Here is a 72,089-nt window from a genome sequence, read left to right as displayed (position 1 = left end):
TTGATTAGAAAAACTTGTGTGTGTGTGTGTGTGGTGTGTGTGTGTGTGTGTGTGTGTGTGCACATGAAATGCATACATACATATATGTATGTCACACACTCACACACATATAATTGTGTGTGTGTGTGTGATGTATGTCACACACACACCTGTGAATACACACACACACTCATATGTATGTGTGTATATGTATGTATGTCACACACACAAACACATGATACATATGTATGTGTGTCACACACACACACATATGTATACTTATGTATATATGTATGTATGTCACACACACACACACACACACACTCTTATGTATATGTGTGTTTGTATGTACGCTTATGTGAGTGGTATGTGACATGCATGCATACATGTATGTATGTATGTACATCACACATATATGCATGCGTACATACATGTATGTATGCTTGCATGTATGTCACACACACATAGGCATACATACACACATAACAAATCATACAATTATGAATTTTCAAGTGGAACTTTTCCATAATTTATCAAAATTATTTTAAACATGGACTCATAAAATCCCTTTTAACATATAACCATAACTAACATCGAAACTCTCGCGGAAGGACACAAACAAGAGCAAAGAGAAAGGATTGTGAAATGCAATGTGAATTGTCGTATTGAGCAAAGACAAAGGATTGTGAAATGCAATGTGAATTGTCGTATTGAGCAAAGAGAAATTTAAAAAAATTGTGAAGTGCAATGTGACTTGTCGCATTGAGAAGACGTCGAGGAATTACCACAAGGGGCTGGAGCAAAAGAGAGAATGTGCCCAGATCCAAACTGATGTTCCTTTGTAAATGTCGCTTGGGGCTTACTACGTATAGTTGGAAACAGGAAACAAATTACGTGCAAAAGACTGCAAGGGCACGATCATGAGAACCAGGGAGAGCGAGTGAATGCATCGGGGATTCGGGGTGCTTGGATGGTAGTAAAGATGGGGCGCTCCACCGGCGACCCGGCGCCTGCAGGGCTGTTTGCGTTTTCGGCGACGTGCTTCGTGTTGTCGTGCTACACGGCGGGCGCGCCGGGCATCCATCGTCCGCCCAGTGATCCGGTGAACATGGTGACTGGAATGGCGCTCTTCCACGGCGGGCTCCTACAAATCCTGGTCGGAATTTGGGAGATGTACAGGGGAAACTCCATGTCCGCCACCGTCTTCACGTCCTACGGCGCATACTGGCTGTCGTATGCTGCCATCCTCATCCCCTGGTTCGGCGTGTGTGCCGCCTACGAGGACGTTCCCGCGCAGACATTCTCCAACGCCGTTGGCATCAACCTCATGGGCTGGACCATCTGGACCCTCATTCTCCTCATCGCTAGCCTGCGCTCGCCCTTGGGCATCATCCTCCTCTTCGTGTCCGCCTTCCTCACCTTCCTCCTCTTGGCCACCTCAGCCTTACTGGGCGCCGCCCAAAACGTCACCCTCTATCGCTCCGCTGGCTTCTCCGGCATCCTCACCGCCATCGTCGCCTGCTGCAACGCTCTTGACGGCCTTCTGGCTAGCATGGGCCCCCTTCCATGGTGGACGTCCAAGTCGGCTAAGGACCAAGGTGAAGACAATAGCTGTGAAACAAACGTCGGCGCAGATGTTTCTATAGTTAGCGGGACGATTGAAAGCCCAGTTTGATGTATATCTGTAGTTAGCGGATAGATTAGACATCAGCTTGATGGCTATCTCTGCTAATAACGCAGCAGCAATATGGATTCTTATTGTAAATAAAGTTGTAAGGTCGACACTGCAGCTCCTTGAGCTGCTGGCTGTGAGCTATTGCCCCAAACCAATGTTGATTATTAATGCCAGCACGACCTATTGCATTACGTGGCTGTTGCGACTCCAAAGATTATCGGGCATAGGCACATACAGCATACACCAAAGTTTACCGTCACGGTCGTTGACTAACTCTGCTCACAAATTGACCACGGATGGACCAGGTTTTTCTCAATGCATTTACCAGGGTTTTTTCACAAATTGACCAAGATTTTTCTCCATGCATTGACCAGGGTTTTTCTCCATGCATTAATGCACAATGTTAGTACTAGTGAACAAAATGGGCCCATAGCAAGTTGTCCTAGCGAACAAAAGTACTTTCTTCACAATTTGATCTACTTATAAATACATCTTGAGGATAAATTTTTCCCTTCTATTTGGAGAAGGCTATTTGGTCTTTGCCTTTTAGCCAAACTATGTGAGGAGTGGGTTTTTTTTTGGGCCAGTCAAACTAATCGTCAACTTTGCTCATCTCTCCCATTGGTGTAGCAGTGGGATTTTTTTTTGGGGGGGGGGGGGATCAACTTTGCTCATTTTCCATTTCTATAGGAGAGTGTTGTTTTTTGCCAAATATGTTGTCATATGCTTTTTATGGCCTATTAAAAGTGTGCAGCACTATCAGAGACTAGACTAGACCAATAGCAACAAAAATTAGCACGAATTTACTCTAAGAGACCCAGTAAAGGTTATGGGTAATTGTTATTTTTCATGCGACCTTCGCTGCTGTTTTTGCTTCTAAAGTGCGGCACCGCAACACTTTAGCAGCAAAGATAGCAACTAAAAATCTAAGAATTCAAAAATTCAAGTTTTTCATATATGCAAAAAAGAAGACGAAAGAACCCAATTACATGATGAAACATGAACAACAACACAAAGGTATAAAATAAATATGATTGATAAATCAAATCCATGAGATTAGGTTTAAAGCAATTCTCTTCATCATTTCCATCTTTGCAACAAATCTATACATCCCATTCTATCTATATTAACATTTGGTAAATCATTGATATCTATATCTATAAAAAGCTATATTTTGCTACTAGATGATGCAGTGTATGCTTCATCATTAGTATTAGTACTACAAGTTTATTCATGCTCCACTATGGTTTTGTTAAGACCTTTAAGACACTTGGAGAAGAAATTCTAATTCTCAAACACAAAAATTAGAGCATAACATATACTTTGCACAAATTAAAAGTGTAAACCTTAATAAACAAGAGAGCTTAGATCCGGATAAGAAAGAGATCACCATTTACATAAGATCAGATTGAATCTCGTCTTGATGAGTGTGGTCCCTTGTACCACTCACCCATAATTATATGTTTTAAAAGCTTGCTTTTTAAAAAGACAACTCCAAAAATAAAACATAAGTGTTTTTTTTACGTTTTTGAGCATAAAAGCTCTTACAGAAAATATAGCAAGCTATAAATATAAAGTCTTGGGCCTACCAAAAGTATAAAATACTAATTAGTATGTATAAAGATTTGAAGCCTTAGCCTTATAAAAGTATTAATGCCAAAATATAAAACCATAATAGGTGTTCACATGTCTTCCAAAATATAAAACCATAATAGGTGTTCACATGTCTTCCAAAATATCTCATAGTGGTCCAACACATGTTCCACACACGCGATTAACACATAATCTACCTGTAGACATCCAAAATATTAGTCAGTATGTAAAACCATAATAGGTGTTCACATGTCTTCCAAAATATCTCATAGTGGTCCAACACATGTTCCACACGCGATTGACACATAATCTACCCGTACACACAATTGCACACAGTCGATTAAACACATTAATCCTGACTATATCATACTATTGCACACAACTGATTAAACACATCAATTCTGAAAATTTATATAAATAAAAAGCACATCCAAAATGAAATGTCCTCGAGATAAAATAATGGGTGTCCCCATAGAGGCTATGACTAACAAGTTTTTATTAGCCTGGTTAGCCTAGTATGAGCAGCCCTACACACGGTCACTTTTTACGTTGTGCTCTGATAGGGATTTTTTCTCGGTGTGAGCACACTCTTTTGTGTTAGCTACATCAACCCTAGGGCTAGGGCTTCTATTAGTACTCTTGAATTCCATTCATTTCTTATCAAATGTTTAGGAGGTTAAAGCTTAATTAAACTCTCACTTGCTCATCTCTAAAGGTTTTCTTTTTTTGTGTTCTCACATTGCTTGCTTCATTAGGAGATTAGGGGGTAGCATTAGCAACAAGCAAGAGAGAGAGCATGAAATCTGTGTAAGGTGAGAAAGAAGTGTGAAGCCTTTCATCTCAATAGGAAAAGAAAACAGAGACGGATATTTGCAAACAAAGGCACTTGTGGATGAGTTATTAGTGCTAATATGTGGGCACGACGGTTTTGGACAGCTATCTTTGGGTGGCTGTTTTACATTTGGCATCTACAGCAACGTAAAAAGCAAAGGGAGCCGGAAAGTACCCACTGTGACAAGGCAAAAACACTAATCAGCACCATCTCCTGCACTCCTAGCAGAGTAGATATGCTTGTGGTGCTTGAGTCTGGAGCATGGGAGCTTAACAGAATACATAAGGTTCTGAGACAGAGAGAACGAGCAGTTGAGATGCAGACAGAGTCCATGAGTAGGCAATGCGCACTGAAGCAGATCAAGTGCAGCAGCAGTGTACGAAGATAAGGTATAGCAGTGCACAACATGGTGAAGCGAAGAAAAACGATAGGGTTTTATTTCTTTTGTGTGGCTACAAAATCTAAGGTAAAAGCCTTGATAATTTTTATTTATGAGCATAAGAAGTGTGAGGGGTCCTTCATAAGAAGTGTTAGTCAAAAGTTCTAAGTTTTTGGCAATTTTGGCTCATTCACATGGGTCTTATCATCATCGAGTGGTCATTCAATCATGGAGTATGTTTTCATATGGTTTGGCATTAACAAGTGCTTCCATCATCATCATCGACAATTGCATCAACAAAATGTTTTCACCAAAAATATGCAATCTTTGTAAATTCCGCCAATATAAGCAGGCAATTTTATGATCAAGAATTAAAAAATAATGTAATCCTTGATGAGACGCGGCCAAATGAGCATGCACAAAAATTCCCTCACTACCCAAGCCAACATTGTAAAGGCCACCAAATGATTAGGCAAAAAATCATTTGAAATGTTCTAACACTTGACCACCTGCTAAGAGTAACCAAAGATGCACCCAGGGGGAGTGAAAAGCAAACCACCTCCAAGTAACCTCTGAGCTAGAGAGTGTCCAAGCCAAACAAGAGTCTCTGAGTCACCCACCCAAGTTAGAATTAAGGGGGGGAAATAAAATTTGTAAACCTCACATCCAACCACCTTGAGTAGCCCAAAGATTTGGTACCAAAGGGAGGGGGTTGAGATATGTGGTGCCAAAGAGCACTAGGAAGGTAGGGAGTGCGTCACATGAGCGAGAGAAGAAGCATGCACATTAGATAAAGGAATAGAGTAAGATTCTAATATCAAAGGTTGATTTGTATGGTCACTTGTAAAAGATGAAGTCAATGGTCAAAAGGTGACACATGGAAAGCACAAGGTTACACATGTAGTGTGAGCATTAATGAACACATGGTTGGCACTAGGGTGCACAAAAAGCATCATTGGATTGGAGTCCTTCCCAAGACTATAAATATGGGTGTATGAAATTTGATTATTGCAATGAGATTAAGTGTGGTTTTATCTTATGCCTCGCATTATAGTGCTTAATCACTATCTTAATTACCTTTTAATCAAGTTATTAATGTCATCATTATGGTTGTGATTATATTTGAGCCACCATAGCTATGCTTAGATCCATGAGTTTCTTAACACTAATGCCACGTTAGCTTCCAACTTGCTAACTGTTGAGGAAAACATGCTACCTCTTGCACACAAGAAAAAGAAGAGAAGAGAGATACATGCAAGGGTAAGGAGGGAGCTACGGAGAGCTCAACCTTCACCTCATGCAACTAGCATGCAAAAGGGACTTGGTAGATAGCAAAGACAAGGTAGAGAAGAAGAGAAATGAGAGCATTACCATCCCTACTTACATACACCAACAATCAAGCATGCAAGCAAACAAGAACACAAGTTAACATGCATCCAAAAGCTCAAATGAGAGAGAGAAAGAAGGCAAGCTCAAATGAGACAAATGGGATTTTCTCTTTTCATATTTCATAAAATGACTTATATACAAGAGCTCATAATTATAATGGCCAGCCACCCATTTACAATTGGGGGCCCAAGACTAGTCTTCCTAGTTTCTCTAGCTCTATGTATAAGTATTCCTCATGACCGGCATTACACAAGCCGTAAGCTCGGTCATTCCATGTCTCTTATACAATCAGCGCATTACGTGATTACAAAAGATAGATTACAAAGAGTGTAGCCATGCAAAAGGTAATGTTAACCAAAGTGGTTAACATACCCCCCTCCCTAATGTAGGTCCATCCTCGCACCTGGCCGGATCTATCGGTAGCAGATCAAATAGGTTTGGATGAAGTCGCAGTGCGAGGTTGGAGTAGGGGAGGCTTGATGGAAGACCTTGTAGCTTTTCCATAAGGTGGTCTCCATCATGTCTGAGGTCTATAGGTGCCAGGCGAGCATCCACATGATGCGCTCATAGTAGCCAAAGATCTGCTTTAAGGTTGGGTCTTTGTTGATGTTGAAGGAGGCCAACAACCCTTGCGTGCCTTCATTGTAGTGGTCCCAATCTGGAAAGGACTCCAGCAAGGTGATGATCAAGTGGATGAAGCGGATCATTGCAATCATGGCTGGGTCTAGGACTTGGTCATAGCGAGACGAATGAAGTTGTTGAAGCGCCTAATCATCATCTCTTCAGTACATGGATGTTGCGCTGATGGAGGAGCAAACCAAGGAAAGTTGAATTTTAGCTTATGGTTCAGCTTTTGCTCCTCATGGAAAACATGCCACCCCCACCATCTTCGTATAGCGAGGTAGTCTGGGCTGATGTGGAGTGCACAAGGCACATTGCAACAGGTCTCCCAGATGAAAGGTTTGAGGAGGAAAGGGTGCCTCTAGGCTAGCTACTTACCCATAAGTTCGAACGTGATGGGGCGAGCAGGGCGGGGCGAGCAGGGCAGGTGGCTGGTGGTATCCTCCATGCACCCTTGGGGGGTGTTCTCGCCACCATAGGTGATGCTTGGCTTCGAGATAAGGGTGCAAGATATGGATGCCCATGCGGTCCATGATGCGGGTGATGGAATCTCCCTGGAGTTGTCAACCAAGTAGGATGGCAATCACCTGATCCAACTCCATACGGTCGAGGAGGTCCCGCATTAAGAGGGTTGAGCTGAGGGTCGACCCCCCTCATGCTCCAGTGGTGGCGGTGGTGGAATCTTGCCCTCTTTGAGGTTTGGTGGGGAGGGTTGTTGTGTCGGTGACGAGGGTGGAGGGGTTGTCGAGGTGGAGGCTTGCATCAAACAGGGATGGGGGTTTTGCGGGAAGTGGACGGTAGGTCACAGAATGCAGTGTGCATTCCCAACTGCAGAGTGATATAAATAGGGTGGTGAGGGTGGGGTGGGTGAGGGAGGTGGTGTGGGAATATGAATGGGGGGAGAAGAAGGTTGGGGATGGAAGAGTGGGAGGGTGGGTGTGCCAAAGGGGGGTGGGGATGGTGGGGATTGGGTGTTGGAAGAGGGGCGAAAGGAACCATGCGGTGGAGGGGGAGGTGGTGGAGAAGAAGAGCGTGGGGGTGGGAGACTCTCATGGCCATCATCTTTGCCATCTTGATTGTTAGGGGGGGCAGGGCTTGCTTTGACAGAGCAGGGCCACGTGCATGGAAGAAAGCTTCGCACTGCAGCTTCTTTGGAGGAGAACTCAAGGGGGAAGGCGACGTGAGAGTCATCAAACTGGCAGATGCCAGTGAGGTGGCAGCCATGACTTACAACTACTCGTGGCACCTACGGTAAAGGATGAAGAGGCCTTCGGAGGAATATAGGGGAAAAGAATCCACGCAGAGGGAGAGGTAGGTTCTGTTTACCACATCCGAGCCAATATTCTGTAGATACTATAAAGCCCCGGTAGAAATCTGGGAGGGGTAAGGATAGGGGCAGAGACCTTTCCAGAATTGAGAGGTCTATAAGCTCCGCTGGATCAGAGGGCAAGCCAAAACGAAGTACTTGGCACCATGATCAAAATGGCTTGGAGAGGGTGTTGAGGGAATTCATAAAAGTCGTGGGGGTGTTGGAAAGAGAGAAGGCCTTAAAAAAAGAAGTGGGGGATGAGAATGGTACTAGATATCGGGAGCTTGGTGAGAAGGTATGTGTAATGCTGTCGGGAGAGGGGCTCATCCAAGTAAAGGTTGTGTTGGAGGAGGTTCAACCGGATGCTCCGGAAGTGGAGGTCAATGAGCTTGTAGGGGCTTTGTGGGGGGGTGCTAAGATAGGGACTTATGTGGCTGTGTCCATCAAAGCATCCACCTTGCGATCGAGGGTGCTAGAAGAAGGAGAAAAGGGGGTGGAAGGTGGCTGTGCCACCCAGGCTTCTGCGTCGCCAAGCTGCTCCTCCAGAGCTGGTGGATGTGGTGCCCTACTGAGACTTCGTGGAAACATTGAAAGTCCAGCTTAGTTTGCTCATGTACCTCCTCCATAGCCTGTTGGGCTCGATCTTGGGTGTCATGTGCAAGGTTTTCCATGACTGACAAGCTCATGGCGTGCCTGCTGCGAAACAACTTCATATGCTTGTTGGAGTTGCTAGAGGTCTGTAATGCGGGCGAGGGCATGTCCCAACTATTGAGATTGCTTATCAAATTTACTCTAGAGCTGCAAGTTAAGAAATTTGACTCGATAAAGATCTTCTGAGACCTATCGTTCCTAGGCCTTGGCGAGAAACTTCTCCCTCTGAGAAATAGTAGCCACCTCCTGTTGATGGTAGATGCAATCTGTCATTTATGTGATAAGCTCTTTGGCCATATGTGAAAATCCCAAGGCAAAATTGGTACGTCCCAAGGGCTGCAAGAACACTTTTTGTGTAAGTGTGGCTGGAGTGGAAACTTCCTAAGCATTCCTAGCGGAGGATGTTTATTGTATTCTTCCTCCTCCTCCGTAGCCTACTGCTGGCGGCTTGCCTGCAGATGTTAGCTCCTATGGTGTAGGGCCTGGACTGGGTAGTGGGGGTGCCTCTTCTGTGCTGCCTGCTGGCTCTCGGTGTTGCCTCTTTTCTAGTGGGGAGTAGGGAGAATTTTATGGCGGGGAGGACAGAGATGTGGTGGCAACATCGGGGCCGTTGAGTTGAATGGCGCGAGGCAATTCCTCCCACCCGACCGCATAATAGAATACTCGTGTCACTAGGGAGGCCGCATAATAGAATACTCGTGTCACTAGGGAGGCCGCTCCCAACTTCCCTTGTGGGTTCGAATGGACTCGGCCCAGTTTGCCATTTGGCCTTGGTGCACACGGGCTAAAGTGGTCATGATGCACCTACTGAACCTGCTTGTCTAGCGAGTCGTCAATAAAAACTGCAATGCCCGGGTTGGCATGATCAAATCTTGTTGTGTAATGTTTGCCCACTCCACCCCATCTTTGTTTGGGCTACCTCTATATACTAAGCTAGAAATCTGTGTTGGGCATCTTGTAGGGCATCTCTAATGAGTTCCACACAGCTCTGGACCATGTGTGTCGCTGGCTGTCATTGTCCAAAACTTCACCTGTATGAAGATTGGCATTGTAGGTCTCTATAAAATGTAGGTTGTTGTAAAGGTTGTGCCCCCATGATTCCAAAGTAGGCAAACTGCCCAAGCCTAGCTGCTCCAACTTCTGTACAACTGCAGGGTCTGTTGTTATTGCCCTATAACATGACCCTGTGAAATATAGGAGCTTATGCTCCACCTTATGGTTATTCTTCATGAGAGAGTGCACTATATGGCCACTGACCTGCTGCTTCATTAGGGCATCTCCTAAATGAGATAGCTATGTGGGATGCCAGGCATAGTCCTCAAATTTTTCCCCTACCAGTCGCTTCCTCCTAATGGAGGTATGGTGAAGGACCTCCAGTCTGAATTATCAAACATGGTGCAGAGCAGGTGTGAGGGTGTGAGAGCTTAAGAGAAATTTTGCAAGAGTTTGGCTAGAGGGAAAGTTGAAAGTGAGGAAATGAGGGAGTGGGACCCATATTTATAAGTTTCAGAAGGCTACAGTTGTGGCAATTGAAATGAATGGTTGTGGCATTTGCAGCAGCGAACGGCCGTAGGGTTTGAAGTGAATGGTCGTGGGTGGCAAGCCAAGCGAACGGTCATGGGCAAATGAAAAACAAGAGCGAACATGCACATGCTTTCAAAAATGAGAAGGGAACGGGTGTTTTCTTGCAAAATCTGGAAGAAACGGGCGTGGCCTTTTAAAATGGAGAAGGAAACAGGAATTCGCTTCCAAAATGTGAAAGCAACAGATGTTTGCTTCAAGATTAGAAGTTGGTACGGCCGTGGCAAATTCTAAATGGCCGTTAGTTAGTTGAGGATGGAACGACCGGGGCATTTAACTGCATGAGGTAAATCGTGATTTTCTCAGGCACCTTTTTTTGGGAGAAAAATTGAGATCTTCACTTCATCAAATCAAATCAGCCTAATTCCTCTTAGCCCCGGGGGTTTTCAAGCATGCTCTACAAGCTAGTGAAGTCAGAATTCAATTTGATCAAGTCTACAGTGAGATCAAGCTCTTCATCAAATCTGCATGTGACTTTGGTAAAACAGAGATTAAGCATTCAATATTTGGTCAAATCTTGTGTTTATTGGCTTAATCCTCTACTAGACTCATTTCTATTGATGACTTTGAAAGCATTTGAGCTCATTTGAAGTCTAAGGCACCAGATCTGGACTCCCCGCATACTCTGTTTTCTACACACAAAATAGAGGATTAATTTGTTAATCAGTGATTCACACCTAGGGGTTTTTTGCTCATAACTTGAGCAAATGAGCTCTGATTTGTGATTCGCCTGAAGCGTTGGATTCGTAATGCTAGTGGGCTACAAGAAGGTGGGAAGAATGGATCCTTCACAAAAGCACCAAAATATCACCTCAAGAGATGCGCACATCAATGAGTCTAGAGAGGTTGCTCTAGATGCCACCCCATCTCTCCTCTTGAGAGCCCCACAAAGAAATAATGACCAGGTTAGCTTGGTCATCATTTAAAAGGAGATTTGTTTTAATATTTAATGTTAACTTTAAAGAAATTAAGAAAGAAGATGCCACTTTTCTTTATACCAATTTTTTTGTGAAATTGTTGTTTTCTCAAGAAAAGTGATGAAATATTTCATATTTTAGAGCTTAGTTTGTAAATTGTTATCTTGATTGAATTAAGAAGTACAGGTATATCTTCTCTCCACCTCAATGTTAACCCTATTTTCGTGCTTGTGTAGCCAGGTGGCAACGTTAGTAGAGCGAGGACCGGAGTGGACCCAAGGTATCCCTCATACCATTGGGAGAATACGATTTCGCCAATGGAGGCGAATATTGTGATGCTGCCTAGTTTTTCGAACCCAGGCTAGTGTGGTGAATAAGCCCTCCCTAGCGTGTAGACATCCCTCTAAGGGACGGGAGGATCAAGCGATGGAGCCTGAGAGGGCAATAGGATGGCTGGAGTCCTCGCCAGTTGAGCTGACAACGATGAAATGTATGATCCTGTAGGGATTTCCCAGTCTATAGAGGCTGGAAGGCCGAATTCTAGATCATTGGGCAGAATAAAGTAAAGAGCCTAGTTTTGCTTTGAATAATTTTGAACATTGTATCTATTTTTTTTAATCCTTTGTTTGTAAACATTGTGTATTATTGATAAAGACTATTTAAACAAACCATGTGTAAGGCCTTTAATTAAGGAACTTGTTTATTTATGTCAAAGAGTGTGGTAGGATTAATTAAAAAAATAAATTGACGCATGAGTTGGGTGGAAAGTGGGAGGATGGAATGCCCTGACGGCAACATCCTATGGACAGGTGGACTCGATTAGTCAGGTAACTTTCCAATAAATTAATTAAAGCATTACATTAGATAAATAAATCCCTAAGCAACCCTAATCTAGAGGACTAGGTCAGTGGCTGTGCCTTGCATAGATGAGGAAAAAAGTGTTGTTTCTAGAAGTCAAGAATATAGGTTGCCCAAGGGATAAATGAATGGTGGAATGTCTCGGTGACTTTGTTGTCACATAATCAATTATTGTGATAAATGAATGATGGTGGAATGTCTCCGTGTTTAGGTGGATGGTGTTGACTTTCACGTTGGAGCAAACTGTGGTGATTGATATTTTTGCAGGCTGCGATGGACTTGGAGTCATATGTGCCAAGCTATATTGGCACTGCTTGTGTATTGGCACTGATACACAAGTTTATGAGCACCACCTTAGGTGGTTTGGGGATATAGAGTTATCTCCTTTAGCAGGACCTGACATGGCGGCATGGGATGACACAGATTGGGACCAATATGAGCCAAGGTCCCAATGTCCTTGATTTTGATAGCTTTTTCTTGGCATTGACTATTGGTGGACTTTTTTGTACCCACATGCAAGTCTATTTCACTATGTCATTAGTGGACTTTTTGTACCCACATGCACTGTCACTGTTGTTTTGAGTGCAAAATTTTTTCTAGAGATTTGATTGCTCCAACAAAGTTTGGATTGTTGAAGGCATGTTATTGTATGGTTGGTACATGATTGTTTTGTTTGGTATATGGTATTTTCTTGCCTGTGTGTGCATCCCTTGTGCAAAACAATCATAAAGAAAGCAAACAATCTATTGATATAAAGGAAGACTTGGATCTTTTAGCATAAAAGTGTTAGACTACTTTGACTTTATCCAATTTTCTTTGGATATTCTATGGTACGAAATTAGATGATTGAGCTTCTAAAGTATGGATATCAACTTAACATATATATATATATATATCCTAGAAAGTTCTTGCTTGGCTTGACACTTATATATTTTGTGTAAAGTGTAATTGCATATGTTACAATGTGTTGGCTTCTTTTTAATTCATGATGTTCATGAAAAATTTTGCTTATTTTTAATTGAGGGTGCTCTACATTTAACCCATGCTGCTTTTTTTTTTACATTCCATGGCATCCCCTTCTCTTCAAGAGTTAACATTCTTAAAAACAATGGAGATGGCTCTGACAAAGCTTTTTAAAAGGTTAGCTGCTGCTCAAGCTAGAAATGCAAGGCTACCTAGAAATGCTGATCAAGAAAGTACAGAGGAATTAGATAAAGCAAAAAGGTGCACCTTTCATGGAATGCAGCTCTTGTCAGTCCAAGGGAGTTCCTGAGCTAGCGGACATTGACATGCTGGGGACAGTACTCCCTCAGGTCATTGGATATTGGAGGACCTTTAATATCATATCTGAAGAAGATGAGAAGATGTTTTATAATCTGGTGGATGAGATTATGGCCTGCTACACACCACAACAATGATTTCAATGGTTTTTTTTTGTCATGGACTAATTCGAAAGCATTATGCTATGCTACATTATGTGACAATGTTATGTTACTGATTGAATTATGTTTATGTTGTTGTGTTCCTAACTCCTTTTGTTCAAATCAAGTGTTTTTTTTTGTTTTTGACTCCATTATCGTGTAAATGTTATGTTACTGATTGAACTATGTTTATGTGAAATGTTATGTTACTGATTGAACTATGTTTATGTTGTTGTGTTCCTAACTCCTTTTGTTCAAATCAAGTGTTTTTTTTGTTTTTGACTCCATTATCATGTAAATGCTCATGTATGGTTATAAACCTATCGTAGGACTCTATCTCTCTAGCCCCCTATCTAGATTTCTCTCTTCTCTCACTCTCTAGCCCCCTATCTAGATTTCTCTCTCTTCTCTCACTCTCTTTCTCTCTCAAACTATCTTTCTCTCTTTGACTCTCTCTCTCTCTCTCTCTCTCTCTCTCTCTCTCTCTCTCTCTCTCCAAGAATATCTCTCTCCCCCTACTTTCTTCACGACTTGCTTTCTAACTCTATGGCAAAGCTTGTTTTTCAAGTAAACATATAAGCTCCATTACATGTTTACTTATAGAAAAATTACTTAGTGTGTATATGTGAAGCTTCCTAACTTGTTGTCCTTATTGTTGAAAAGATGCAGGGGAGAAGAGAGCTTGAGCTCTTGCAAAAGCGCACACACACACTCACAAAACCCTAAAAGAGAACACACAAGGTGAGAGGCTGAAAATCTTCTTCTTCCTCACTCAACACTCAACACACCATATACAAAGATAAGAGTACACACAATATGAAAGGTACTTAACCAAATACATACTAGGGTTCTCTATAGTGTGAACCCAACTAAATGAGCTGGCGCTATAACTATGCCAGTCTCTAGAATGGCTGTCACACAGCCTGTCATCCCACTGGCCACATATCACCCATGATCTCACCAACCATGCCAGTGGTGTAACTGTGGGGCCTATCCCCCAGGCGGGTCATCAGTGTCCACCGCCTCACTAGATGAGCTCGATATCTCAACACTCCCCCTCGAGCTCAACTCCATCCTCCATGTACACCAAGCAAAGCCTTGAATCTATGGAGCTTCTCTGTACCCAATGCTTTGGTGAAGATGTCAGCTACCTAATCTTGTGTGCTGACATAAACAAGATCAACGTCTCCTGCCAAGACCTTCTCTCTAACAAAATGGTAGTGGACCTCTATATGCTTCGTGGTGCAAGCATGAAAAACTGGGTTCCTAGCCAACTGTATACTACTAATGTTGTCACAGAAAATGACAACTTGTCTATCCACACTGATAGACCCAAATCTGCACAAGTAGCTTTCTCAACCAAGCTACCTCACATGCTGCCATAGAAGCACCTCTGTACTCAGCCTCTGTACTAAGATAGAGCAACCGTAGGCTGCTTCTTGCTGCTCCAAGTCACAGCAACACTCCCCAAAGAAAACATGAAGCCACTAGTAGATCTTCTATCTAAGATACTACTAGCCCAATCAGCATTTGTGTACCCATGTACACATATCTCTGTCCCAGTTTCATAAAATAGTCCACAATGCAAATTTGACCTCACATACCTCAGTATGCATCTCAATGCATCCAAATGCGGCTTCCGAGGAACCTGCATAAACTAACTCACCAACCCAACAACATAACTCAAATCTGGCCTGGTGATCGTCATGTAGATCAAGCTGCCTACTATGCACCTATACATAGTAGGATCCTCCAAAATCTCTCCTGAATCTGCACTCAACTTGCCATTCTGATCCAATGGCACTGAGATAGGCTTACAGCCTGTCATACCATACTTGGACAACATGTCCAAGCCATACTGTCTCTGCAATAATACCATGTGGGGACCTAACACCTCAATGCCCAAGAAATATCTGAGCTCCCCCAAATCCTTCATCTCAAACTTCTGTCGAAGTAAGATCTTTACATCAAAGATCTCTGCATCATGGTCCCCTGTAATGATCAAGTCATCTACATAGATGACAACAAGTACAACCCCTCTCACATACAGCGAGAAATATGCATTGGCTACATGAAAGCCAATAGTGAGACAAGATATTCAGAAATCTTGTCAAACCATGCTCTTGGAGCTTTTTTTAAGCCATACAAGGCTTTCTTCAACCTGCAAACATGCTTGGGGGTGACACATCCTCATAAGGTGGGTGCAACATATACATCTCTTCCTGCAAATCCCCATGCAAGAATGCATTCTTTACATCCATCTGATGTAAAGACCATTTCTTCGACGCAGCCACTGCTATCACAACTCTCACAGTTGTCATCATGGCAACTGGGTTGAAAGTTTTCTCATAATCAATGCCATATGTCTACGCATATCCTTTGGCTACCAATCTAGCCTTGTACCTGCTTATGCTTCCATCATTGTTATGTTTTACTTTGTACACCCACTTGCATCCAATGGCTTTCTTGCCTTCAGGCAATTGCACTAAATCCCAAGTCTCATTTCCATATAGTACATCCATCTCCTCATCCATAGCTTTCTCCCAACACACATTTTCAACAGCCTCATCAATGCATGTGGGCTCTACAAACTGCACAACCTTTGCCATATGTATGCATAGTGATGTGCCACATAACCATCATAGGTAAACCTCTGCACAGGATTCTTCACTCTCCCAGATCTTTGCAGCTTTGCATTCATGGCTTCCATAGCCTTCTTTACACCAGGTGTTCTCATAGCTGGTATCCCAAGCTCCTCATCAAGGCTCATCTCTGAGCCACTAGACTCTCCATCAACATGAGAATGCCCTGCAGAAATGTCAGGCATACTAAGGGGCTCAAACCACTTTCTCTTTTCCTTTACGTGATGTACTAAACACATTTGCAGGACTTGTATTATGACGCAGCCTGCCACTCCATGGTCTATCAATTGAACCACTAGATGAGGACTCTCCTGGTCCACTCAAAGACTGTGATTACTGACTTGTATTCTGTGCAACCACATTTCCACTCACATCAGCCCCAACAGGTTCTTTTTCAGCAGCATACCAGCTTCTCATCTCATCCCTGCTTACCCTCAACTCACATGTAACAGGGTTAGAACACCTGTATCCCTTTTGCTCAAGGGACCGAACCTGCAAACCCTGCTCAATCATCTGGCCAACTGAAACCAGATTCTTTGTTATTTTCGGAACATGAAGTACATCTGCAAGGTACTTCACTTTGCCATCCTGCATAGACAATGGCACATCTCCAACATGGACAATCGGATGAGCAGTGTCATCCCCTGTTTCCACAAAACCTGGTCTTTCAAGGTTTTTCATCTCCTTGAACCACTCCCCAACCATGACTTATCATGTGGTTTGAAGAACCTGAATCAACGTACCATCATACATCATCTTTATGTGCTGCTTCAACATTTTCAGACATGGCATTCACGACATGCTGCATAACAAACAATCTTTCATTATCCTCATTGTTTCTGCTCGAGGATGCATAGTTGTTTCGCTGCAATTTTCCATTTTGCATGTCAGCCTGCTTCTTATAACAATCTACCTGCACATGTCCAAGCTTACCACAATAAAAGCATCCACGTGTATCATTATTCTGCCTTTGCCAATTTCCACGACCTCTTTGACTCCCCCTGCCTCTGAATTGGCCTCTTCCACCTGCGTGTTGTTGTTGTTGTAGATTCAGGGACTATTGTTGTTGCTGCTGCTGCCATAATTCTGATTACCTGTTCGGCCACCTCCTTGACCGCATCCACGGCCTCCTCTACCTCATCCTCTTCCTGAACTTATGTAGAAGGCCTGTTGCTCTTAACTATTTTTGTTTTGTGAAGATTGTTGGTCTTCACCCAAGCTCTTCTCTTCTATAATCAACATAGACACCAAATTTGTGAAATCGAGAATGTTTTCCCGAGTCTGAATAGACATCTTAAACGCCTTGTATTGTGGCCCAAGACTACATAAACAGACTTCCACCTTGTCATCATCATCTACTGAAACACCAATAGATGTAAGGGATTCCACAATACCCTTTATCTTCAATGCATAGTCATTCACTGACATACTCTTTTTCTCCACAGTATGAAGTTCATTCTTCGACTGTATCTTTCGTGCCTTGGTATTTGTTTCATAGAGTTTTACCAAGGTGTCCCACGCCTCCTTGGGGGACTTGGTATCCTGAATGTGCCCAATCATGGTGTCCTGTATACTGATAGAGAGCCAATACATAACTTTTCTGGCTCCTTGGTTCCAATCCTTGAACTCTTTCACATCTGCAGCAGTCGGATTGATCCCTGGTATCTCCAGTGCTTCTTCATGCTCACCTTCTATGTAGTCCCAATAACCCTTTCCCATCAGGAAATTCGTCAACCTGAACCTCCAAGCATGGAAGTTCTTATCAAGTTTCTCAACAACAATCTGGTTTATGCCATCATTTGACATCTTCCCAGAAACAGCACTCTGGTTTATCATGCACAAAAACTGCTATATTTTCTGCAGCGGTACTGTACTACACTCAAATGTCACAACCAGTGACCTCAATGTGCATACATACACCCAATGCTCTAAATAAAAAGCTCCCTAAATAATTACACTCATTTTTCTCTTCTACAACTCCATTTTGTTGTAGGGTGTACCTGCATGTAAACTGCATCTTTATCCCATGTAAGATTCCTCCCTCCAGCTTTTGAGGTGTACAGGCATAAGAACCTCCCCTTCTGATCTTGTAATTATTCCCCTCTTTGAAATAAAAGAAAGATTCTGTTTTATCCTATTTTAACCTAGAGAGAGAAAATATCTAGAGAGAGATAATCCAAAATTGAGATATTTTTAGATATAAAAATCCTCCTAGTGTCTAAAATGGTTTCCCCTGAAATAGAAATTCAAAAAGAACTTTCCAATGCGCAATTGGAATGAATTGAAAATGGACCTTTGCCTAAGGGTCCAAATTTTCAAAAAATTTTGAATTATGCTCCAATTAAGGTTCCTATGGACCAATAAGATTAATCCAGATGAAGGGAGGAGATAAATTGAAGAATAAAAGAAAAACCCCCCAAAAATGAGTAAATGCTAACATAAGATGAATAGTTGACTAAGGACAAGGTTTATTAGTAAAAAACTATGAGTATTACTAAGAAAATGAGATATTTTGGATATAATGATTCAATTTTGACACCTTGGTAGGGAGAAGGGGGCTCTTCAATCAAAAGGGAGCCAAACTAGGTCCAAATCTTGTCCAAATTCAGCCAAACTGAACCTGGAAAATTCTAGAAACTAGTTGGACTTGGTTAGAGGCCTCCCTCACCTTTAAATAGATCCTTAGCCCTTTGTAAAAAAATATGAGAACTATAGCATGCTAATATTATACTGAAATAATGATATTTTATATTATCCTCTAAAAATCCTCTACAAATTGAAGAGATTGGAGCTTCTCTCTCTCTTCAATCTTCCTTGGAGACTTCATCAACTTACCAAACCAATTGATTGGTTGGGGGCCTCTACTTTGATCAAAGAATCAAGCAATCTACTAGGAGGTAAATTGTGATTTATGGTCTTTTTTCTTTAATCTCCAAATGTTTCTCTCTTCTCAACCCCTCTCAAGCTTGAGAAGCATTCAATTGAATGGCTTTTTAATACAATTGAAGTTCTTTAATGAATTGTGGTGATAAAACACATAAATTTCTATTTATACTTAAATTAAATATTTTTTTAAGCATGTCTCTCTCTCCCCCAAAGAATGGTCATTCCTATGACCTATTCTATATTCAAATGAAGCTTCTTATGAAGCAATTCTCTAATCTAAAAGTAATTTCTATGCTTGTCAAATTAGAGGCCAAATAAGTGGCTTTTTAATGCTTTTATGCTATTTAACTTATGAAAAATTTAAGAATCAAGTCCATAATTGGATATTGATCCAATTAATGGTTATTCTAATCATAGGGATATTACTAAACTTTATGCTTTTCAAATTATCAGTAATAGCAACGGAGCTATGGTAAAATTTTTAAAAAATTAACACATGAATCATTTTCATTCATAAGATGAAAAGAGGACTTCCTACCATATTCTAGGATTAATCATCCTAGATTAATTGAATGATTCTCATTATAATCATGAAAATTTTAATTTTTATGTTTATGCATAAATAGTTAATTAGGAAAAAGAGAAATTTCTAGTAATCCATTTTTATGTTAAAAGAGTAATCCCCACCATGACAATGAAAATCCATGTATTCCAATGAAGTAAGAGAAAAATTGGGATGCTAAAATAATGTATATTTTACTTAAAAATTAAACAAGAATTTTAGTTAAATTTATCTTTTTGCATAGATAAATTTAAATGATGAAAGAGGAATTCCCACCATTTGAAATTCCATCATTTAGATGGGAAAAGAGAAACTCCTAGCATATTGGAATTAATGAGTATTGTATTTAAATTCAAAGATAAATTTTAGATAAATTTATTTTATCTATGAGAAATATTTAAATGTTAAAAGAGGAATTCCTATGACATTTGGAATTCTATCATTTAGATGGGAAAAGAGAAATTTCTAGCATATTGAAATTAATGAGTATTGTATTTAAATTCAAAGATGAATTTTAGATAAATTTATTTTATCTATGAGAAATATTTAAATGTTAAAAGAGAAATTCCTATGACATTTGGAATTACATCAATTAGATGGGAAAAGAGAAATTCCTAGTATATTGAAATTAATGAGTATTGTATTTAAATTCAAAGATGAATTTTAGATAAATTTATTTTATCTATGAGAAATATTTAAATGTTAAAAGAGGAATTCCTATGACATTTGGAATTCCATCATTTAGATGGGAAAAGAAAAATTCCTAGCATATTGAATTAATGGATATTTTAATTTCACTTTATGTGAAATATTTGATGATAAAAGAGGAATACCCATGACATTGGAATGCAATTAATTAAATGCAAAAAGAGAAATTCTCATGGTATTTGAGATCCAAGAAATTAAATGAGAAGAAGAGGACTTTTTTGTATAATTCAATTTATGATTATTTATCAAAAGTGAAAATATGGGTAGAATTGATTTCTGTAAATCCCATGAATTCTTTTATTCAAAAGAGGAATATTGAATATAATGCAGTTGAGAAATTGAGAATGAATATGGAAATAGTCATCGAGAAAAAGAACCTTTAATTAGGCCAAGGAATTGGCAGAAATTTAGAAAAAGTCCCATTATCAGGATCAACCTAGAAAAAGCTATTAAATGGGAATAGCATGTGAATGAATGAGATAAAGTGAAAATAGGATGTGATAAGATGTGTATGGGATGTGATAGGATGTGATAAGATGTAAACGGGATGCGATAGAATGAAAATGGATGTGATAAGATGTGTATGGGATGAGATAGAATGTGAATGGATGTGATAAGAGGTGTATGGGTTGTGATAGAATGTGAATGGATGTGATAAGATGTGTAGAGGATGTGATAGGATGTGATAAGATGAAAATAGGATGTGATAAGATATGATGTGGAAGAATGAATGTGGATGTGTATGTGGAAGAATGGATGTGGATGTGTATGCGGAAGAATGGATGTGGATGTGTATGTGGAAGAATGGCCAACCCATAGTTTCAATCCAAAGTAATGCAAGACCTCCGCCTCAAAATAGGGGAAGTCAAAGAGAGATGTTCCCAAATCGGCCGTCCACTTCCAACGCAATAACGCTGGAAGTGATTGAAGAAAAAGAAGAAGATGAAAGAGATCATACTCCACCTCTACGAGATGAGGACATCTCGCGTTTTTTAAGTGGGGTAGGATGTAAGATTCCTCCCTCCAGCTTTTGAGGTGAACAGGTGTAAGAACCTCTCCTTCTGATCTTGTAATTATTCCCCTCTTTGAAATAAAAGAAAGATTCTGTTTTACCCTATTTTGATCTAGAGAGAGATAATATCTAGAGAGATAATCCAAAATTGAGATATTTTTTGATATAAAAATCCTCCTAGTGTCTAAAATGGTTTCCCCTAAAACAGAAATTCAAAAAGAACTTTCCAATGTGCAATTGGAATTAATTGAAAATAGGTTAAAAGGACCTTAGCCTAAGGGTCCAGATTTTCAAAAAATTTTGAATTATGCTCCAATTAAGATTCCTATGGACCAATAAGATTAATCCAAATGTAGGGAGGAGATAAATTGAAGAATAAAAGAAAAACTTCCCAAAAATGAGTAAATGCTTACATAAGATAAAGAGTTGACTAAGGACAAGGTTTATTAGTAAAAAACTATGAGTATTACTAAAAAAATGAGATATTTTGGGTATAATGATTCAATTTTGACACCTTGGTAAAAGAGAAGGGGGCTCTTCAAGGAGGCTCCTATTTCACATGTGTGGTGGAGTTTTAAACTCAGAAATATTGTGATATTTTTATCTCTCCTCTCTCCTAGATCAAACCAAATCAAAAGGAAGCCAAACTAGGTCCAAACTTGTCCAAATTCAGCCAAACTGAACCTGAAAAATTCTAGAAACTAGTTGGACTTGATTAGAGGCCTCCCTCACCTATAAATAGATCCTTAGTCCTTTGTAAAAAAATATGACTATAGCATGCCAGTATTATACTGAAATAATGATATTTTCTATTATCCTCTAAAAAGCCTCTATAAATTGAAGAGATTGGAGCTTCTCTCTCTCTTCAATCTTCCTTGGAGACTTCATCAACTTACCAAACCAATTGATTGGTTGGGGGCCTCTACTTTGATCCAAAAATCAAGCAATCTAGGAGGTAAATTGTGGTTTATGGTCTTTTTTCTTTAATCTCCAAATGTTTCTCTCTTCTCAACCCCTCTCAAGCTTGACAAGCATTCAATTGAATGACTTTTTAATACAATTGAAGTTCTTTAATGAATTGTGGTGATAAAACACATAAATTTCTATTTATGCTTAAATTAAATTAAATATTTTTTTAAAGCATGTCTCTCTCTCCCCCAAAGAATGGTCATTCCTATGACCTATTCTATATTCAAATGAAGCTTCTCATGAAGCAATTCTCTAATCTAAAAGTAATTTCTATGCTTGTCAAATTAGAGGCCAAATAAGTGGCTTTTTAATTGATTTTATGCTATTTAACTTATGAAAAAATTAAGAATCAAGTCCATAATTGGATATTGATCCAATTAATGGTTATTCTAATCATAGGGATATTACTAAACTTTATGCTTTTCAAATTATTGAGAATTATCAGTAATAGCAGCGGAGCTATGGTAAAATTTATAAAAAATTAACACATAAATCATTTTCATTCATAAGATGAAAAGAGGACTTCGTACCATATTCTAGGATTAATCCTCCTAGATTAATTGAATGATTCTCATTATAATCATGAAAAATCTAATTTTTATATTTATGCATAAATAGTTAACTAGGAAAAAGAGGAATTTCTAGTAATCCATTTTTATGTTAAAAGAGTAATCCCCATGACAATGGAAATCCATGTATTCCAATGAAGTAAGAGAAAAATTAGGATGCTAAAATAATGCATATTTTACTTAAAAATTAAACAAGGATTTTAGTTAAATTCATCTTTTTGCATAGATAAATTTAAATGATGAAAGAGGAATTTCCACCATTTGGAATTCCATTGTTTAAATAGAAAAAGAGAAATTCCTAGCATATTGGAATTAATGAGTATTGTATAGATAAATTTATTTTATCTATGAGAAATATTTAAATGTTAAAAGAGAAATTCTTATGACATTTGGAATTTCATCATTTAGATGGGAAAAGAGAAATTCCTAGCATATTGGAATTATTGAGTATTGTATTTAAATTCAAAGATGAATTTTAGATAAATTTATTTTATCTATGAGAAATATTTAAATGTTAAAAGAGAAATTCCTATGACATTTGAAATTCCATCATTTAGATGGGAAAAGAGAAATTCCTAGCATATTGGAATTCATGAGTATTGTATATAAATTCAAAGGTGAATTTTAGATAAATTTATTTTATCTATGAGAAATATTTAAATGTTGAAAGAGGAATTCCTATGACATTTGAAATTCCATCATTTAGATGGAAAAGGAGAAATTCCTAGCATATTAAATTAATGGATATTTTATTTTTACTTTATGTGAAATATTTGATGTAAAAGAGGAATACCCATGACATTGGAATGTAATTAATTAAATGCAAAAAGAGAAATTCTCATGGTATTTGAGATCTAAGAAATTAAATGAGAAGAAGAGAAATTTTTAGTATAATTCAATTTATGATTATTTATCAAAAGTGAAAATATGGGTAGAATTGATTTCTGTAAATCCCATGAATTCTTTTATTTAAAAATTAAATATAATTCAATTAAGAAATTGAGAATGAATATAGAAATAGTCATCGAGAAAAAGAACCTTTAATTAGACCAAGAAATTGACAGAAATTTAGAAAAAGTTCCATTATCGGGATCAACCTAGAAAAAGCTATTAAATGGGAATAGCATGTGAATGGATGAGATAAGGTGAAAATAAGATGTGATAAGATGTGTATGGGATGTGATAGGATGTGATAAGATGTAAACAGGATGCGATAGAATGAAGATAAATGTGATAAGATGTGTATGGGATGAGATAGAATGTGAATGGATGTGATAAGAGGTGTATGGGATGTGATAGAATGTGAATGGATGTGATAAGATGTGTAGGAGCTGTGATAGGATGTGATAAGATGAAAATAGGATGTTATAAGATGAAAATAGGATGTGATAAGATGTGATGTAATGAGAATGAATGTGGATGTGTATGTGGAAAAATGAATGTGGATGTGTATGTGGAAGAATGGATGTGGACGTGTATGTGGAAGAATGAATGTGGATGTGTATACGAAAGAATGAATGTGGATGTGTATGTGGATGTGTATGTGGGAGAATGAATGCGGATGTGTATGTGAAAGAATGGATGCGGATGTGGATGTGTATGTGGAAGAATGGATGTGGATGTGTATGTGGAAGAATAGATGTGGATGTGTATGTGAAAGGATGTGATGTCGATATGAGTGAATGAATGAGATGTGATGTGATGTGAATCGGGATAAGAATGAATGAGATGAGATGTGAAATGAATGAGATGAGATATGAGTGAATGAATGAGATGTGATGTGATGTGAATCGGGATAAGAATGATTGAGATGAGATGTGAAATGAATGAGATGAGATGTGATGTAAATTGAGATAGATGTGAAATGAATGAGGTGTGATGGGATGTGAATATGGGATGATGCGAGTGGATGAGATGTTGAGAATAAATGAGAAAAGATGTGATGAGATGGAAAATGATGTGATTGGATGAGAATGGGTATACATATGAATTGGATATGGATTAAGTAATGTGGACGGATATGGAACAATGTGAAAGACGAGAGTTCATTATAGGAACTATACTTATGACCTGTTTTAAGATGATTGTTTTATGTGAAAAATACTGGGGAAGCTTTTTTGACCATCTTGTGAATGAGTTCATGGTGACCTAACTGCTGATAAAGTTGCAACAGCTGACGGAGAGTCAATGGAGGACGTCTCATGTAGCAAGGTCGGGCCGAGGTCTTGACCAGCCTCAGTTCGATTTAAATGTTGAGCTTTCGGTACGGTGGATAAGGGACCAAGGAAGCGGCCTATGAGTGAAGCGCTAGGTAACCTGCAAAGGATCCTAGAGGGTGCTGACCATACGGTGCTCGGGCTCTGGGTCGCCGAAGATACCCACACGTGTGTCGTGGAAGATATTGGAACAAGGAGTAAGAGTTGTTTTCTGAGACCGGGCATGGATCTGGTTGATTGACCTTGCTGGTCCTCAACGGATGAGTCCATGGCTCTTTTATATGGATCTGTTGGTTGATCTTGCTGATCTTCAACGGAGCTTCCATCTTGATTTTTATAAGTGAATATATTGCCCGTTACTATGAGCTAGGAACTATCGAAAAGGCCCCTGAGTGGACAGGTGGTGAGCGTTCTGGTTGCCAATAATGCCATAGATACACCAATGAAGGAATGATTGGATATAAGGATTCAACCAGAGATTTTGAGGATTATGATCAGTGACACTATGGTTTCATTAAATGATTGTTTTAAAGATAGATGAATCTGTGAAAAAGGCAATTTCATATTGGGTGTGTAAGTGGTGTGACTGGTGTTAAATTTGCATGAATATCCGACTAGGGGGCCTGGGAACTCTTTTCCCTGGTACCCGGAGAACAAAACCGAACCAAATTCCTAATTGGATCCCATCACTACAGTGCTTAGGCTAGACTGATGAATCCGTAAAATAAGACTCAATTCTGTTATAGTACGATAGATGAAGTAAATCTCGGATAGTAATTGTTCTATGGAAAAAGAATCAACGGCTGTGCCTCTCGATGGGGAAAAATGCGTTGGTTTCTATGATCCAAGTGCAAGTTTCTTCCTTGATTTGACCAAGTGACTCACAGGTTCGGTCGGATGAGTTTGGTCAGTAATGACCCTGACTACGTTAGAGAACAAATATCCTGGTGGAATCGCCCGTGCTTTCCGGTAAGGGGAAGTTTTTTCGGGTTCGGTTTTTGAAGAACCAAGGGATTAGTCTCTTGACCGGATATCCGTGGTGGGCGAGGCCCCGAGTGAAGGATTCTGGCCCGTGCAAGAAGTGCTACTTCCGCTGCTAGCACCCCCGATTTAGTTGCGCGGAAGGGGCAGGGATCTTTCATCCCATGCTTTCTAAGATACTCATCAATGAATTCATCAGGGGAAGAAATATTCTCTCCCACCATCTAACCTTAAGGCATTTTATGTACATGCCTTTTTCTTTCTCTACCATAGCTTTGAAGCTTTGAAAATTATTAAACACTTCACTTTTCCCTTTCATAAAATACACCCTCACTTTCTTAGTGTAGTCATCAATGAAAGATACATCGAAATGGCATCCTTTGATTGATGCCATCTTTATTGTTCCCTAAACACACCCACACTTTCCTAGTATTGTGGTCATCAATGAAAGATACATAGTAATTACACCCTTTTATTGATGTCTTTTTAGGATACCATCTACGTAAGGGCATCCTTTGATTAATCCTTTGATTGATTTCATCTTTGTTGGTCCCCAAACATGAGAATTCACCACATCTAAAGGCCTTTGACTTGCATGATTATCATGTAGAAATGCATGCTTACCCTGCTTGCCTAACTAATTTTCTTCTATTCTCTTATCTTCTCTACAACCATAACATAAAGATAAGAGTACATACTATAAGGGAAAGTACTCTTCTACTATAACATACAGAGTTTGGTCCATAGTGTAAACCCAAATACATGAGCTGGCATTATAACTATGTCATAACTCTAGAAAACCAAAATGATTATATCACATAGCCTATAAACCACTGGAAAAATATCAGCCATGCCAGTGACATAAACTATGACTTGGCATCCTGGTGTGTCACACCCATATCTGCACCAGTTAAGCTCGATATCTTAACTCTCCCCCTTAAGCTCAACTCCATACCCTGCACTCCAAGTAAGCTCTTGAATTTGTGGAGATTCTTTGTACCCCCAAGATGTCAGCTTCTTGGTCCTCTATGCTGATATACACCAAACCCACATAACCTCCTAGAACCTTCTCAATGTGCTTCTCATTCGCATGATATACTAGGTTACTCGTGCACCAATTGTGTACTACTCATGTTGTGACAATAAATGACAAATCCATGGACTCTCCCATATATCCCAGTAGCTTTTAAAACCAAGCTACCTCACATATTGTCATAGTCATGCTTCCACAACTTAGCCTCTATACTCGATATGTTAGTTGCTTCTTGTTGCTCGAACTAATGGCAACACTCCTAAAAGAAAATAAAAGTCGCTAGTAGATCTTCTATTTGAGACACTACCAACACAATCTACATCTCTATATCCAACACAATCTACATGTGTACCAACAAAATAAAATCCGCTAGTAGATCTTCTATTTGAGACACTACCAACACAATCTACATCTATATATCCATGTACCGATATATGTACTCCAGCCTCATAGGAAATTCCATAGTGTGCCACAGACTTTATATACCTGAGTATCCTCCTAGAGCTACATTCAAGTGTGGCTTCCTTGGGGCCTGCATAAACTGACTCACCGACACAATAGCATAGCTCAAATTTGGCATGGTGATAGTCATGTAAATCAAACTCCCTTCAATACGCATGTATATAGAATGGTCCTCCAAAAGATCATATGTATCTGCAAACCATAGCATGTATCTAACCAATTTTGTGTCCATCTCTAATGGAATTGAGATTAGCTTACAACCTATCATTCGGTACTTACAGAGTATATCTAAAGAATATTCTCTATAATAATAGTCACATCTCATCATATGATGTAATCACCTCTATATCGAGGAAGTATTACAACACAACCAAACTCTACATTTTAAACTTCCTTTTAAGGAGCATCTTCACTTCATGAACAACATCACTGCCCGTTATAACAATCAAGCCATCAACATAGATGACTACTAGAATAATGGCCGTCTAGCCTTTTTCACATAAAGTGAAAAATCTATTATAGATATATGAAATCCAATAGTGACGAGATACTCTCCTATATTGTTTGACCACGCTTTAGGTGCCTGTTTCAAGCCATACAAGGCTTTACGTAACCTACAAACAAAACCTAAATGTGCATGGTTCTCATCTCCTTGTGGCTGCACCATGTACATCTAAATCACCATGTAGAAATGCATTCTTTATATCCATCTAATGTGCAAAGACCATTTCTTAGCTATAGCCATAGCAATGACTGCTCTTACGGTTGCCATCCTAGTAATCAAACTAAAAGTCTCCTCATAATCAATGCCATGATTGGTTTATGAATATCCCTTGCCTACCAATCTTGCGTACAGACCTAGCTAAATTATGTTTTACTTTATATATCCACTTGTATCCAATTGTCTTCTTCTCCTTACACAAAGGCACCAACTCCCATATCTTATTTGCATTTAATGCAGCCATCTCTTCATCCATAGCATCTTCCCAACATTTATGTCCAAGTGCCTCCTCAAAACATGTGGGATCTATCCCTTGTATTTATTTGACCATATAAGCATAATGATGGGCTATCATATCACAACATGTCTGCTCAATATCTGACCCTCATGCATTTATACACATGGATCACTATCAAAAAGTGTTCTTAAAACTACTTTGGCTCTTTATACACCTAGTATAACAACAGCTATGATGTGTCTATGATACTCAAGTACATAAATTTCTCAATACACTATGGACTTTTCTATGAGGTTGGAGTACAGGTCCGAGTACATGGATATGCAGGTGTAGATTGGGCTAGTAGTGTTTCAGACAGGAGATCTACTAGCAGCTTTATGTTTTCTTTTGAGACTGATGTTAGTTGTTGGAGCAACAAGAAGCAAACAATGGTTGTTTTGTCAAGTACAGAGGCTAAGTACAAGGGTGCTGCTATTGGATGAGGGAGAAGATGCTCTACACACGCACACAAAGTGATAGAGAAGCTCAAAGAGCAAGACATGAAACTCGATGTTGCTAGAAAGTACTCAATGATAATGATAAGGAATGAATGGATTACAAGAGTACAAATAGCCCTAGCCCTAGGGCTAATATGGATAACAAACAAGAGTGTGTTCACATAGAAAAAAACCTTGCCAGTACAAGGTAAAAAGCTCCCGTGCGTAGGGATATTCACACCAGGGACTTCTAGGCTAACAAACCCCCCAAAGTGAACCATGTGAACATGTACAAAGTGTAGCAAAAACTGGGTAAACCCATCTACCACATTAGCCTATGTAGGCATAGAAATCAAGGCACTTTCCCCCATATGGATTCCTTCCTGACATTATGAAATGCACCTGAATGTGCTGTGTCCGCGCATAAAATTCCAGAATTTGCACACGAGACTGCGTATCCATTTTGACTCTCAGAGAAAATGGTGGTAGAAGATAGTTGTCTAATACGAAGAGCTACTGATAGACAACGGAGCCAACACATGCTTGGATTGTTGTTAGTGCTATTGTACTCGGATTCACAACCTGAAGTGGCTGCTACTATCAAAAAACAGTTACCACTATGTGACATATTAGTGTCAGATCATCTCCCAGTGATGACTGTGAGGTGGAAAAGCATAAAGAAGACTGAGTTCTTCACTTCTTACCAATGCCAAGTACTAGGGCAGTGCTAAAATGTGCTCAACTGACACTGCATGCTGAATAGAAGAAGGGTATTACATGGAGGAGAAGGCATCTGACAATGTACTGATAAGGGGCAGCATCAAAAGCTGATATAGCAAAAGGCCCCCCTCAATTGGTATGAATTGGATACCTAAATAGTGCAAAAGCCCGATGTCTGAAAAATCAAATGCATGATGTAATGTCATGAAAATATTAACTGCTAAATCTGTTGATAGTCAGTACTGAAAACTGAATGCATGGTTGGAACCTGATTATCAACTCCCAAAGCAGCAAAAGGAGAAATGACTCCTGAGGTAATGCGAAAGTAACAAAGACTGTATCAGCCAAACGAGATGCACGTCTAGAGAGGCAACATGTGGTCGACTGCTACTATCAGTAGGAAATCACAATGGCCACATGCTATTCAAGTAATGCATGACCCATGGTGGTAGGAGAAATATGGGAAATTGAGGCTGTTGAATCAATAGCAGGAGAGCAAAGGACTGATGTAGAGCCAAAACAAGCTTAGCTAAGTCCACAATAACCAGAGAATGTGAGCATTGTGAACAACAGTAATGTATAAATTGTCAAGGTCCCCTGAATGCCAATACATATGAAAAATAACCTGTGTCAATGGACAAGCCGACAAGGTGGAATCAGCAATGGAAGTGGGCTAATTTAGTAAACCCGGTCCAAAATGCTGATATAACAATCTATCAATTGGGGGCAGTAGGGCATACATCCAGCCAGACCATGAGAGTATAAAGTAATCTCTTAGTATGGCAAAATAAAAAAATGTGTAATCCCACAAGATTGAGGTAGAGGAACCCTGAATTATGCATAGTGATAAGGCAACCAAGCTGAAGACAATGTAACAGTCTTACTCCATTAACATCCATGTGAATGAGCTGCAAAGGTGAGGCTACTGAAATAAAGAGCTGGTTCAGCATAAGTAATACTACATCTCAACAAGTAAAACATCACTGCATACAGGTATGTCTCCAAGACATAGCATAACTGAGGGGTCAAATGCATGAGTGACCACATACATCACCATCAGAGCAGTACACAGCTTGTGTCCCCCCTCAAATGCAATTGCTATAAAGCATAATTAGCAAAGGATTGATCATCATCAGGATCAATGTCAAGAATAGCACCAAACTAACAATCCTGATTCAGACTCGTGGTACCAAACTTGATAAAGGCAAAGGAGGCAATTCACTGCATGTGACTGTTAAAGCACAGCCATCATGTGTGAAATTGGCTTCCTCTGCATTGTTAGTTGTGGTGGCAACAAGATCTTACTACCTCTTTTTCTCCTCACTCTCTTTCCGCTTCTAGCAATCCTCAATAACATGATCGGGTTTTCGACAATAGTTGCATCTCTTCTTTTTAGATTTCTCCCCTTTTGGCTCATAAGAATCTGAATGGACTGGTGCCTTACCATGAGATTTAGCATGAGAAGGAGCCCCAGATTTCCATTTACTATAGTGGGAGGTAACAAAAGCCTAATCAAAAGCAAGCATATTATTCTGATTGGAACGAGATTTCTCTTCATGTAAACAAAAGAGCTACCAACTCATCAAATGTGTACAAATCTATATTCCTCTTTGTTAGGAGAGGCAAAGACTGGTAGAAGGTCCCTGATAGGATTTAGGCAGGCCATTGAGAACTGAAGAGACAAGAGAACTATCAAGAATGACCTCATTAATATTGATCAGCTCCTCTCTCAGATCCTTGACACGGGTCAAAAATAAAGCCATAGATTCACCCTCTGACAGATGCTCCAAGTTAATCTTTTTCCAAAGATAGGCAACTCAAGCTTCATTGCGGATCTGATACAGAGAGGCAAGGATATCCCATGCACCTTTAGCAGAAGTACATGAACTAATGTGAGGAATGACTTGTCATTTACGAGAAAGCAATTATGGCGTATGCTTGCGCATCTTTAGCATCCCATCTGAGCTGTTATGTTGTAGAAGGAACAAGTGCAAGCAGAACAATGCCACTGGAATCAGGCTCACTCGTTCCGACAGTGGCAACACCAGACGTGCTGATAACATATGCAAGGCCAATAGGCCTTAAATCAACACCACACAAGTTCTTTGCTACCAGTACATGCCTCATCATGTATGCCCACATGGGATAGTTGGTGCCATCCAACTTATCATCAATGGACAGCATGCCAAACAAAAGCCGAATGATTGAAATGTGGAAAGCCTGAAGCCGAAGACTGTAAGCGGAACGCCTGAAGGTGAATGGCCAGAGAGCCAAAAGCTGAATGCCGTAAGCCAAGCGTCGAATGCTCAAAGCTGAAGCCGAAGTGGCTAAATAGCTGACTGCTGAAGTCAAATGCTTTAATGTGGACTACCTGAAGTTGAATGGTTGAATGAGGAAAGCCAAACGTTGAACAACTGACCGAGCAAAGTCGACTAAAAGCTGATGGACAAGAAAGTCCGATGGCGGAAGCTGAGAGCCGAAGATTCAATTGGCTGACAGGGCAAAACCGACGGAAGCAGCTGAATGATTGATTAATGATCAAGTACAACTGAAGCTAAAGCTAAATGCTAAATGAGGAAAGCCAAAGGCTGAACTGCTGACTAGGCCAGGCTGACTGACAGCAGCTGAATAATTAAACAAGCAGAATTGAAACACAAAAGTCCAATGCTAAATAGAAAGTTGAATGGCTGAGTAGGCTAAATTGACGGACGCAGAGTTCTAATGTCAAAAACTGAAAGCCAATACTCAAACAACCACAATAACAGTAGAAAATAGCAGAACTCGACGGAGACTAAAATTCAAAGCCAAAGGCTTCTGAAAGCTTGAGCTAAGTGTAGTGCTAGTGTACAAGATGCTCAGAATATACAACAACAGAAAGGAAAGCTGACCAATGTACAAAGGAGGCAAAAATCCTAGATCTCTGAAAAAAGCAAAGTGCAAGAGCTTACCTAGGCTTAAGGCGGCAAGACGATAAAAGGATGTACAACGACGAAGCTAAATAAGTCCACCACCAACGTACACCTAGTTCACTGCTTTACAAGCTAATAGCAAGGAGCTACTGGTTCTGCAACCAAGCTCTAAAACCAACTCTGAAAAGCACAACAAAAGCCAACACCAATGACAAGAAAGGCATCAAGGTCAATCTAGCAAGAAGTTGGGACAGAACACATGCGAACGTCAATGACATAAGCTACCAACCGAATGCAAACGCAAGTACTAAAACCGAGATAGTGAACGCCGCTCTGAGCTATTGACACTAAAACCAAGGCCATTGTAAACACATGCTCTAATACCAATATTGGTGAGGGAGAAGATGCTCTGCACAATCACACACATGCACACACAATGATAGAGAAGCTCGAAGAGCGAGAGAGACCAAGCTTGATGCTGAAAAGTGCTCTCAATAATAATGATAAGAAATGAATGGAGTACAAGAGTACAAATAGCCCTAGCCCTAGGACTGATATGGCTAATACACAAGAGTGTTCACACGAGAAAAAACCCTTGCTAGCACAAGGTAAAAAATGCACGTATGTAGGATTATTCACACTAAGGACTTCTACGCTAATAGTTGCTATGGCAGGCAACATATAAGGTAGCTTGGTTGTAGGAGTTACTTGCAAATGTAGGTGAGTCCATGAACAAGATGGTTGTCATTTATTGTGATAGCATAAGCAACGTACAATTGGCACAAGTAACCCAATGTATCATAAGACAAAGAACATTGAGGTGCATTATCACTTTGTGAGAGTGAAGATTCTAGCCAGGTGATGTGGATTTGGTGTATGTCAACACAGAGAGGATCAGGCATCTAACATCTTCCCAAAGGTATTGGATACAGAGAAGCTCTACATGTTCAAGAGCTTACTTGGAGTACAAGGGGGATGGAGTTAAGCTCGAGGAAAGAGTATTGGAATATCATGCTCAATGTGCAAATATGGGTGACACACCACAATGATATCTCCGCACTTATACCACTAACACCAATGGTTTATAGGCTGTGCACTAGAGTTATGGCACAGTTATAGTGCGAGCTTATGTAGTCGGTTTCACACTATGGCTATGGACCCCGACATTTGTATGCTATAGTAGGAGAGTATTTTATCGTTGTAGAGTTGAGAAGAGAATAATAGAAAATTTGGCCATTATCTCGTGTGCTTGTCTACTCATGTGTGTACGTTTGTTTACAAGGAGCTCCAGCTCGCCCTCTCCCTTGCATTCTGCTCACGAATACCATGCATGTGCATGTGTAGGTAATGGTGGTGATTGTATCAACAAGGTGGGAAATCCAACCAGGCTCATCTGCTCCCTCTCCCTCTCCTGATGTAATCGCATAGAGGACTCCAATGCTAGGCGTGGGAGGAAGTCTTTGGCAAGATTGTAAACATGTTGAATGTAAGCGATGGGTAGGACCTTAGGAATCATGCACTTTTGTACGTAGCATTTGCAACAGGATTTGTGAATTTCAGGTTTATCATGTCTATTAGTTATCGGAATTATGAGAAATATAAAGACTAGGTTGTTAAATACTCGGAAAGATCATCAAAAATGACACATCAACAATATTAATACCCATAGAACACTTGGTACCTCTATATCCAAAAATACACAGGTTTTGTGATTGCACCGTTGCATTCAAATGTCTCATAACATGCACTGAGGATATATCTTGGGATGATGCCCAGAGTCTCATCAGACTTTGCTTGACGAATGTCCAAAAGATGGAGTTGACCACAGAACATTGAGAGATGCAAGCGTGCAAAGTGCAACAATTGAATTTCTGTTACCCGTGCATGTGTAGAAATCTTACATACGTAGAGTCTAAGAGGTATTGTTCACTGACATGTGCCCCACGGTCATCTAACAAGGGACCATTGAGCCATCCTGCAGAGACTAGCAGGCACCAGCATACAAGGTTGCAACTAATAGTTTTTACTTTAATGGCAGGAGTTGAGGAAGTGAAAAAACTTGGAAAAGCACTGGAAAAGCCTTGCAAGAGTAATCTGGCCACTTTGAAGACCAATTCTAAATGTGTCTTCCAATCCACTTCCAAAAAGGATATAAGGAAACATTCAAGTTGCTGTCGTGTCCTATAAAGTAATCAACTTCAAATACCTAAATATCAAATAAACAATATACAATTTGAAGGCAAATACTAGTACCACGGTCTCACAACCCTTCCTGAATTTCCCTTCGTCATTGGTTTAGGGAGCTGCCACGCACAGACAAGAGGAACTTAATGTAATGAGCATCATAATAGAAAAGACGAGACAAATTCCACAATTGCACAAAAAGCTCAGGATTTGTAAAACCAACCTACCTGTTTAGCACTTTTATGTGAAGCACTTGAAGGTGAACTACTATGCTTCTTGACCATCCGATTTACCATGTTCGTGTTAGAAAGATTCTCATCATTTCCGTTCCTTCTCACGCATTTGGCATCTGCAGGCATGGCATGACTAGAAGGCTTTTCTTTTGTTGCTTCTGATGTGCTTGCCTTTCTTTGCTGATTATCCACTTGCTCATTTGTTGGCTCATTTGAAGGCAATGAAACACTCAGATACCCCTGGCTGCTATTCATGCTACTGGCAGGAGCTTTGGGCGTACATGCTTCTCTATCTCCAATGCTTAGAAGTTCCTCAGGAGATGATGCAAGAACTTTTGGAATCTCCTCGGAAGGTGATGGTGGAGCTTTTCCAAGATCCTCCAGAGGGGAAAGTGGAGCTTTTGGAAGTTCCTCGGGAGGTGATGGCAGAGCCTTTGGTGCACTTGCAGCAATATTTGATCTCTCCCCTTGCTGCCCTTGAAGCTCACAACTCAGCTCATCATTCTCTGGAGCATACAAGAAGATGACTTTTAAAAAAACATTCAAAGCATGAGATAGCACCAGAATCTGCTTGTTTGAAGACAAGATGCCACATGACTGAAGCAGAAATATTGAAGCAACACAGCGATTCAATCTAAAAGACCAAAAAGTAATCAACCACTTACATGCCTAAAAATGTTAAAACAGTTAGTAAATCGAACTTGCTTCAGTATGCATACCGTACCGTACCACACCTTACGCAACCACTATGGATACCATTAAGAAGAATGCAGGGGAGAAGATGACCTTGAGCTCTTTGCAAACACATACACACGAATAGACAAGCACACAAGAGAGATTCCTATATATCTCTTCTATTCTATACAACCATAAACTAAAGAGATAAGAGTACGTACTATATGGGAAAGAACTCTCCTACTATAAGATACAATGGTTGGTCCATAGTATGAACTCGATTATATGAGCTGGCGCTATAACTAAACCATACTCTAGTAATCCAAATGTGATTGTCACATAGCTTGTCATCCACTGGTGGCATATCAACCATAATCTCACTAACCATACCTGTGATGTAAGTGCGGAAGCTATCACCCAAGCGGGTCATCGATGTCCGCAGCACTAGTTGAGCTCAATATCTTAACAATGTAGGTGTAGCTTCGGCAATGGCCACTATAGAGGATGGCTGCTTGGTGGCCTTCTCGGCCGGCCACTTGATACAATCCTTCTTACTATGCCTCTCATGATAGCTGAAAAACATAAATTCTTTGCCTGATACCGCTTTTTCTCTTCTGGCTGGAGAAAACCTACTGTAATGTCCTCTTGGGCCTCTTCTCCGACATCTTCTTAGGTTTTGAACCTTTGTCCTATTGACTATCCGAGTTGCTCTCAGACTCCTTATGATCCTTATTGTCCTTGATGTTCTATGCTCCCTCACCCTACTAGGCATGGTGGTTGGCTAGGTGGTTTTCCCAACCTCAGTTTTAGCATGAAATCGGTATAATAGTGCAACTCACAGCAAGGCCTTGTTTATACATTTTCTTTTAGAGAGCTTAAGCTATCCATTTTAATCTTTATACACGAGAGTGACACTAGATTGGGTACCAACTACCCACTTAAGGGCCCCCTCCCACAAGGAGTATTTGCTTTATTGCTTTCAAGAATTTCTTTTACAACGCAGAAAAACTTACTAATGACCGCAGTTGACAGTGGAATGCCAAACACAAGAACGAGGCAGACCAAACATCGACCGAACCAAGTGGTCTGACGACACTTTAGAAGCCACTTCGGGAGCCAATATGCACACCCAGATCTGCTGAGGGGATGCGGGACTCATAGCTGAATGCTGAAGATGACTTCTTCTTCCGCCTTGGACTGTAGCACAATGAAGTGCTTTTGCTGAAAATGTATGCACAAGTCCTAGGACTCAAGCACACATGATAGAGGCTATGTTTCAGTGCTGAAATATGAGTGAATGAGATGATTTATGAGTGGGCTGAGCGGCCGCTTATATATGATCCCCCTACATCAAGTCGGCTATGCATATGTTGTCGGCCTGTTCATATATGCTCATGATATGCTGAAAATAGGCATTTATGCAAGCACCTTTCACACGTGCATCGTGGGCTTTGTCTGCTGGACGATAGGCCTCTCCTATGCTTGCCATGCTGGCTATGCAAAGGCTCAAGGCTGGCCCTTTTGGGGCTCTTGGGCACCCCATATGGGAGCCCACTAGTGGCAGGCCCTAAGGCTAGCCTAAAGCCTTTGCTTCTACATGCTTGCTACTCCTATGCCAGCCATGCTGGCCTAAGTGCTGGCTGACTATGAAAAGGCTCAAGGCTGGCCCTTTTGGGGCTCTTCGGCACCCCATAAGGAGCCTACTAGTGGCTGGCCCTAAGGCTAGCCTAAAGCCTTTGCTTCTACATGCTTGCTATATGCATCTATCCTAAGATGACCTTCAAGCTTTGTTCTCCAAGTGGGTTCTGCAAGTGGGTTGAGTGACACACAAGGCTTTAGATGTGACCTACATAGCATCGGGCCTAGCATGTCCTTGGACTAGGGCTCACAATGGAGTCACGTGTAGCATGCAACTGGTATGATCGTGTAATGAAGACCTTCTTTATACCTTTATGTTAGTGAGCATGAAGTAATCCCCTTTAATCTTCTTTTTACAGGAGATAGAGAGCTGAGGAGAGAGAGAATGTTGAGACAACACCAGATTGTGTCCCAATCTACCCAATTAAGAGGCCCCCTCCCGCAAGCATGAGTATTTGCTTTATTACTTTGGAGAACTTCTTTACAATGCAGAAAACTTACTGAAGATGATTGACGGAGGATTGCCAAATGTAAGGACGATGTAGACCAAACGTCTGCTCAACCATCAAATGGGTTGAAGACAATTGTGAAGCCACTCTGGAGAGCCTTATGCACACCCAGATATGCTGAGGGATATGAAATACTGAAGGCTGAATGCTGAAGATAGCTTCAGGCTGCCTTGTGACTGAAACACAAAGAGTGCTTGGCTGAATAGATGTATGCACACGACCAAAGTCTCAAGCACGCATGCTTCAGCAATGTATGACTGCTGAATTCTATGAAGAATGAGATGATTTATGCTTGGGACGGGGGGGTTTCTTATATATGCCTACATGCTGCTGGTCGGTCAGATGGACAGCAGTCGGCCAGTTAATATATGCTCACGACTGCTGATAATTAGCTAGTCATTTTACACGTGTGCTGTCCTGGCTGTCCTGCATGTGGGCTGACTGTACCAGATGCTGCTGACTAGCTGTCTGAGCCTTTATAAGGCTGCCTATTGGGTCTTAAGGCTCTTGTAAACCCTCTTTAGGTGTGGCCCATGGTGGCCCACCAGGCAAGACTCATAGGCTGGGCCTAGAGCCTTTTAATCCCTTTGCTTAACATCTTCTACATGCTCCTAAAAGACTGCTATGCTAGGGTAACCTATATGCACTGACTATTCTCCAAGTGGGTTAAGTGAGACTCCGATGCCTAAGGCTTGGAAGGACCTACATGGCTCGTGCCTGACATGTCCCTTGACTCAGGCTCACAATGGGGTCACAACGTACCACAAAAAGGTACCACTTCTATACAAGTTTCACACTGATGATGAGCTAGTGTGTCACACTGCACCTCAGTGCGTGGGTGCATGTGCCATCACAACATACAACAAATAAATACCTAAAAAGGATCTGATGATGTACAAATGTAGCACTATTGATGAGCCAGTGTGTCACATAGAACCTCAGTGCATGGGTACATGTGACATTAGGCCCTTCCGGTCTTTTATAGACATTGATATATCTTTCTTCTTTCTCAGAATCATGTAGTATGAGGATCAAAGATGCCAGGGCATGAGCTCCGAAGACCTTGTGAGGGCATACTCATATAGTACCCCCAAGACCAAGGTCACAAGGACGACTCCCAGACTAATTATAAGCTTGCGCTTGTTCGACAAGAGCACTTTGGGTATTTGTCTGTACCTAAATAGAGAATCCAAATGCAAGCAAATGCACTAAAAGGGACAAAGTACTCAACAAAATACCTGACTTCTTTGCAGGCTGTTGGCTTTACATGCTGCAGTAAAGAGATTGAAATTAGAGCCCTTTTCTCTAAATTCCTCAGCTTCTCTTTGACGATTCCAGCACGAGGACCTGGATTTCAGCTATAAATGCTTGCTTCTTTCTGTTTTGACAGGCAGTTGTGAGTCCATACAGCTGTACCATTCACACGTGATGTTTTCTGGTAGTTTATGTTTTCTAGATCTGTTGTAAGTTGATGCCAGTTAAAAGTTCCTCAGGATGCATGCAGGAAAACAGGTAGGACAGTAAATTCTGCTGAGTAGACTGTACTGCTGTACTAGACCACATATGCGCAGCTGCCTATACAGGCTGTACAGCAGCAATTAATGCTGTATGAAGCAAATTTTTCCTGCAAATGTGAATTTGCTCCTGCAAACAAGCCGATTTTTCTGTCTAGATCTTTCGCAGTTGGAAGAAATTTCTAATGATGGAACTCTGTACTTTTCAGTTCAGAATTTCAGCCTCAAAACGGCTGAAAGATGCAAGCAGATGCAAGTTCTAGCAAGAGGGAAGAAATAAAGTTTCTTTCTCTGCACAAGACTACCGGATTCATTGGTTTTTCTCTTTCTCTGCAAGAGGACAGCCCACTAGCATTTCACAGATGCTGCTCTGATACCAAATGTGAGAACTACTCTAGTAGGCCTGCCCACTTAGGACTCCTCTAGGACGTGAATATAGCCCCTATGTATGTCTGGTATGAGCTGATGTCGATGCGGTGGTGTTGGCATGGGTGGCTGATGTGGATGCTTGTGCCGTGAAAAAATCAGTGATGGATCTCTGGGCAACATATTGTATGAGCTGGCCTTGCCTCTCAGCATGTCCTCTCAATACTCCATCCCTATGTCTTCTGAGCTCTATCAGGCACATCCCGAGACATCTCAAGATGTGTCTGATACTGCATCACCTGTGCCAATGGTCCGAACCCCTCGCGGAAGAGGTGGTGAAATCCCCCCTATCTCATAATACGCAAAAATCAGTACGCCTAGAAGTACCAAAGCGAACAAAAAGTTGGTTGGCTGCACAATCGGCAGCAGGCCACACAAAAAATCTGGCTATTGTTTGGTGGTGGAAAAAGCTGGCTCGGTCAATGGTGCACATGAAAGCACAAGGAAGCACGTAGAGCTGGACAATTGACAGTAGCTCCGACAACAAGACAGTGTGGCAAGCGCATGTACAAACTTTGCCAAAGTGGCCAATAACAAACAACCAAAGCAATGCTTGGTAAAAGATATGGGCAACCCAAAGGGGCCTCAAAAAACATACCAAACATAACACGGCATGGTCAACTCTCAAAGATCCACAACTTCAGACAAGTGGACTCGTCAAGCTGCAAGCCCAGGGAGTGCAAATCTGATATTTAAAAAAGTTGCATACTTTGTTACAAATTTTGAAAATTGTTTAAATTTAAAACAAAATCTCCACAGGCATACGAAATGGTTCATACCAGGGCTAGATAAAACAGCACGTGGCCTTTGTATATGGACAGTTGGTTGTGCTTGGACCTTCACATATGTTCCCAACATTTCACCTGCCAACCCTGCAAGTAAAGCTACAGACCCTGAGTGACCACAGTATGTAACTTCGTCAAAATGCCAACAAGCCTTCACGATGCAAAGCAAATATACATGAATGGAGTATCCAAATTAATCTCAAACCTATAAAAAATAAGTGTTGTCTTAACATTATATGAATCTGCTCGTGAAGTCTGCTCGTGAAGCTCAGGCTTGCCAGCTTATCATGGACTGCACGCAGTGCCATCCATGTCATGGTAACATTTAGGCAGTACCTGTAGAGCTTTGTGAAGACGTTGGCTTTTTTAATCTTGCACATTACCATAGGCGCACGCCCACCCCACGACCTGCAGAAACTGCTGTGATCAGTGTGCAACCAACCATGTTAGTGCAATACACCCACAGGTATGGGCAAGGGTGCCTAGGTTGGGCAGCGCACATGTGGAAGGGCAGGGCCGACAGCAGCACAAGGGCCAGGGCGGCCAGCTGGGGTAGGTCAGGCAGGACAAGGACCAATCAGGCACGGCCCAGGCTCCCATGTGTGAACACACTTTTTTTTTAAGTGTGGAGCAATCCAACTGTCACATGCACTTATGCACTGAGGTGCCATGTGGCACATTGGCTCATTATCACTGCTTCATTTGTACAGCATTAGAACCTTTTTAGGGATTTATTTGTCATACGCCATGGCCCCATTGTAAGCGCTGTTAGGCACAAGCTACATAGTTCTTCGGCAAGCCTTAGGTGTTATTGTCTGTCCCCCTTAACCCACTTGAAGAACACTGCATCTAGGTCATCCTATGGTAGTTACATGTAGCAAGCATGTAGAAGAATTAGGCAACATGGGCATTCAAAGTCTTTAGGTCAGCCATAAGAGCCTTGCACATGGGCAGCCCATTGACCACCAGTTACATGTAGCAAGCATGTAAAAGCATTAGGTAACATGGTGTGGCTGTGCATGCTTCTGTCTGCTGGCCAACAGGTCCATAGGGCTTCCACTACTAGCCGACTGGGCACATGCCTCCTAGGGCTGGCCGACTAAGGCCATGATTGGCCCCCTTTGGTGGCCATCGCACGTTAGTGCCGAGTTGGCCAGCAATGGAAGCCCTATGGGCCTATAAATGCTATTTTCAACAGTCATGAGCATTATTGAACAGGCCGACATCATGATATGCAAACCGACCAGCATGTGGGTGCTCATATATAAGTCACCTTCAGTCCCTTGGAAAAATTATCTCATTCTTTCACAGTTCAGCAGTGAAACAAAGCAACTAGCATGTGTGCTTGAGTCCTCGGACTTGTGCATACATCTTTTCAGCATAGCACTTCCTTGTGCTGCAGTCCAAGTGTAATGCGGTGGATTAATGAGCCCTAGTTTGGTGAGTTGAGGGGCTGAAAATTAGAAAAATCATCATGTAGAGACGATAGAGCATGTGTTAGGGGTGAGAGAGAGAGAGAGAGAGAGAGAGAGAGAGAGAAAGAAAGATATATTAAGCGTCTAAAGACCCAATGGGCCTATGAGACCAAAGTAATACAATAATGTCCATGGCATATCTCATCATGGAATGGAAAATAAAACAGAAAGAAAACATAAACAAATCTATCTCACTGGGGTGATACAAAACTGTCCATGGAACTCATCATGGAATACTAGGAACATCGAAACATGAGAGCAGCATCAGCTTCGAGTAGATGGTATACCACTCTCCAAAATATCAAGCATCAGAAGAAAAACGAGTTTCTCCTTGAGTGGAAGAAGGAGAGGTGTCAAAACATACACACTTTTGCTTGCCAAGAGTCTAAACATGCAGCATTAACTTGACAAGTGTCAAAAGTGTTCACATACACTTAAAAATGGGCTTGGGCACTCTCTAATGTCCAATAGAAGGTGCCTTATAAAAATACAAAGGTTTGTGAGCCCGTATGCCTTAAAAATGCCCGGTGCCTCCCCATATAAGTGGGTGTGAACACACAAGCTTATAAATTTCTCTAAGTCCCAAAGTCAAACCAAAAATTTGAGTTTTTAGCCCAACTTCTCAGCCCTGCATTCATGACAACCACTAGAATACAATGGCATGAGCATGGTTTCGAAGTGAGTAGTCAGGGCATCCCCAACGCCACGAGACTGATCCACAACATCTCATGCAAGAAACAAAAACGACGCACACATCTAGCAAATCATCTAACCAGCCAAGCAAGTACGAGATGCATATGCATATGTTCCCTATTCTCCATCCTTGTACGTGTCTTGGACCAAAAGCCAAGCTAATAGACCTAGGGATGAGATCACAAAGCCAAGCTAGTGTGATCAGAGATCCCATGCCTAGCCAAGCTAGGACTTCATGCCAACCAAGTTGGACTTCATGCTTGCCAAGTTAGACTTTCCGTGCCAACCAAGCTAGACTTTCTATGCTAGCCAAGCTGGACTTTAATGTTAACCTGTCCACATAAGCAAAGTAGATACATGTCATGTGACCAACTCCGTGCATGTACATAAGCAAACTGGATACACATTTTGTGATCATCTCTGATTCTCTGTGCTTAAACACGCATTTGATTATGCAATAGGGGCAAAGTTATGACATCTCCCCCCTCTTCTAAACAGTTGGCCTCAATTGAAAGGCCTTAGATATGCATCCAAGAGCCAAGGGTAATCCCTCATAGTCAGCTCATCCAACCATTTTGCATCTATGGTTAGATAGTTGGGAACTTAACCAAGCATCTCCACCGAAGGTGGCCTCTAGGCAACCTCTTCTTTTTCTGAAATACAATTTTCTCTAGCTGCAAAATCTCTTCCAATTCTTCCACCTCTTGTGGATCTTCCATCACGGGCTCAATGGGCGGCTCATCCACAAATCTTTGAAGGAGGCAGCTCTACATAAACGCCAAAAAGTCTCTCTTTGTTGTTAAGGAAGTTCAGTATTTGGGCTACATCATCAGTTCCGATGGGATTAGACTGGATCCATCAAATGATCAAGAGATCTTAGATTGGGACATTCCTAAGACCGCCCAAGAAATCTGCTCATTCGTAGGTCTTTGTCAGGCCTATAGTATCCATGTCCATCAGTTTTCCAACCTTGCAGCACCTCTTACGGACTTGCTCAAGGGGGTGGAGACTCGCAAGCAAAAAGTCTCAGTTACAGACAAGGCGCTTGATGCATTCCGTGCACTCCAGAAAGCTGCCTCAGAAGCACCTGTATTAAAGTTAGCATCATGGGACGAACCTTTCGAGGTCATCACCGATGCCAGTAATGTAGCCATAGATGCAGTCCTCCAGCGGGACAATAGACCCATGGCATATTATAGCAGAAAGTTGGATGTCGCCGAAAAAAATTATTCGGTATATGACAAAGAGCTTTTGGGTGTGATCATAGCACTCAAAGAAGCCTTTTCTTTATGGACAGGTTTTCACAGTGAAAACAGACCACCAAGCACTTAAGTGGCTTCAAACTATGCCCAGTTCCCAATGGAGTGATCGACAGGCCAGGTAGAGTCAACTCTTCCAACAGTTTGGAGGAATGATTGAATATATCCCTGGTAAGCATAACCCAGTAGCAGATGCTCTTACTCGAAAGGCCAGTCCAAGAATCTACCATTCTCGAAATCACGGGGAAGGACTTAGGTAGTATGAAAGACCAATATGTCGACACCCCTGAGTTTGGTACTCAGTACAAATTGGCCCTCCATTCTGAGCCAGGCCATTATTCCATCCAAAATGGTTGGTTATTCTTCAAGAACCGCATCTGAGTCATTCGAGAAAAGCGTTCCGCTCTTCTCCACGATGCCCATAACTCCTTAGTTGGAGGACATAGAGGTATCAACAGTACCCTCGAGAAATTACAACGGTCCTTTTATTGGCCAAAGATGAGGCATGATGTCTATGCACATGTACAAGTCTGTAAGATTTGTCAAAAAGTAAAGGTTCCACATACAAAGAAGGCTGGTTCACTTCAACCTTTGCCTATCCCCGACGGACCTTTCATCGACATATCTATGGACTTTGTAGGGCCTCTACCAGCATCCACCGGATCCTGTAATACTCAGTGTTTTACCATTGTGGATCGCTTTAGTAAATTCTACATGCTCATCCCATGCAAGCATACGGCCACAGCCGAGGACGTAGCCCGTCTGTTTCTCAAGCATTGGTATCCAGTTTGTGGTTTGCCTAGCACCATAACATCAAATAGAGATTCCAAGTTTACCTCGCATTTTTGGAGAGCATTATTTGAAAACTTCGAAACTAAGTTGCAGTTATGTAGTGCATTCCATCCGCAGACAGATGGCCAAACAGAAATTTATAACCAGTTGGCCTTTGATGTTCTCAAGTCATACTATCATGACCAGCAGTCCAAATGGGAACATTATCTTCCATTGGTCCAAGCTATCTTGAACGACACTCATTCATCCAGTGTCGGACGGACTCCATATGAAGCAACCTTTGGTCGCCGTTTCTCTTCTCTTTTGACGAGATTGGTGTCTCCATCTCTAGAGGCTAATAAAACCATGGAAGCATTTTTCAAAATCATTGAGTCAGTCAAGGACCGCTTGACCACAACACAGGAAGCATATAGCAGACAGGCGAATAAGTCTAGACGAGATGTCCACTTCAAGGAAGGGGATTGGGTCTATCTCCGTATCATGAAACAAAGATTGAAACAAGTGGGCAAACGTTGTCCCGAGCTTTCATTCCGTAGTTTTGGCCCTTTTCCAATAGTTAAGAAGTTAAGTGATGTCTCCATGAAGTTAAAGTTGCCTACCAGTTGGACAATACATGATGTTTCCATGTTTCTTGGCTCAAACCATATGTTGGTCCAAAAGTGTTTGATGTTTCAGATGAACAGCAGCTAGACGTGGTAGACGAAGCAGAAGTCATTGAGCCCCAGCAGATCCTTCTTCATCGTTGGAAGCATGGTTCCAGTCGACGCATATGTCAGTTCTATACGAAATTCCGAGATCGAGGTACCCACCACGAAGCTATATGGCTAGAGGAGGAGTTCTTTCAAGAGTACCCCCAGTTGTTGGCGGACTACTTGGAAGCCATGAATCTGCCGCCAAGCTAAGCAGGAGGGAATGTCCCATGGTGACAAACTGGCTCATCATCAGCAGTGCAACATTTGTACAGTATTAGTTCCATTCAGGATGATCCTTGTCATACGCCGTGACCCCATTGTATATCCTCAGCCCAGGATAAGTCAGGCATGAGCTACGTAGGTCATTCTCAGCCATAGTCAGTCAGTCAGTCAATCTAAGTCCCTTAACCCACTTAAAGAGATGCACTCATGTATATACAGTCAGTAGAAACCTTAGGGTTTGCATCAGAAAGCATCCTGCATATTGCACATCATTCATGCATAGCATCTAGACCATTGCAGGAACCTCAGATAGCATCCAGGATTTATCTAGTATTTTTCTGGTAATTTCCGCGTCATTTTCAGCATTTTTCACATCATTTATGCATTATTTATGGACATGAGCAGTCGGCCAGCTCTGTAGCCAGCCGACTGGCTCATGCAACCCATATAAATAGAGCCCTTGAATAATCATTTAGTCATTCATCATATTCAGCAAGAGAGCCATCAAGCGCTTACCATCCTCAGTCCTAGGAGCATAGGCGATTGCAGTTTCAGCCATCTCTCTTCAGCGTTTGTCTCCTACAGCCCTAGGCGCCTCAAACGCATGAGCATTCAGCCATCTACATCAATAAAACGCAGCAGTTCAGCATTCAGCCTTCAATCCATCTTGCGTTTTCTGCATCCATAGAGTTTTCAACATTCATTCATTCATCGTTTTGCTCCAGCCACTTGGTGAAGGTAAAACGCAGCATTCTCATTCATTTACAGCATTCATATACATTCTAGAACAGTCCCAAACAGCCCCTCTCTCAGCCCTAGCTTTGCATCCCTCCCTCATACCACTGGGAAGAGTGCATAGGCTCGAGATTGGACATCTTTGGTACTTCTACAACAGTGCACAGTTCAGCCCAACACTTGGTCTTCAGAGGTCTTGCGTTTGGCTTATAGTTAGTCACGCCGTCAGTCTCTTTAAAGATAATAAAGCAAATACTATCTCGGTAACGGGATAGGGGGCCCTTCAGTGGGTAATTTGGGACCCCATACGGTGTATAGTTCTCATCTCTCTCTCATATCTCTCTAAAGTTTGAAGTATTAAAGTGAATTGCTAAACTCACGAAACTCAGGATACAGAAGACGGTGTGAGCATTTGTGTGACAAGATCCTCCAATACGAAGACTTCTCTTTGGATCAGCTATACAAAGTTGCAGCCATTGTACAGCTCTACATCAAATCAGCAAGACTTGGAAGTGGAGATCAAAAGTGGACGGTGTTCAGACAAAAAAAAGTCAAAGTTAAAGTAGAAGGTCAAAGTCATTAGTCCCGGGAGGAAGGATGACAGAGTGTCTATCCCGTCATCAAGTTTAGCAGGAGAAGATGCCACGTGCACGCCCGTGCCATGGCTAATCTCCAACATGAACAGCCTTAATCCCTAATTAATTATCAGTTAGGACAGTAATTAGGTCATCAACACCATCTTCATTAAGATCATCATTAGCAGTAGCAGCAGACTAAGGCCTAGGGGCAAACTTTAATAAACATTAAAGTTTTATGTTCTAGTTCCCCCCCTTCACACCTAGGGATGTCCGCACATCATTAACTCTGTCCGGGCACCCCCCATGTGAATCATTAAAATATTCTGACTCTGCAACCACCATGCCCACCTTGTGCTGTTCCATTTTCATAGGGCCATGACATACCCCCCTCTTGAAAAATGGCAAGCGTCCTCGATTGCATTCTGGTGATGCATCAAAATATCCAAAGTGAAATATACAATATGGCAAGATCAGCGTCCCAATCTCTCTAAGCCATATACATGTATCAACATTCACTGCAAACCAATTGCATAGTAATAGTCCAAGTTGTATACCACTGTGAACCATACATATCCACAAAAATCTCATGTGACTAGTACACACATATCATAGAAGTCCCATAAACAGATGTACTGTCAGCCTCAGTACCTTCGGGTGAGATAAAAACTGCACCAAGCGACCTCTAGATGTCATCTAAGCCTGTCTGTATCAAGGGAGTGGAGGTGCTACCCCCCTCCCATGCACTTCGCATCCATCGGTGAATAGTTCTTGAACTTCACAAGATAGCGACGGGAAACTTTACCTCGTACCTTCCTTTCTTTATGTGCCAGTATCTGCTCTGGAATCAGAACCTCATCAAGTTCCTCAACTTCCGGCTGAGCCTCATCTGATACATCCTCAGGCACATCCCCACGGAAAGGTCTAAGAAGACTCACGTGAAAAGCATTGTGAATCCTCCAGTGATCTGGTAACTTCAAACGATAGGTTACCTCACCAATCTTTTCCAAAACCTGAAAAGGCCCATAATATCGCATGCTCAACTTAGGGAATAAGCGCTCTTTACCCTTCATCTTCTTGAGTCTAGCCTTTTCAAAGCGCAAAAGAACCCAATCACACAATGCAAACTGTAAATCACGTCTGTGACGGTCTGCGGCTTTCTTTTGCTTCTGCTGAGTTTTCTGGAGGGCCAACTTAACTCTTCGATAAGCTTCATCCAAGCTCTCCACATACTGATCAGCCTCAAAGATCTTATCCTTTGTATGCAAAATGGGTGGTACCTTCTTCCCTCCTTCTACAATCTCAAAAGGCGCCTTGCCTGTCGAGGTATGAACAGTGTTGTTATATGCAAACTCCACCAAAGGAAGATACTTTTCCCATTGTTGCTTGTGCTCTGACACATAACACTTGAGAAGATCCAACACTATAGAGTTAGCCTCTTCTGACTGACCATCTGTCTGCGGATGAAATGACGATGAAAACTTGAGAGTTGTACCCATGTTGTCAAACAACCCTCTCCAGAACAAACTCGTCATCTGTGGATCACGGTCACTAATGATAGACGTAGGCAAGCCATGATATTTGAAGATGTTCGCCATGAACAACTTCACCATATGATCCACTTTGATTGTCTTCCGCACGGGAATGAAATGAGCCTGCTTACTGAACCTGCATATGATAGTCCACATGCCATCATTTCCCGTTTGTGTCCGTGGAAGATCAAATACAAAATCCATGGCAATGCTCTCCCAAGGTCTATCCGGAATAGGTAAAGGCTGTAATAACCCTGGTGTCTTCTGACAGTCAAACTTTACCTTCTGACATACGATGCATTGCCTCACAAAGGCATCAACATCTCTTCTCAAGGTTGGCCAATAAAAGAAAGTCTCCACTGCTTTGACCGTGGCGTCAATACCTCTATGACCTGCATACGGTGGAGCATGACTTTCAATCATAACCTTGAGTCGCAATGGCCTGGTAACACACAGTCTGCCATGCATGAATAAAAACCCATCTCTGAGAGTGTAGTGCTCATGCCACTGACCCTCAGACATCTGATCATACAACCTTTCAAAGTCCTCATCATGGGCATACTGCTCTTTCATTTCATCAAGCTCATGATGATAAGCAAGTGAAACTGCAGAGACCTGTGGCTTGCATGACAAAGCATCTACCACTACATTCTTTTTGCCTTCCACATGCACAATCTGGAAGTGAAACATTGACAAAAAGTTTGCCCAACGCATATGCTTCTCTGAAAGCTTAGTCTGCGTGAGGAAATAACGCAAGGTCTGATGATCTGTCTGCACAGTAAAATCAGCCCCAAGCAAGTAGTGTTTCCATGTAGAAAGAGCGTGAATTACAGCCAACATCTCTTTCTCATACACCTGTAAATGCTTCTCAGCATCTTGCAAAACTCTACTCTCATAGGCTATGACATGTCCCTCTTGCATGAGAACTGCACCTCTTGCATGTCCCTCTTGCATGAGAACTGCACCAATGCTACTTCCACATGCATCACATTGGACAACAAAAGCCTTTCGGAGATCCGGTAACACCAATACTGGGTCCGAAGTAAGCTTTTCTTTGAGCTTTTTGAATGCTGTAATTTCCCGATCAGCCCATCTAAACGGAGTTGCCTTCTTCGTCAAAGCATGAAGAGGCGAAGCAATTTCAGCAAAGTGCCGTATGTAACGCCTGTAATAGGAACACAATCCTAGAAAACTGCGTACATCATGCACGGTCCTCAAAGCTAGCCAATTAAGTATTGCTTCTACCTTGGCTGGATCCATACGGACTCCATGACCAGACACAATATGCCCCAAGAAATGTATCTCCTGCAAAAAGAACTAACTCTTCTTGCCATTAACCACCAACCTATGGTTTCTGAGTTCTGCAAACAACTGGGAGTAGAGCTTCCCAAAACTTCTTGTTATAATCCTCCAAACTATCACACTTTGAAGCATCCAGCTTGTGCCATGCGGTCATAACATCCACCTCGAATGTAGATGTGAGCCATACGGAAGAGAAAACCTGTTTGAATTGGACCCATGTGGTGGGTGCTATGCCCTGCAAAAGAAGAGTAGATCACCACATAAGTTTATTGGATTTCAAACCCAGTTGAGTATAGAGTTTATATAATCTCATTATTTCTCCATTTAGTACATCCAAGCCTTGCCTTTTGCAATTAGGCATGTGTATTCACAGTTATCTCTCTTTAATTTCGTTCTCTTCTTCCACTTCTCCATAGTAGGAATATCTCTTTGAATTCATGGGCACAAATATTTTGATAGGAGGTACCACTTGAGCGTCTACATTATGCACACAACAGTTCATCAATTTGCTAATCCATTGTTTTTCCTTAACCATAGTTAGCTGATTGACCTTCTTGTTTAGTTTCAGGATGTAATCCAAATAGTCCTTTGGGACTATTTGGATTTTGAAATCTAGTCGAGTCTAGAGCTTGCAGTCTCTTAATGTTTCTTTATTTTGTACATCCAAGGCTTGCTTTTTTCCATTATGCATTTGTATTCATAGTACTTTCTCTTTAGTATGCATTTGTATTCATAGTACTTTCTCTATTCACAATAATACAGAGTGGTTTGTGATCCTAGCCATTTTTTGCTATATTAACTTCCTTGATTTCAGTAACCCCATTATAGGACATGTCTTCTTGTCCCTCTTTGTAGTATTTATGCTCAAAGGTGAACCATAGTTATCTCATTAATAGTACATGACTTAATGAAAAAGCAGCATCAAATTGCTGTAAAAAGGTAAGTGCTTTCAATTTATCCTTGGCCCCACTGAAAGTGTCAAACTTCACTGCAGCTCCCCCTTCCTTGTAATCCTTCGCCTTTCCCATAGGCGTTAGATTATCATATGGAAGTGGTTTCGTAAGATTGCTGCCCCCAACATTCATACCCATCATTGGGTCAACATTTCCCATTCCCACACCAGGCATACCATACATTCCAGCCATGTTTCCAAACATTCCATTATGCATACCTGGCTGCATACCACCAAACATATTGCCTTGCATCCCAGGTTGCATGCCTCCAAACACATTTCCTTGCATACCGGATGCATACCACCATACATATTCCCTTGCATGCCAGGCTGAAAATTGGCTCCAAAAGGCCCATACATACCCATGCCTCCCTGAGGATAACCCCCAGTCATGGATTGGAACACCGAACCACCACCAAAATAACCTGGATGCATATTCTACTGAGGAATAGGTGGCTGTCCATAGAAGGAACTCTGAGAGTTTGCACCATAAGCATGCTGCATATTCGGAAACTGGCCAAAAGATGGTTCCTGTGGGATGGCACCACTATGACCCTGAGGAAGATTCTTTGAACGAACCTTCTTCTTCTTTTTCTCGGGCTCTGTGCGGGGCTCTGTGCGAGATCTCATAAATTCAGCAAATCTCTCACTCTGTGTGAGCTGCATAAAAGTATCCATAACACTAGCCAAGCGATCTTTGAACCGAGCATCATCATCCTCTTTACCATGCACATCTTCTGGCTGTGTTACATCCTCATAAGGCTCAACATCTGCAACCTGTTCTCCTGCAAAAATATCCTCAGATACATCTCTCTCAGGAGAAGTCTCTTGATCTTCTTCTTCATGATAGAAGTACTCATCCTCTGTATCAGACATGTTTGCTGAATTTTCAGCGATGGCTTTCTTCAAAGCAACCACGAGCTTACCCCCTTCAGAAAGTTGATGTTTGGTCCCGGGGACGGAACCTTGAAACCGGCCTCCGATGAAAACCAGAGTGCGGTAGACTAGCAGTCACCCGTCCACTTGTAGTCTAGATGTGAAAACAAAACAGATTGGAGCTAGAGTGCCCAAATCTGAACCCAAAGCTTGGCGCCCCTTGCGGTATTTCTTATTCAATTCCCAAAAAATATATGAATGGCTGAGTACAACAAAAATCAGCCAAGAGATTACACCTGTATGTCCAATCTGACGGCCCACAATATCTCTTAGCACAGAGGATCTATGCACACAGATCTGTGTTCCACAATAACACACTGTGCCTCCCTCTGATCAGCCAAGACCACTAAGCAGGGCAGCCATGAGCATACATCTGGCATAACTCAAGTGCATGATACAACATCTCAGCTCATACATACATATGCTGTCCAAACTCTGTCTCAACCCTTGTCAATCTGCCATACCCCTCCTCTCACAAGGGGACAGATAACTCATATCTGCAACAGACATCAAGCAGTAGAAAGAGAGATAGATGAACAGAAACGGAGCTTACCAAATTCAGCTCGTGAAACAGCACTGGAGGAAGCAACGGTACCAATCTGTACTTGCAAGCACTTGTTTCCACAACCCTGCTTCACACATGTGCACGTACTTGCCTGTACCTGCCTCGTGTTCACCTCTATGCTGTCTTTGAAAGTACAGATCTGAAAAACAGCCCCGTACCCGTCTGTACTACCTCGGGATACGTGCCAAGAGTTGTACTTGCACACGCAGCCTGCTGTCCACACTTGTACATGCCTGAATCTGCATAATCAGACCTATCCAGCGCCTGTGCAACGCCGCCTGCAGCAATACTTGCTGTACTTGACTGTCCGTACACTGTACGGCAGTCGTACAGTGCTGTACCTGCTGTTGTACCTGCTGTTGTACCTGCTGGTACAGCCCGACCAGAACCTGTGTGCAGCAGAAATCCTTGCAGCAACTCCTATGCGCAGCCAGCAAAAACAGAAGAGAAAGAGGGTACTTGCAGCAGATCTGGCCGTACAGTGCTGTACGGCTGGTTTGCACTCAGAAAAACAGCAGCAGCAGCACGACTTCTCCAACGACCCTTCTCTTCCTCTTTTCCACGCTTGAGAACATGCGCATGAAGGCTCCACGACTCTCTTCCCCAAAAGCTAGAGAGACGGGGAGGAGAGAGAAGCACTCACTCCAAAAGTGGAGTGGCCCTCCTCCCCAAAATAATCCCTAGGGCCCCAAACTTTAAAAGTCCCTAGGGGCCACTAAGGCCTAGGGGCAAACTTTAATAAACATTAAAGTTTAATGTTCTAGTTCCCCCCCTTCACACCTAGGGATGTCCACACATCATTAACTCTGTCCGGGCACCCCCCATGTGAATCATTAAAATATTCTGACTCTGCAACCACCATGCCCACCTTGTGCTGTTCCATTTTCACAGGGCCATGACATATATCATAGAAGTCCCATAAACAGATGTACTGTCAGCCATCAGTACCTTCGGGTGAGACAAAAGCTGCACCAAGCGACCTCTAGATGTCATCTGAGCCTGTCTGTATCAAGGGAGTGGAGGTGCTACCCCCCTCTTGAGCATCAGGCAATGCTCCAGACTCATGCTCTGCTGAACCTGAATGAGCCGTAACAAGAGTCGGCTCCAACTCAAAGGCATCGAGATAGAGCTGTAAAACCTAAGGTGAATCTGTTAAGTCACCTTCCTCCATCCACTTCGCATCCATCGGTGAATAGTTCTTGAACTTCACAAGATAGCGACGGGAAACTTTAACTCGTGCCTTTCTTTCCTTATGTGCCAGTATCTACTCTGGAATAAGAACCTCATCAAGTTCCTCAACTTCCGGCTGAGCCTCATCTGATACATCCTCAGGCACATCTCCATGGAAAGGTCTAAGTAGACTCACATGAAATGCATTGTGAATCTTCCAGTGATCTGGTAGCTTCAAGCGATAGGCCACCTCACCAATCTTTTCCAATACCATAACGCATGCTCAACTTAGGGAATAAGCGCTCTTTACCCTTCATTTTCTTGAGCCTAGCTTTTTCAAATCGTGCCAACTTAACTCTCCGATAAGCTTCATCCATGTTCTCCACATACTGATCAGCCTCAAAGATTTTATCCTTTGTGTGCAAAATAGGTGGTACCTTCTTCCCTCCTTCTACAATCTCAAAAGGCGCCTTGCCCGTCGAGGTATGGACTGTGTTGTTATATAAGCAAACTCCACCAAAGGAAGATACTTTTCCCATTGTTGCTTGTGCTCTGACACATAACACTTAAGAAGATCTGACACTGTAGAATTAGCCTCTTCCGATTGACCATCTGTTTGTGGATGAAACGAAGATGAAAACTTGAGAGTTGTACCCATGTTGTCAAACAACCCTCTCCAGAATAAACTCGTCATCCGTGGATCACAGTCACTGATGATAGACGAAGGCAAGCCATGATACTTGAAGATGTTCGCCATGAACAACTTCACCATATGATCAACTTTGATCGTCTTACGCACGGGAATGAAATGAGCCTGCTTACTGAACCTGCATATGATAGTCCAAATGCCATCATTCCCCGTTTGTGTCCTTGGAAGATCAAATATAAAATCCATGGCAATGCTCTCCCATGGTCTATTTGGAATAGGTAAAGGCTGAAGTAACCCTGGTGTCTTTTGACGGTCAAACTTCACCTTCTGACATACGATGCATTGCCTAACAAAAGCATCAACATCTCTTCTCAAGGTCGGCCAATAAAAGAAAGTCTCAACTGCTTTTACCGTGGCATCAATACCTCTATGACCTACATACGGTGGAGCATGACTTTCAATCATAACCTTGAGTCGTAATTGCCTTGTAACACAGTCTACCATGCATCAACAAAAAACCATCCCTGAGAGTATAATGATCATGCCACTGACCCTTAGACATCTGATCATAGAGCCTTCCAAAATCCTCATCATAGGCATACTGCTCTTTCATCTCATCAAGCTCATGATGATAAGCAAGTGAAACTGCTGAGACCTGTGGCTTGCGTGACAAAGTATCTGTCACAACATTCTTTTTGCCTTCCACATGTACAATCTGAAAGTAGAACATAGACAAAAAGTTGGCCCATCGCATATGCTTCTCAGAAAGTTTAGTTTGCGTGAGGAAATAACGCAAGGTCTGATGATCTGTCTGCACAGTGAAATCAGCCCCAAGCAAATAGTGTTTCCATGTAGAAAGAGCATGAATTACAGCCAACATCTCTTTCTCATAAACCTGCAAATGCTTCTCGGCATTCTGTAATATACGACTCTCATAGGCTATCACATGTCCTTCCTGCATGAGAACTGCCCCAATGCTGTTTCCACATGCATCACACTGGACAACAAAAGCCTTATGGAGATCCGGTAATACCAATACGGGATCCGAAGTAAGCTTTTCTTTAAGCTCTTTAAAGGCTGTAATTTCCTGATCAGCCCATCTAAACGGAGTTGCCTTCTTTGTTAAGGCATGAAGGGGTGAAGCAATCTCAGCAAAATACCGTATGTACCGCCTGTAGTAGGAACACAATCCCAAAAAGCTGCGTACATCATGCACGGTTCTCAAATCTGGCCAATTAAGAATTGCTTCCACTTTCGAAGGATCCATACGGACTCCATGCTTAGACACAATATGCCCCAAGAAGTGTATCTCTTCCAAGAAGAACTCACTCTTCTTGCCATTAATGACCAGCCTATGCTTCCGGAGTTCTTCAAACACAATGGCCAAATGCTTCCTATGCTCCTCCTCAGTGTGTGAATGCACAATCATATCATCAAAGAATGTGTCCACAAACGCTCTATGAGGCCGGAAAATCCTGTCCATCATCCTGTTAAATGTGGCAGGCGCATTTGTCAAACCAAAGGGCATAACTAAGAACTCATATAGCCCAAAAGTGGTCCGAAATGCTGTCTTATGCACATCCTCGGGTCTAATGCGTATTTGATGATACCCGCTTTTCAAGTCTATCCGACTAAAGACTGTTGAGCCCTGTAAGCGGTCCAATATGTCATCGATCCTCGGAATAGGGAATCGATTCTTGATGGTATTCTTGTTTAGCGCCCTGTAATCTATACACATGCGCCAAGAACCATCCTTCTTTTGCACCAAGAGTACAGGTGAGCAAAAGGGTGATGAGCTAGGCTGGATCAACCCTTTATTCAACAACTCCTGTACCTGACTCATAATTTCTTGTTGTTGGGCTGCACTAACACGGTACGGCGGTCTATTTGGTGGAGTACTCCCCGGAATTAGATCAATAGCATGGTCTTCTGGCCTTTCCAGAGAAAGTTCTCCTGGCAATGACTCGGAAAAACAATCTTGGAACTCACGCAAGAAATCAGTCATGTCTTTATCTAACATAGACAAATTAGATTTAGACTCATCATCTTTTGCATCCTTTACAAAAATCAAGTACGCGGAAAGGTACTTTTTCATTACTGATGAAATTGCCGAAGCTGATACAATAGGAACAGATTCCCCTTTAAGCTTTACATCCAAAATATGCTCTTTCTCTCTATGAGTCAAAATAATCTTCCTGTTGTATGTATCCACCACCGCATGTACTCTATGGCACCATGGCATACCCAACAAAACATCACATCCATCAAGTGGCATGATGAAGAACTCCTCACTGTCCACATAACCCTGCACATGAAGCCTGAGCTTCCCAATAATAGGAGTAACAGGTTCTGCATACCCAGGACAAGCCATATTAGCCTCATACAAAGACCCCATCTCCTCTGCGCGGATCCTCAATCGGCCAGTCAAATCCGGTGACATAAAGTTGGCTCTAGCACTTCTGTCAAAGAAAATCAAGGCATTTTGATCTCTCACTTTGTCCCATGCCCTGCACAACTCAGCCTCTTCAGTCTGTTCCCCAACAAGATCAGGAACTAACCCTGCAGATGGTTTTGGTTTCTTAGACTTGGGCTCCCCTTTAGTGTCAGAGTCCTTTTGGGACTTACGCTTGGGACAGTTAAAAGACATATGTCCCTCCTCTGTACAGTAAAAAACATTTCCGAGCATCCATCAAAGCTTGTCTCTCCTCAGGAGTTCTCTTAGGCATCGCTAACTTCTTATACCGCTTCTCTGTAGACCCTTTTGCATCACACGAAGCATGCCCTGACTTTTCAGATTTCTTGCTTGAGCTTTTACTTCCTTTAAATCCAGATGAGACCCCAGTGAGTAACGCATTTGCTGTCATAGCATTCTCTATCATCTGCGACATATTTGTTACTCGAGTCTTTATGCAATAGTCACGCACTTCCTTGGGCAGCCCACAACAATACTTCTCCACCTGCTCAGACAAAGGCACTGCACGATAGGAAGTAACTGGGAGTAAAGCTTCCCAAAACTTCTTATTATAATCCTCAAGATTTTCACACTTTGATGCATCCAACTTGTGCCATGCTGTCATTACATCCACCTCAAAAGTAGATGTGAGCCATACGGAAGAGAACACCTGTTTAAATTGTATCCAAGTAGATGGTGCTATGCCCTGTAAAAGAAGAGTGGACCACCACTGCAATGCATTGCCCATGAGAAAAGTCGCAGCTTTTCTCACCTTAGAGGATTCCGTTTAATTAACACCAAAAAAAGCAACGTCAAACTGCTGTAAAAAGGTAAGTGCCTCTAGTTTATCTTTGGCCCCACTGAACGTGTCAAATTTCACTGCAGCTCCCCCTTCCTTATAATCCTTCACCTTACCCATAGGCGTTAGATTATCGTAAGGAAGTGGCTTCACAAGATTGCTACCCCCGACATTCATGCCCATCATAGGGTCAATATTGCCAGTTCCCACACCTGGCATTCCATACATTCCGGCCATGTTTCCAAACATACCACTATGCATACCGGGCTGCATGCCCCCATACATGTTTCCTTGCATTCTGGGCTGCATGCCCCCAAACATGTTTCCTTGTATTCCGGACTGCATACCACCATACATATTCCCTTGCATACCAGGCTAAAAACTAGCTCCAAAATTCCCTGGAATACCCATGCCTCCCCGAGGATAGCCCCCAGTCATGGATTGGAACACAAAGCCACCACCAAAATAGCCTAGATGCATAGACTGTTGTGAAACAGATGGCTGTCCGAAAAAGGAACTCTGTGAGTTGGCACCAAAAGTATGTTGCATGTTCGGAAACTGTCCAAAAGATGGATCCTGTGGAAAGGCACCACTATTGCCCTGAGGTGGGTTCTTAGAATGCACTTTCTTCTTCTTCTTTTCAGGCTCAAAACGGGATCTCATAAATTCAGCAAACTTCTCACTTTGAGTGAGCTGCATAAACACATCCATTACACCTGCCAAACGATTTTTAAACTGAGCATCATCTTCCTCTTTACTAGGCATGTCTTTTGGCTGTGTTACATCCTCATATTGTGCATCTTTTGCAGCCTATTCTCCTGCAAGAATATCCTCAGATTCATTTCTCTCAAGAGAGGCCTCTTGCTCTTCCTCTTCATCATAAAAATATTCATCTTCTTTGTCTGACATGTTGCTGAATTTTTCAGCAATGACTTTCCTCGAGACAACCACGAGCTCACCCCCTTAAGAAAGTTGATGATGAGTCCCGGCAACGGAACCTTGAAACCGGCCTGTGGTAGTAAAGTGCGGTAGACTAGCAGTCACCTTTCCAAAAGTAGTCCAGTCAAATAACAAATGAACAAGAGCTAGAATGCTCCAGAACAAAAAGGAAAACGACACCTGTTGGCCCCAAAGCTTGGCGCCCCTTTCGGTATTTCTTTATTCAAATTCAATGGAGAGTTTAACTGAGTACAACAAAGCCAGTCTGCATGTCCAATCTGACAGCCCTCAAGACCTCTTAGCATAGAGGATTCACATACAGATCTGTGTCCCACAAAAGCAACACACCGTGATTTCCTCTAATCAACCAAGACAATACAACAGGGCAGCCTTGAGCACGCATCTGGCTGTTCCATGTTCATGGCTTCATACTCACCCTAAATACAAATCCACTGTCCAATCTCTGTTTCCACCCTTCAAACTGCTATACCCCTCCTCTCACAAAGGGCCAGAAGAAACAACTCTGTAGCAGACATAAGCCAGTGGAAAGAAAGAAAGAAAGATATGTTCAGAGTTTACCAACTGTTATGCGCAGTTCTGCAACGGAGGGATTGACCGTACCAGTCTGTACTAGCAGTCGCCTGTATCAGCAACTCTGCATCACACGTGTGCACCTAACTATACAGGTTTGTACTTGTAGCACACGTGTACCTGTCTGTACTTTCCCCCCCTGCAGCCGCCTCAGAACTGTACTTGCAGCAATCCTTGTTATGCGCCGCCTGCACCTGATGATGCGCCGCTCGCCTGCAGCTGTACAGGACTGAACTGTCCCGCCTGTACCTGCTGGACAGGACTGCAGTACTCGCCTGTACCTGTCCGTACAGGTCTGCGCCTGCAGACCTGTACGGACAGCAGCCTGCGCCAACTGACCTACAACAGCCGCCTGCGCCAACTGTCTAGCTGTCACCCGTACGAGATGGCCTTTAGCAGCCGCCCGTACCAGCCTGCATCTGCCGACCTGTACCAGCTGACCTGCACCGACTTGCACCAGCTGTTCTGTACTGGCCTGCACGGTTCTCTTCAGGCGATCCTCACGCTTCCTCTCCACGCAGCCAGCCTATACGTGTTCTCCCCCACACAGCCAGCCGACCAATCCCCTTTCTCCAAAAAGCAAGAGAGAGATGGAGAGGGAGGCGTGTACTCTAAAAGTAGAGTAGCCCCCCCTCCAAAATTATCCTAGTGGCCCTCCCTTAAAGTTTTTAAAAACTAAGGGCCACCCAAGGTTTATAAACCTTATAAAATTTAACACCTTGGTCCCCCCCTTCACACTTGGGGTTGTCCACACATTACTTTTGTCCGGACACCCAAGTATGCATCCTTAAAAGTTTATCTTGCTCACCAACCACCATGCTCACACTTATGCTGTTCCACTTTCACAGGGTCATGACAACACCAATCTCTCATCTATCTTAATCATGTTAATCAGCATCTTGTTCTTAATCAAGCTTAGGGTTGTGGATCATTACAGTAAGGCTTCTGTACAGCATTGCAAGATGTATCAGAAGAGCAATAAAGCAACAACCAAATATGATCGACCAGGCAAAAGTCATAGAGCCAAAACAAACTCCACAGATGGAAGCATGGTTCCGGTCGAAGAATAAGCCAGTTTTATACGAAGTTCAAGCATCACGAAACCCATAACGCAGCATGGCTGGATGAAGAGTTCTTTCAGGAGTACCCCCAATTATTGGCGGACTACTTGGAAACCTTGAACCTACCGCCAAGCTAAGCAAGAGGGAATGTCGCATGCACCCTACACTGGGGTGCAAAGTGACACACTGGCATCGTCATCAATGCAACATTTGTACAAAAGTAATACCTTTTTTAGAAATATTTGTCCTACGCCGTGACTCCATTGTGATCCCCAGGTCCACGGACACTCAAGCACGAGCTACATAGGTCAATCTCCGAGCCATAGTGGTCAGACTAGAGTCGGTCCTCTTAACCTACCTGGAAAGTTCATTAGATAGATGCATGTAGCAATCAGCCTTAGTAGTAGGGTTGCATTAGAAGCACGTAGTAGCATGTGTCAGGAAGGCATGCCCATGGGCTAGCCAAAGGCCAGGCCAAGGCTGGTGGACCAGTCAGCATGGTTAAGGGCTGTTTACAGCCCTGAACCTCTATTTGAGGCAGCCGACAGCAAGAGGGGGCCCTATGTCCCTGTCAGCCAGCAGAAGGGGCTTCCTTGAGGGCTGCAGCAGCCTATCATGGGCCCATAAGCAGTCGGCCAGCAGGCTTGCAGCAGCAAACAAAAAGCACCAGTTTTTAATGCTATTTTATAACATTTTTTGTCCAAGAGAACCTGGCCGACCAACTCTCTTTGAGGACTATATAAGCAAGCGCTAAAACTCAGCATAAATCATTCATAATTCAGCGAGTCTCAAGCAAATTCTAGGCAGTAAATCAGCATATATTCTCCTTCCTCTCCAAGCTAACATCGAAGCTCCTCTTCCATTCTCAACCAGCATATGTGTAGTCCTACAAAGAAAGAAAGAAAGAAAGAAAGAAAAGAAAAGATATAATAACGTCTACGGAAGGCCAAATCGGCCAATGAGACAAATCTGTATACAACAAGTTCATGTCGTCCTGCGTATCATCATGGAAAGAAAAACTGAAATGAAAAGCTAATCCTAGTCATATGCAGCTCACTATGCAGTCACTGCCTAGCATGCTATAGATGTACAATCATGATAAATGGTATACTTCTAATTCCACCCAGTGGACATGGTGGGGTGTAGTACATAATACATGGGGCATGGGGCGAGGAGGACTCACCTCTGTTGTGCCCTGGTGTAGCCTTTGGACTCTCTCCTCCATAGCTCTGCGGTATCGTGCCTGGATCTAAGCAGACTGGGCCTGCTGGAGTAGTGGTGGTCTGCGTCCGGGTCTCCTGGCAACTCTAATCTCCAAGTCTCTCTATTGTGTGAGCACTCATCGGGAGATAGATCAGGGTTGTTAGAGGCGTCAGAGGCGTTTGGTACGAGGCGGGTATGGTACACGCCTCAAAAGAATTATATTTTTTAGAGATGTTAGAGGTGTGTTAGAGGCGTTTGTTGTATTTTATATATATATATAGATAGTGATAGATATATATATAGATGGTGATAGATAGATAGATTATTAGAGAGAGAAATAAAGAAAGAAAGAAAGATATATTAACGTCTGCAAAAGGCCAAAATTGGCCTATGAGACAAACAAGTAGTACAATGATGTTCCTCCAGTCATCAAGAGGAAAATGTGGAGTGAGAATAAAATGTACAAATATGACAACACGACCATAGGGGACTCAATGGTGGTGTACAAACGAGAGGGTGTGGATGGAGTACTAGGGCTACTAATGCATCTCTATATGCTGAAGGGGTGATACAAGTATGATATGTGTCCCATAGTCTGGGTACAATATGTCATACATCCGATTTGAGGATGCCGTAAATGTCTAGAACATGCGTCCTGGATCAAAGCGAAAATGTGCCAGCTGCTCCTCGACCTCCTGCTGGTGTCGAGACCGGATGGCCGCGATCTCTTTGTGGTGTAGCCGTGGTGTCTCTCCACTCGCTAAGATGTCACTCCCAATGTGTGTGGCTGGGCTACTGGTGCCAATCTCTGGAAGAAGTCAGTCAACTGGGACTGTCTTCCTCCGCTAGGATGTGCGGGTGTCTGAAGTAAGATCTACCTGTGTCTCTGTAGTGCTAGTAGTAGTCTGCCTAGCTGTCTCTGGTCCGATCTCTCCCAAATCTGTCTAAGTGATGTGGTCCCTCTAAAAACCTCAGGATAGCATGCCCTGATCTCCTGCAAAGCACCACACTGGCAAACAAAATGCTCCTCTGTCTCTACCTCCGTCTGGCATAATCTGCAAATGCGCTCTGCTCGAGGAATGCGTGCTACTCTCCCAGTCTCGATCTCTAGTTGGTGTGATGAGACCCTTAGTCGCCCAATGGCTACTCTGGCTCCATGTGATAAGTGGACCTCCAAGTATCGTGGTCGCTGGATGAAGCCGTCTATGGAGGTGCTCAAGAAGTGGAGTGGCTGATTGGGAGATAGCCAAGTCTCCTGTATGTGGCCCTGCCAAATGTCATGTCTCATGACTTTGTTCCTCTCTGTCTAAGAGAGGCGTCTGTGTGGTGCAGCTAGGTCATACTGTAAGGGTGGTAATCTGTCAATATCAATCCTGTGTGATGATATCCACTGTACCACCTGGGAGTACCATGACCAGGTATGTCCCTCCTCAGCAAGCTGTCTGGATGCCTCAAAAGCAGCCCGAGATACCCGATTTAGTGGGAGCTCCCGCATCCTGTGTATAAAAGATATAGTCTAGAACATGGCCTCTACTAACATAGGTGGTACAGCAAACTCCGCTCGAAGGATATCATGTGGTACTGAAGGTTTGCTGCGGATCATCCGGCGCGTAGGTGTCATGGATTATTTTCCAGTCCATTGGCTGTGGGAAGTACTGCAAAAAGTCATGGCCAAGACCGGAGTTAAAGAGGAGCTCGTGAAGGTAGAGGACAAGCTCAGCACAATTATCAAAGAAAACAAGAAGATGGTCGACTCTTCCGTTACCGCAATCAAAAAGGAGGAACTAGTGGAGGCCAAATTGCATGCTAAAAGTCAAGCCGCTGAAATCTCAACCCTCAAAAAGGAGCTGGAAGCCACTTCACAAGGCAAGCTTGAGGATGGAAAATTTCAGCGCTCCTTTATTGAAGAGCTGAATACCATCAAGGAACAAATGAGGATCATTCGAGAGGAGGACGAGCAACATAAAGAGAAGACATCTTCATGGGTAGAGGTGATCACACAGACACAAAAGAAGATGGACGAGGCGGAGAAATGGATCGAGGTCGCCAAGAAAGGGAAAGGTAAAGAATCGCCACCCATCCCCACTCCCACCATCATCAACATGACCCTTGAAGAGGAGCAAAGGAGGAAGACCCGGGCCTTACATGTACGAGTGTCCGGTCTAAAAGACCGTGATGATGTGGAAGGGGAAACCAAGGAGCTCTTCTCTATGATGGGCATTGAAGCCACGCACACAAAGGCATGGAGAGTGGGAAAGAAGAGAGAATGTAGTGGCGAATCTTCTAAGGAGAGAGCACTTATCATTCGTTTCCCCTCCATTGAAGCGAAGGAGGACTTCTTGAAGACATCCTACACTCAAGAAGACGGGAATATTTCTTGGAGATGACCTCACACTCTCACAACTTGCCCACATGAAAGAAGTTATGCCCGAGATAAGGGCAGCCCGAGAGAAAGGGAAAGTGGCCTTCTATAGAGATGGTATAGTGGTGATTATGGAGAGGCGCTCTTCATGACGGCGCGAGACCTATGGGACTACACTCAAAGTTGCTACTTGGAATTGTAATGGATCTCTACGCCTTGATGTAAGGGCTTTTGAGGATAGTTTCACTGGGAGGGACATCATCTTCTACTTTGAGACGCATCAAGCTCCTGGACAGTCCTTGCCACATATTAGTGGATACCGATGGGAGAGCTTGTAGACAGGAGACTCGTTCAGAGCATAGAGGACGGGGCTCAGGAGGAGTGGCAGTATTGTTTAGAGAGGAGATGCAACCACTGATACATATAGTCCGCAGAGATGAGCAGGCCAGGTACATGTGGGCAGAGACGGACAGATATCTCTACATTGCTATATGCTATTTTTCTCCTGGTACATCAGCGTATGCATCACCTAGCGGGCAGTCTCCCTTTTCTATTTTCGATGATGATATTTGGGAGTTCTCCAGGGATGGTGACATCATTCTCCTGGGGGACTTCAATGCCAGGACGCCCATAACCAAACAGTATTTTATGATACCTCAGAGGAGATGTTGAGGGAGCTTGATGTTAGGGATATGGGCCTATCTAGACTCTCACAGGATGAGGAACATACTGTGTATGGGCGGTATTTGATAGACATGGGGACTGCACATGGATTGGCCATCCTGAATGGCCTACAGAGATTCCCGACAGCGGGCGGTTTCACTAGCTTTCCACATCGGCATGGTGCTAGCAGTGGACTATGTTATGGCTCAGCCCAGTCTGATTCCCTCTTTTCAGGATTTTATGGTAGGCACTAGGCCAGTTGGAGTAGCAGTGGATCATGCTATCTTGATCATTTGCTGCCCAAGCATCAACTTATGCATGAGTCACACCAACAGTAGAGAGGGTAAGTGGTGCTAATTGAAGCACCTAAAAGGAAGACAAACAGCCTTTAAACTTAATGTTCATCTAGTCCTTAAATTGAATAATACTTTTTACATCCAATGCTTTTTAGGTTGCTAAACAAATTTTGACACCAAATAGGAAACAAAGGTAAGACCTGGGCTTGGTAATGCACGAGGCCTCTCTAGTTGCTCTCCTGCAAACATTGCATGAGTCATACAAAATAAAGTAGTAATGAGACTCAAGCCTATAAATAATAGCAATCCCTAAGTACAAAAAATCACCTTCGTCTAACAAGGAAAGACACCCCAAAGACTCAGTGCCGATACTTGATTTTCTATAGCGGCCACCATGAAATGAATTAGAAAAGTGCTTTGGAGAGGCCACAACACCTGAACAGTACCATCAAGATTAAGAATCAAGTTATCTAAAAATCACAAAATTAAATCTTTTTGACAGAACAAGTAGGCCTTTTTCTCGAGCATTGATTGATAGGCTTGAAAGAGTGCATTACGGTATTTTGATGCATGCATTGATGGACAGACTTGAAAGACTGCATTACTGTAATATTGTGAGTTGTGACATGCGAGGGATTGATCGTAGTAAAACGAACCTTAGCCTTAACTAAATTGTACTTAGTAACACTTAAGAGAGAGAGAAAGGTTTCAATGCAATGCAATGCAACTATATTGAATGCAATGGTTACAACTGAGATCTAAAAAGATCTATGATGATGATGCTGACTGAATGCTGAATGCTGTACTGTTGAATGCTGAATGCTGAACTCTGCACCTTCTTATGGTCTTGGGGTGAAGACCACCAAACGATGAGAGATATTCGACTGAATGATGTGCAATGCCTTTTATATGTGAGTTTATTGCTGGTCGGCTGTGCCTAGGGCTGTCGGCCTGCAGAAAGTATCCCGACTGAGACTAATACCAGTTGGTTGCATTGAATGCTCTGTCGGTTGCTGATATCTCCCTGTCGGCTGCTATACACTGCTGTCAGCTGCCCACAATGTTGGCCTAATACTTGAATGCCATGCTTAATGCTTGCTTGATGCTAAGAATGCTGTGCTAAATGCTCATGAATGCCATGCCACCTGTACACCAACTCGATGTGCATGTGACATTCCCCTCTACTAAATCGTTGCTAGGTAGTACACCTAACAACCCTTCGACTCCTCTGGTGATCCTCCTCCACTGAAACCACTGCCCCACTTTGTCTTCTTCTGTCAAGACTAAGGTCGACTGTAGGAGTTGAATCCTTTGAGCCAAAGACTTCTCCACTGTGGGAACTGACTTCTCCACTGCGGGAACTCCATGGCAAATGCTGATAAATCCACTTGGAAAAACCTGAATCACCATTGTCCTGTATGTGGAATCCTTTCACACACCATTTCCATCGTTCATGGACCTCTGAACCTCTTGAGGCGATGTTAGAGCTACTTCCATCTTCTTATGTGAAAGAGAATCCCCTGCTGATGCTAGTTGAAGCCCAAAACTCCATTTTCTCCTTTGATGATGGATGTCATTCTTCCCCAGAAAACTCATGGGTAAATCATGTATGCCTTGCAGATGCAAGATGCTTAGATTGACTAACTTTACTGGACTGCTAGGATGACTGCTATAGTGATGCAAGCCATGTGCTACCCTATATGCTATGCAAGAATGCAAATGAATGGGTAGCTGATGCATGCGTAAGGGAAAAACCCTAAGGATGGCCTGCAAGATCTTGAGGACTCGATTTACCTGAGCAGAAGCGACTGTCATGATGCTTTATTGAATGACTTAAGGGATGAACTAAGTCTGGTTACCCTGTAACGCTCTGATAACAATGTGACATACGAGGGATTGATCGTAGTAAAACAACCTTAGCCTTGACTAAACTGTACTTAGTAACACTTAAGAGATAGAAAAAGGTTTCAATGCAATGCAATGCAGTGCAACTATATTAAATGCAATGGTTACAACTGAGATCTAAAAAGATCTATGATGATGATGCTGCTGTACTGCTGAATGGTGAATGCTGAATGCTGAACTCTGCACCTTCTTATGGTCTTGGACTGTAGACCACCAAACGATGAGAGATATTCGACTGAATGATGTGCAACGCCTTTTATATGTGAGTTTGCTGTCAGCTTGCAAAAAGTGTCCACAACTGAGACTAATACCAGTCGGCTGCATTGAATGCTCTGTCAGCTGCTGATATCTCCCTGTCAGCTGCTGTACACTCCTGCCAGCTGCCCACAATGTTGGCCTAATGCTTGAATACCATGCTTAATGCTTGCTTGATGATAAGAATGCTATGCTAAATGCTCATGAATGCCATGCCACCTGTACAGCAACTGGGTGTGCATGTAACATGGGTGCTAATAGTGCCCTGGCACCAAAGCTTTCAAGAGGCCAAGGGCTCCCCTAATTTCTAGGGGGTTTGTGTTCTAGAGCACTTATGGTGCCTTGGGAAGTTTCTAGGGGGGTGTGTTCTAGGGCACCTATTGGGGTGTTGTGATGACTCAAGTCCATTCAAGAGTTTGATGCAAATCTTTGAGTTGAATAGGTCTACCTTTTTTTTTGCAGATGTACTTTCTGAGCATTTTTGAATGTGATTGGGCATCAAGTATGTATTGGTGTGGTGGTTAGTATAAACGCTAGTAGAACCCAAGGTCTTGGGGTCAAGTCCTGCAGGTTGCATGCAGGCGTATACAGATTCTTGCACTCGATTGCTCTCCTATACACACATTTTCGACACACACAGCTCAAACACTTAGAAAAAAATTCAAGTATAAGGGTGTAATTTTTTCTAAGTGTAAGGGTGTAAGGAAGCTGTGTAAGAGATTGTACCGGAACAAATTTTACGTGTAAAGGTGTAAGGCCATGTAGGGGTGTGAGGCTGTGTAAGAGTGTATACCGGAACAAATTTTAAGTTTAAAGGTGTAAGGCCACTATGTAGGTGTGTGAGGCTGTGTAAGAGAGAGTGTACTGGAACAAATATTAGTGTAAAGATGTATGGCCACTATGTAGAGGTGTAAGGCTGTGTAAGAGTGTGCATCGGAAATATTTTCCGGCCACCCACTGAATCGCCAGTTGATGTGGGGCCCACCATGTGTCACAAAAGACAAGGACAAGAGCATCCACGGCCAACTGGTGCATCCTCTCATATTGGGTACAAATGAGGGAGTCTTTTAGCCTGATGTATTTTTTCCTACTTACATGGGTTTCTCATTCATTGCTAGATGGACCTGAATGAGTATATTCATGATGGCCATGATGCATGTGTTTTTCAGATTTCTGATAGGAACAAAGAGTATTACTTTTTGTGCCGGTGTCTTCGATTTTGGCAGCAATAGGCAGTCTGATGTGCTCCATGGAGAAGTGGTCAACATGCGCAAATCAGATGGGGGTTACAAAAATACAAGCAAAAGGTGTGAGCTTCTGGCGACAATTATGAATAGAGAGTGCCTCCTGCAGATGCAACCTTCATCATCATGCTGGTACTCCACTGCATGCGTCGTGTAAAATCAACAGAAAATTCTCAGTTAGGAAGGAGGAATTAGAAGTCTACAAGTGCTTCCCATTTGCAAAAATTATTTGCAATTCAAACATTTATTGGCGATTATTCAAGCTACAGCATCGATCGAGATTGCTAAGTAGAGTCCCGCTCTGTCTCTCCCTCCCTCTCTCCCTCTCTCTCTCTCTCTCTCACACACACACACACGTACGCACGCGCGCGCGCAGACACACGTGTGACAAATTTTCTCATTCAACTGCAGAGGCAAGCAGTAGAGTACTTACCCCGCCTTGCGCAGCTCGCAGACGCACAAGGACATGAAATGAAATGCTAGGCCCGAAAGAGAGCACCATATATTGGCTTACCAGTGCGATCAATAAAAGAGAAGGAAACAATGATTCCAATCTTCCATGAGATCACAAACACTGTCCCATTTCGTAGAATTCTATCAATTAGATCCTCGTGGACTCATCAGGAGGACCCCCCCCACACAAAAAAAGCAAAGGATAGGGGACCCCCCCCTTTCTTTTTGGTCATATTTGCTTTCTATATGGCATGTTTTACGTCACATTCAACATCACCAATGGGAACTTGGGTTGATTTCTTTGGCCCATAAATACCCCCAGGTAATTCAAGGGCTTCCTCTCGTGGGACTACAACCATGTAATTTTAAAAGCTACAATGAGGATCAGTGCATGGTTATGAATGATTGGAGTTCATGGCTATCTTTCTTCTACACGTCAATTGTAAATTAGAGTGGCAACAACAGTAACAAAAGAAATTGTGCACCCATCACCTACCCAGAGGTTTTGTTCAATTAAGTTTTGACAAGGACAATCTGAAGAGGCCAAGAAGCGTGTTTTAACAAGCAATTTCATATGCTCCTTTCAACTTAGATGACAACATGAACATGGAAGCCACTCACAAGCAGTTAATGTCTACACAAACATAACTGAATTTGGGACTCTGTACAAATCAAACTAACATAAATGATGGATTCCTTAACATGCAGTTTTATGGAGCATACACTCAATGACACTAATTCACAACCGGCATTCCTTTCGGGCCTACCTTATATACAACCACCTTACACGAAATGTCATGTAGCATATCAAAAACTTATGTGCTATCTTGATAATAAATTAATACACTTATGTCACTAATCCTCAACCACCTATGTGCATTATGTATATGCATTCTCAAGTGTCATAAACTTAATGTATACACTTAATGTCACTATGTATATGCATTCTCAAGTGGCATATACACTTAATGTCACTATGCATTCTCAAGTGCCATATACACTTAATGTCACTATACGTTCTCAAGTGCCATATGCACTTAATGTCATTATACATTCTCAAGTGTCATATACACTTAACGTCACTATGTACATGCCTTCTCAAAACTCAAATACACTTAATGTCACTATGTGCATGAGTTCTCAAATGTTTAAAAAAAGTAGCATGTCACATTCAACATTACTAATAAATGACTTATTATCTCCTTTTTTGCAATTTGTCTTGGGTCACCACGAACAAATATGCTTTTAAAATACCCCTATAATCTAAGAGCCTCCTTTGGTGGGTCTACAACAATGAAAAGGTATAAATGAGAATGGTTATGAATAGTTGTTCATGCTTTTCGCAACAAATCAATTGAAAATAATGAGGAAAGAACCATAACAAAAGTAATTCTATGCCCATAATCTATCTCAACAAATAATTGTTCATGCTCTTCTCATATTTTTGTTAGAATTAATTAATTTTTGTCACTCAAGGATGTGGCCTATAAATAAGTATGGTTGACCCTCCTTCTCTAAACAAAAAGAACATCTCCATCAACTTAAAGAGGCCAACTTCTAAGGGTAGTCCATGTCACTTGAAGAAGTGTGTTTTAACAAGCAATTGTAGATACCTCTTTTGGCTTGAATGGCAACATGAGTGTGGAAGCCACTCACAAACAATTAATCTAATCAAATTGAAATAACATGGATGATGGATTCCTAGATAGGTGATTTTTTAAAGCGTACACACCAATGTCACCATGTCTTGTAAGCTTTTTGTTAAAGCCTAATTTAGATATATAAAATTACCCTACATTACCTAACCTTGCATATCAAATGCTTATGTAATATCTTACATTACGTATATCCAAACTTTTTTGATATCTCTACAACGAGTTAATATACACAATGTCACTAATTAACTACACCTATCTTGTGAGAAATCTTTCTTTCCCACCTTACTTATAGGATTTTCCATGCGTCATTTTTAGCTAGTGTGCATTCTTGAAAAAATTATCTTTGTGCAGTGTGACACACTTTGGTATAATTACATCCCATTTACATGATTTGGAAAAATCTTTTGAATGCTAACACTTTATTAGAAGAAAATACACATGTGCATACAATCAAATCCCTCACTTTCACAAAACTACATAAGTAGCTCCATTCAAATCCATCATATTCATAAAACTAAATAAGGCTCCATATTGTAGCCCTAAAAAAAGATGAAAAACTCCTTTCACATTGGTGCTTTTGTCTAATACAAAGAAGTAAAAATACCAATAAAAGTTATGCTAATGATGCAACAATAGAAAAATAGCTTCAAACGTAAAGTGTAGGTAAAGACCTCTCAAACCAAAATGTACTAAAGAAAGAAAATATGTCCTTCTATAACTTTCATACATCTTTGTCTACTCAACATTTTTTCTTATTCCCTTATTTCTCCTACTCCTCTACCACATTGATTGAATGCAATCAATGAAAGTCATAGAGAGTTGTTAGTTCTTTGTAAGGATCCATGCTAGATGATTATCAAAGTAAAGCATTATAAATTCCTTGGTTTTGAAATATAGGACTCAAAGAAGATTTTGTATATTTTGTTGACATGTAATGATTTTATGTTAACAAACACTAATGTGTGAATACGTTGTTTTAACCCCTCTATATGTGCTACATCAGTACCATTGTTTAAGCATAATAATAGGAGGAAATAATAGAGAAGAATATTATAGTGCACTAAAAACATATAAGTATGGTTGGGTTACACACATGTGCACTCCCATGGAAGTAGCCTAGATGGTTGTTAAATCTATTAAGCATGTGGTTGTAAGAGGATGGTTACACTCCACACCTGTGTACTCCCATGGAGGGAGCCTAGATGGTTGTTAGAATTATCAAGAGTGCGGTTGTTATAAGCTAAGAGGTCAACAAACATAGTAAGGAATGATTGCCTATGTACATACATAGGCTTGGATATGTAGGGATGCTATGACCGCTTATGAGAGTCACTTTTCCACATGATGCAGACTCAAAGCCTGCGGTGGCTAGAAGCAAAGAAATTATTCAAGGCTAGGAGGCTAGGATAGAGCACTGAGAGCCAACACTTGGTGGCTAGATAGAAATGGTAGCAGAACTTATGTGCGATTCAAGTAAGGAGTTTGATGGTACCAAAAGAGTTAAGGCAATTGCAAACTGGCAAGATAGTTTACGTAGAATATTAGGAATAGGAATAGTCTAGAAAGTCAAGATAGCTAGATAGGGGTAGGATATTGCTTATCTCGGTAAGATAGGAACGGGATTTCCAAGATAAATTCCAAGAAAGGTAAGAAAAAGTCTGCAAGAAGAATACCTGCTACGTAATGAGTCTTCAAGTAAAGGTGGAGCTACCAGTTTTTAGGGAAGGCAAAACTGATCTAGAAATTCACACTCAAGCATTTAAACCATGGGCCCAACTCTACCAGTTGAAGAAGGATAAAAAGAAGCAAACTTCTTTTCAATATCCAAAAATTCACACTCAAGTATTTAACCCATGGGCCCAACTCTACCAATTGAGGAATGAAGAGAAGTAAACTTCTTTTCATTATTCTTGAAAGGAAGAGGACAATTTCTTGCAAAGTTTTTAGCCAAGGAAAACATATAAAGATATTTTAAATGAACTCAAACAACTCAAATTGGAGGAAGGAGAACAAGGGAATTGAGGAAATGACCAAAATCTTTCTAGCACTACCAACAAAATTACCATAACCAATGAGAGCAATAACTAAATTAGAAGTGAAAGAACAAGGAAACTTATGCATAATGATCAGAAAGGAAGCCAAGTCAAGAAATCAACCAGGAAGAAGCTAAGTCATAAAGATAGTTAAATGAATACACCAAAAAGGAAGCCAATTTAAGAAATCAACTAGGAAGAAGCTACTATCACAAAGACACTTTGAATGAATATACCAAAAAGAAAGGTTAGATTGCTGGAAAAGAGGCTATAGTTGAAGACATCAAGACCAATTAGCCCCAAAAAGCTAACAATGCGGTGGAGAAAGATATAAACCAAAATTCTAAGTCCTC

The 72,089-nt window shown here is 41.9% G+C and overlaps 2 protein-coding genes across 6 annotated transcripts; one reads left to right on the top strand and one right to left on the bottom strand.

The window, feature by feature from the left end:
• Positions 1-961: 961 nt before the first annotated feature.
• Positions 962-1,654, top strand: LOC147637275 (accumulation of dyads protein 2-like). Its single transcript, XM_086801032.1, has one exon. The coding sequence runs from the start codon at positions 962-964 to the stop codon at positions 1,652-1,654; it is 693 nt and encodes a 230-aa protein (XP_086657158.1).
• A 32,662-nt stretch (positions 1,655-34,316) lies between these two features.
• LOC147637274 (uncharacterized) lies at positions 34,317-68,184 on the bottom strand. Of its 5 annotated transcripts, XM_086800912.1 has the most exons (8): positions 68,026-68,184; positions 67,545-67,732; positions 66,801-66,961; positions 64,516-64,625; positions 64,389-64,427; positions 40,268-40,360; positions 34,721-35,232; positions 34,317-34,612 (listed from the first exon to the last, which is right to left on the bottom strand). In XM_086800912.1, the coding sequence occupies exons 2-8, from the start codon at positions 67,614-67,616 to the stop codon at positions 34,556-34,558; spliced, it is 1,044 nt and encodes a 347-aa protein (XP_086657038.1). In that variant the 5' UTR covers positions 67,617-67,732; positions 68,026-68,184; the 3' UTR covers positions 34,317-34,555. The 5 variants fall into 5 exon arrangements, with proteins under 5 accessions (XP_086657038.1, XP_086657039.1, XP_086657040.1 ...); XM_086800913.1 differs by lacking the exon at positions 64,389-64,427; XM_086800914.1 differs by lacking the exons at positions 66,801-66,961; positions 68,026-68,184 and having other exon boundaries at positions 64,516-64,623; positions 67,545-67,729.
• Between the last annotated feature and the right edge of the window lie 3,905 nt (positions 68,185-72,089).

This window comes from Cibotium barometz, chromosome 7, assembly GCF_041138505.1.
Source record: "Cibotium barometz isolate CiBa-2024 chromosome 7, ASM4113850v1, whole genome shotgun sequence".
NCBI classification, from domain to species: domain Eukaryota; kingdom Viridiplantae; phylum Streptophyta; class Polypodiopsida; order Cyatheales; family Cibotiaceae; genus Cibotium; species Cibotium barometz.
The sequence above is the reverse complement of the archived record's forward strand: the minus strand, read 5'-3'. Positions and strand labels throughout refer to the sequence as shown.

Coding starts and splice junctions, on each gene's coding strand:
- LOC147637274 (XM_086800912.1), bottom strand. CDS start 67,616: ATGTTGACCACTTCTCCATGGAGCACATCAGACTGCCTATTGCTGCCA. Junction 66,962..67,544: donor CGAAGACACCGGCACAAAAA/GTAATACTCTTT, acceptor ATGTGTGTATAG/GAGAGCAATCGAGTGCAAGA. Junction 64,428..64,515: donor TCTTTCCTTGTTAGACGAAG/GTGATTTTTTGT, acceptor CAATGTTTGCAG/GAGAGCAACTAGAGAGGCCT.
- LOC147637275 (XM_086801032.1), top strand. CDS start 962: ATGGGGCGCTCCACCGGCGACCCGGCGCCTGCAGGGCTGTTTGCGTTT.